The 65895-nt window shown below is 37.6% G+C and overlaps 1 protein-coding gene and 1 pseudogene across 7 annotated transcripts; both read right to left on the reverse strand.

Moving 5' to 3' along the window:
- Nucleotides 1-11942: 11942 nt before the first annotated feature.
- On the reverse strand, nt 11943-29407 carry LOC106879294 (kinesin-like protein KIF3A pseudogene; annotated as a pseudogene). Of its 3 annotated transcripts, none has more exons than XR_016243228.1 (2): nt 29140-29407; nt 11943-14593 (listed from the first exon to the last, which is right to left on the reverse strand). The product of XR_016243228.1 is annotated as a kinesin-like protein KIF3A pseudogene, transcript variant X1 (transcript). The 3 variants fall into 3 exon arrangements; XR_016243229.1 differs by having other exon boundaries at nt 29210-29377; XR_016243230.1 differs by having other exon boundaries at nt 29061-29171.
- Nucleotides 29408-32728: 3321 nt separating this feature from the next.
- LOC106879292 (isopentenyl-diphosphate Delta-isomerase 1) lies at nt 32729-59849 on the reverse strand. 4 transcript variants are annotated; one of them, XM_014928792.3, is made up of 6 exons: nt 59511-59849; nt 47716-47879; nt 46436-46528; nt 36187-36317; nt 35198-35390; nt 32729-34546 (listed from the first exon to the last, which is right to left on the reverse strand). In XM_014928792.3, the coding sequence occupies exons 2-6, from the start codon at nt 47861-47863 to the stop codon at nt 34404-34406; spliced, it is 708 nt and encodes a 235-aa protein (XP_014784278.1). In that variant the 5' UTR covers nt 47864-47879; nt 59511-59849; the 3' UTR covers nt 32729-34403. The 4 variants fall into 4 exon arrangements, with proteins under 4 accessions (XP_014784278.1, XP_089214044.1, XP_014784277.1 ...); XM_089357918.1 differs by having other exon boundaries at nt 59648-59828; XM_014928791.3 differs by lacking the exon at nt 59511-59849 and adding an exon at nt 59304-59482.
- Between the last annotated feature and the right edge of the window lie 6046 nt (nt 59850-65895).

Genomic DNA, 65895 nt, shown 5'->3' on the forward strand with positions numbered 1-65895 from the left:
CTGATGATTTTTTTTTCCAAATAAAATCCATACTTGAAAAGCAAAATCTAAGAAAATAGTGGTAGGAGGAGATGTTGGGACTGGCGGCCACAGCGGTGGTGGTAGCAGTGGCAGGTGTATTGACGGTGGTGGCAGTGGTGGCAGTGGTGGCAGCAGCAGCTGTGGCAGTGGCAGCAACAATAACAACAATGCCAATGATGATGTGATGATGTGAAGATGATGAGGATGATGATGATGAAGTGACCAATCATGATTGTGGTTTGTCAATTCCACATTTAGCTGCTATAGCAAACAGATTAATGTGTAGAGATTCACTTGTTAATGTGCTATAACAATTTTTCTATCGGTAGTATATTCGTTAACTTAATTTTAATTTATTCTGGACAAAACACAAATCTTGTATACGTGTATAGAAAAGGAGGGTATATTTCATTTTAAAAGTATTCATTTATGCAGGTGTAGCTGTGTGGTAAGAAGTTTACTTGCTAACCACATAATTCCAAGTTCAATCTTACTGTGTGATACTTTGAGCAAGTGTCTTCTGCTATAACCCTGAGCCGACCAAAGCCTTGCGAATGGACTTAGTAGACGGTAACTTAAAGAAGCCAGTCGCATATAATGTATATATCTGTGTGTGAGTGTGTGTCTTTGTTAATGTGTTTGTCTCCCCACCACCACCACCTGACAACCGTCGTTGGTTTGTTTAATTCCCCATAACCTAATGATTCTGCAAAAAGAGAGAAGAGAATAAGTACGAATCTTAAAAACGGAAATAAAAAGAATTGCCTTTGATTTGTTCCACGGAGCCCATCAAGGCTGTGCCTCAGTATGGCCGCAGTCTAATGACTGAAACAAAACAAAGATCTACATTCCTACACGACTGACAGATTGTGAGGTTGGAGAAATACAAGGCAGTCTAAGGGCAATAACTCTGAAGGTTTCATGAAACAAAGCTAGCAGATTCATCTAAATTCAATATTAGTTATTAAACTGTAAGGCGGCGAGCTGGCAGGATCGTTAATATAACGGACAAAATGCCAAGCATTTCGTTGGACTTTACGTTTTGAGTTCAAATGCCACCAGGATTGATTCTGCCTTTCATCCTTTCGGGAGCAATAAAATAAGTACCAGTTGAGCCCTGAGGTCAATTTAATCAACTTAGTCCCTTCCCCAAAAGTGCTGTCCTTGTGCCAACATGTCAAAACCAATATTAGTCATTAAGTTTTTTTTTTCCTGTTTGCTGCATTAATTATCAGTTAATTAGCTTATTGTCTTAACACTAAATAGATGATTGTCCTTACTAAGTTCTTCAACAGCTGAACCCGTTTAAAATTCTTCAAGTTAAATGAATTTATGAAACCCTTCTATCAGACATTCCCTTAGACAGTCAAAATTAACTTTTTCTAGTACTTAATTAGCCACAGTCCTGCCCTTAAAAAATCGTGCATATGTCTAATGAGCCTTAGATCATTCTGAAATGAAATTTAGACCAATCCTAAACCTTAGCATGGAGCCTTAATAATTCTTAGCCCAGTTCAATGTTTACTAAGCTTTACTCCAGTCCTTAATAAACTTTTACCCTGTCCCTTAACGAGTATGCCAAGTCCTTAATGTGTCAGTTCAATCCTTAATGAGCTTAGTCTAGTCATACTTAGCCTTAATTGAGTCTTTTATTAGTTTTAGACCAATGTTTAGTGATTTTAGTCCAGTCCTTAATGAACCATAGTCCAATGTTTATGATCCTTAGCACTGCCTTAAATAAATCTTAATTCAGTCCTTTATGAACCCTGGCTCTACTCTAATTTTATAGTCAAACCCTTAGTAAACCGTATTCCAGTCCTTAATGGATCTTAGTTCTCTTTTTAACAATAATTACTTCAGCTGTTAATGATACTTAGTCCAGTCCCTCATGAACCTCAATCCTAAATGCTTCTGGTGGGTCACTGTATTTAATTTGTTCAACTGAACAGTATGCATCTGAACTGATGCTCCTATCTGTCGAGCAAAGCTCATTAAAATCAATACCCTTTCAATCCCACCAAACTGAAAGCATAACCTTCTTCAAGGTGAAATCCTGCTTTGGAGGTTGTTTGTGGTGGTTTGTTGCACTTCACTACGATCTTTTGCACTTCCTGCTGTAACAGACAATCAATTTTTTTATCCCCTGTCACCTTTCTCTTCAAAACAAAATCGTTTTCTTCACATTTCTGCAACAAATTGCAGATGATAATCATTTGGGAAAGGTTAGCCTTATTCTATTGATGTGGAACCCAAACATTGAGCCTGCGAATGCATTCAAGTTAATTCAGGCAGTTTCAACTCTCAATTTGGATATTTGGAAAATAACTGTAATCATGAATATTATGGGCGTTGGTACTGACTAACTCCTTTATTTTGTCATCATCAATCTCAGTTGGCCAGCCAGAGCAAGGTGTATCTTGAACCAAAATATTTCCTGATTGAAATCTTAAAAACCATTTTTGGCACACACATTCCATAACAGCATCCTCTCCAAACACAGCACGTATCTTCTAGCAAGTTTCTGTTGCTTTCTTGCTCTTTCTAAAATAAAGAAAAAAGCATGATGTGTTGTAAATGTTTGTTTGGTTCTCCATTTTCAGTGTAATCCCAAGCACAGAAAATACTTCCTGTTTCATCACAAATTCACGTTGAACTATGTTGAAGTGTCAAGTATCCAACAAGTATGCATGCACAAGGAACAGACAGACGTTAGCTACATATTAGAGTGCTGCTTGAAATTTAGTCTCAACAAAAACCAAATGAAGGAGAGCTAAGGAGAACAACTTTGGTTGAACTGTAGTAAAACTGATGAAATCCCAAAATATTAATATTGTGAATCAAGATAGTATGAATCATCATTTTAATGACCAATTCTGGTGAAGAGGAGCAGGGTAGACAACTTCTGGAATTTGAACCAATTAAAGTTAATAATAAAGAGTATGTGAACAATACAGAAGAGAAAAAAGCTGGTTTTGGTAGTACAGTGACTAAAGATTTACTTCATTTGATTTTCTGGAGCACAAATGATCAGTGAGTCAATGACTCCTTCTCTTCACTACAGATGTATATTTTATTCAACTAAAATATCTTACCTCACTACCTTAAGTATGTTAACACAAACCTTGACATTTGCTTTTCATTCAAAGTAAACCCCTGGGTACTTTTCCTCTACACCTTCTGAAATTCTTTAGCAGAATGTTTTCTCTTCGGTTCATAATTGCAAAATATTTTAGAGCAAGTCAAGAAAATTTTTCTACGCACACACATATACAAACAAACAAACAAACAAATATAATGCATACCAACTTGATGTTTCATTGTACTTCACAACCAGTTTTATGATAATGCTGTTGACAACTTGAAGAGATTTCACTTCAAGCTGAAGACAGAAGATGGTCCATCAAGTGATTACTTCAATCACTACATTTACAAGTTACACCCTCCCAGTTACTTACATCTTCTATCCTGCCCATACTCTTTTACTCTTACTCTTTTACTTGTTTCAGTCATTTGACTGTGGCCATGCTGGAGCACCACCTTTAGTCAAACAAATCAACCCCAGGAGTTATTCTTTGTAAGCCTAGTACTTATTCTATCGGTTTCTTTTGCCGAACCACTAAGTTACGGAGACGTAAACACACCAGCATCGGTTGTCAAGCGATGTTGGGGGGACAAACACAGACACACAAACACACATATATATATATACATATACATATATACGATGGGATTTTTTCAGTTTCCGTCTACCAAATCCACTCGCAAGGCTTTGGTCGGCCCGAGGCTATAATAGAAGACACTTGCCCAAGGTGCCACGCAGTGGGACTGAACCCGGAACCATGTGATTGGTAAGCAAGCTACTTACCACACAGCCACTCCCGCGCCTATCTTCAGTTTATACATAATAAGGCTATATGCCAAGGAGTGTATATATATATATATATGTGTGTGTGTGTGTGTGTTTGTGCATATATGCATTATGTATGTATGCATGCATGTGGGTCTACGTATGAAGAGTAGGTCATCATAAGATAAATGTAAGAATCATTAAGTTTTTAAACAAATCTGTCTGCATGAGAAATATGTTACTGCCACTTTAAAGCTTCCCAGTAAGAGTACATCAAGTTTAAAACATAAAACTTTTGTCACTATCAATAAATTGCCATGGATTACAAATCTACATAACGGTTTTCCAACTCCTTGTGATAACCAAACTTACAACCAGCTACAAATTCCTATAGTTACCAACACATGCCCTCATCAGTTTCCTCACATTCTGGATTTCAGTTTTAAAAAAACGCTGACTTTACAACAGACATGTAAAGTCTAAATATTTTGAAATCTGTATTGAAAGTGAAAGTACGATAAGAGAGAAACCTGATGGCTACCAGCTTATATCCAACACATGAATACTGCACATATCCATATAACCATGTTTACTGTACACATTGATGCATGCAGGAAATGAAAAACAGAATGACATTATATTGTTTTTATTTTATTTCATATTTCATTTCTGTTTTTAACAAAATCACCAAATTTGACAAACAAGTTACAATATGATTTCAAAAAATAAATAATGGAAAATAAATAAAACGCTTCAAACAAAATAGTCACAGAAAACAAAATAAAAAAAACAAAATATTTAATAATAATAATAATAATAATAATAGCAGCAGCATGTTGAATCTTAGTACAACTATGGGAGACTTTTGTCTTCAAAAAAGGATTCCCTAGACTGTTTTGTTATTGCTTTTTCGAGACCCATGGAAGGATTAAATATAGCAACGCAAACATACAAAATACTCCTCAATAATAATGTCCCTATTGCTTATTGCAATGAATTACACATCCTCATTGTACCTATTTATATCTGGGTGGATTGAATTACTGGGAATCATCTTTGCCAAAGACACACCCCAGTCATTGTGATAGCATTATATTGTTAATTTTTCTACCAACTGGAAAAAAAACAAGAAAAACACAACAAAGTTTGTACATGTACATAATCTTACAACAAAAACAATGAGGTAACAAGAAAATTTTAATAGTCACTAATTCCCCAGAAGTGGGGGAGACTTCTGAGGGCTGCTTGTGCAAACCTAACAAAACTATGGTCACCCTGACCACTCAGGCAAGTACCTCTTCATATCCCCCTCCCTCAATCTACAGGCACATGCTCAGAGCAGAGAGCAGGCTCATTCACTCAGACCATTAGCTATTCTCACTCACCTTTCAACAAATTTGCTGGAAGATACAACTTCCCTCTACACCCTCACTTTTCTTTTCAACTGAAACTTGAAAAAGTTGACGAGGGTCTGGCCAAAGAGGAATGTGTCTATCTTCAGCCATTTCTCTCTGGTTCAATATGTAACTTCATTTGATAAAACCACCAAATAAACACTTTCTCTCCTTTCCAGGCAAAGGAAGGTGGTGCGATGATCTATGCAATGAGCTTGGCCAGCAGCAGAATCTATCTTACAGATAACAACAGGTGTTCGACATAACTCCACAAGTCAGCAATGTTCAGGTACTAAGAGAATGCATGCAGAACAGTTTCATTGCTTTGTATATGTCTCAAGCAGACCCAGCTAACAACCTGTAGAATTTATCTCAAACTCGCAATGCCACCCATTAGAACTGCTAAATGAGAGATTTTGTGGAAATTATCCATGAGCCCCAGTCCAAAAGTTATCTGGAACAGACCAGCCAGTTGATTCTCGTCAACACCCAGTCTCTCCAAGAACATTGTCACTCTTACTTGCCACTAAACCTCTTCAAAATGCCAAAGTGGAATTTCCATTGACTGCATTGCCTGGCTGGCAGAGGGCTGTGAGTGCCTTATGGTACTGTATATGTCAGGCTCTCTGCTTTGGTGTATACTTTGATCCAGGACTGCAGTTCAGTGAAAGAAATGAACTATGGAAAAGAGAGATTGACAAATGGCAGCCACACCTGCACACCATAAAGGAAATGCTGAAGATATCACACCCTCAATATGTCTGCACAACATCAGCCACAAGCCCAGTCCTTCACATCGTGGGTATTGGCAACAAATGAAATGCCTAATTAGTAGAATGCATCTCCTTCACAGAAAAAGTGAACTCTTTAAAAATGAACTTATTTTTAAAGAATGAACTCTTTAAAAATGAGAAGTAAACTCAACCACAGTAGGATTTGAATTCAGAAAGTCTGACATTATTGATTTAATCAAGAAGATGATAATCAGCACATTAATGAATGCTATTGTCTACCTTGGTAGAAATGTGGCATCTGAGAATAACAACTGTACATGTGATCATCACAGCTTTGTGGATAATATCAAACAACACTCTTAAACATTATGGTCCAAATACCAGGAGACCCAAAAGGTATAAGAACTACAAAAACTGTTCTCGTGAGTTCTGCCCACATCCTCAGGAAAACATTGTCAACCTGAGAATAACTGATTTTCTTAAAATCCTTTCAAAAATTAAAATATTACAAATTTAACAGCATCTTAGTTCTCAAAATCTGGTCTCTTTTCCCTACAAAATACATCATTGCTAATCATAAATAACACCCATAGTAAAACATCCAACTTGCTGTTACTTGAGGTCGCTGGGTGAGGCTTGAAACAGATTATATGAAATAAAGCAGTAACAAAAAGTAATAGTAGTAGTAGTAGTAATAATAATGATCCTTTCTACTACAGGTACAAGGCCTGAAATTTGGGGGATGGGACTAGTTGATCACATCGACCCCAATGTTTAACTGGTACTTATTTCATCAACCTTGAAAGGATGAAAGGCAAAGTTGACCTCGGCATAATTTGAACTCAGGACATAAACACGGATGAAATGCCACTAAGCATTTTGCATGGTGTGCTAACGATTCTGCCAGCTCGCTGCCTTGATGATAATAGTAATGATAATCACAGATGAACAAAACCTTAAAAAAAAACAAATAAGAAATTATTAAGACAGTGGTATGTAAAAAAAAAAAATATTTACTTAGGGGTAACAAGTGTTCCCCCATGTTTTTGGTCTGATATCTTGTTAGGAGACACTTTGAATGCAAAAGACACACAAAGGAAAAAGTAATAAAGAATAGGTTATGACTAGCTCAGTTAGCATGAAAGGAACCAAATAAGTATAGGAGCGTGGGAAGACAGCATCAGTTTCTTGTGTCACTTTGAAATATCTTGAAACGATATCACAGCAAAGTAAAATATTTCTTTTTCATTAATGAAATATGTCTAATGACAATGAAACTAATAATAGCTCTTCATTTGCTACAAGAGTTTACAAGCAAAAACATTACTAAGAAGGGATTGATGATTACACAAAAAAATTAATAAATAGAGGAAACTGTAACAGAAATAGAATCCCCGGAAAAGGGAGGGGACAACCCCCTACAGAGAATAAAAAGAGATTACTGTTCTCCCAAGCCTATACTGAAGCTCGGATACAAATAAGGCCAGGATACAATGGATTTAATCAACCTCCAGTATATTGCTTGTATTGTGTATGAACTCCAAAGGATTCATAGACAACACAAAGTTGACTCCAGAATGCAGAAGGATATAATAAGGTATTCGGTTACTCCTCTCTTTGTTTCTTAACTCACTGCCCTTGAAGAGCAAATAACATTTGTGCACTTTGACATCATAATAATAAATAATGATTTCTTTATTACTGGCATGAAGACAATGAGAGGGAGGACACTACAGAGACAAGTTACAAAATATGTGTGAGTTTTAAAAAATGTCAGATGAATGCAACAGAAGATAAACTGTTTTTACTTCAAATTTTTATAAATTTTTACTGATATTTGATACGAAGAGATTCATCATCGAAACCAGTAATATTTTCTTCATATGATTTTTTTAATCATTTTTATTAAATTCCTTCTTAAATTGAAATGTCTTAAACTTACTTCTGTGCTATATCCACCTCCATCTTTTATATATAAACACTTACACAGACATACAAACACAAACATATATAAAAATGCAAAACAAGGTCTACCACCTAGAACCAAAACTAACAACAAAGAATTATATTTACTGTCTACAGGATACATAAAAAAATACAGTAAACATATTCACATACAGAATCAATCAGTTTAACAATCTTTGGTTTCAATGAGTTGATTTAAATATAAGGAGGAGAGTTGTGTGTGTGTGTGTGTGTGTGTGAGAGAGAGAGAGAGAGAGAGAGAGAGAGAGAGTTTGTTTGTGTGTAGGTATTTGTTCATTCATTTTACATGTTTTTTCCATGCCAGCATGGGTTAGACAAATACATTATTGAGGTATCACTTTACATCCAGATGCTACTCCTGTAGCCAACATTTACCTATTTTTTTCAAATAAGGGATTTTTTAAATTCTATGTCTTTGAAAGCACAGAGCTATTTGTTAACTGGGAATTGTTAACATTCACCATATATATTCTGTGAAGCAAAGAATTTAAGCTTTCACCTGGGCATACACACAAACCTCAAACCACCAGGGACTGTATAAACATGAAGAGTGAAATTTTCTCATCATGTCCACACTTTAGAAAATATGTTGAGTGAGAAGTAAAAATAAACCTCCAAACAGGCTTGATGCACAGGCATCTAAACACTGATAACCCCTACATCTCAACTTCTTCTATCAGTGCAATAACCTCCCTACTGTTTGTTTGCCCTTTGTGCAGTCGGTTTACAAAATTTTCACTTCTGGTAAAAGCCTAGCTCTATTTACTGTTCAGTAAATTATCTCCCTTTGATAATCTCTTGTGTTTTACAAACTACACATTCTCACTTAAATCTCACTTCATACAGATTTGCTAACCTATCATGTTGACACTAACAGTTTGAGAAGTGGTGACATAAATTTAATATTCTGGCCAGGAAACCATAGGTAGCTGAATTCCACATGATTTTTATGTGGCTTTTATTAATATATATATATCAGATTGGAGCCTGGTGTGGCCTCCTGGCTTGCCAGTCCCCAGTCAAACCGTCAAACCCATGCCAGCATGGAAAACGGATGTTAAACAATGATGATGATGATGATGATGACAAAGAGAAATAATAACAACTTACAGAAAACAGGCATGATATTCAATGCTTTACAGAACATACACATATTTCAGCAAAATCCCTTTAATAATTACATAACAGTTGTAGAAACATGTAGTCTTGCACTACGTCTAATCGAAGGGCAAGATTGCATAATGTTTCTATACCTGTTACGTAATTACTGAGACATTTTGATGAAACATGTGTATGTTCTATAAAGCATTGAATACTGGAGCGATGTGTGGAATCCACTATTCAGCCTGATCTTTCGTTATATGTCATACCTCACAGTGTCTTTTTTTTGATACACACATACACATCCGCACACGCATATAAACATATATATACATATACACATAGACACACAGACATGCACAAACACAAACACACGCACATAAATACACATCATACATAAGTATATATACATTATACATGATTCATACATAACGGTGAAGTGTGTGATACATCAAAGAATATTTGCAAACAATTATAATATAACATTGTAAAACTGATAACATTACTAACAACAGCAAGTGGTGGTGGTGGTGGTAGTGGTGGTTTTGGTGGTGGTGGTAGAGGAGAAAGAGGAGAATCACTATGGTAGTTGTGGTAATGGTGAAAGATAACAGTGGTGGTGGTGGTGGTGGTGGTGGTAGTAGTCGTTGTTGTCCTGATGGCAGAGAATAAAGTAGATGACATATAATGGGAAGGTGATGGGAAAGTTTGTTCTTAAAGTTTCTTCCTTTGTTCTGAGTACAAAATAAATTATTTCAGAAAACTCTCCTACACACACACACACAAACACAAAATTGTGATATTGACCCCTAAGACACCTCCCTACCTTAGCTCCTATATTACTTTAACAAGTGATAGTAACCACGCTACAATTCTCACTTACAACAGACAACTGATTTCACCAGCTCTTCCTATTATTCCCAACAAACATACCAAAAAAACAGGTACTGAACATTCTTAAATGTTAATTCTATAATTCCATTAAAAAAAAAAAAATACAGAATAGCTGCAGCTTGAACACTCATTCAGATTTCTTTTAAACCTTAAGCATTTAAACCAGCCATATATGGCTCAAATATTCTACCTGTTTTATGTTCAAACTAACCAGAGCCAGCCTCTCAAAGCTACCATTCAATGTCATTCTAAAAATGAACAATCACATCATTGAAATCTCAAAGCTATGAGGTAATGCGTGATTACTTCAAAACAATGTGTATTAAAATGCATTACATTTGACAGAGTAGTCTGAATGCTAAAGGATTAAATATTAATTTCATAATTTCATGATACAAATAGAATGGCCATGACTAGAATATTCATTCAATCTTCTTTCAAAGGAGAGCTCAACTGAGCTGGCTGGCTGGGAGGAGATAGGTAGGGAAAGGGTCAACTCCAAGAACAACAATGAAAAATATATATTAGAGGTACAGTTATGAGAGTCATAACAGCAGCTGTATCTCATTACTGTTTAAGTTGATCATTATTCAAGAAATAATATCTTAACAGAAAAGTTTTTAATTAATTAGAGCCAGGCTTTGTTTTTGTTCAATGGCATCAATAATTGACTTTCTGCTGTTGGTATTTAAGCAAAATGCTTGGTACCATTCCAAGTCCAACTTTCATACAGATTTAATAGGATTAAATATATTCAAATGAAAAACAACAGTTAATTAATTTGTGAAGCAAGCAAGTTAGGTAGTGCATAGACAGTGCCGAAGAAAAAAAAAAACTATACCGTGTCTAAAATTATTTGTATTCATGCAGGGATTAATGGTAATGATAACAAAAATCAGTGATGAGTTCAATTCAGATTATTAACTAGAGACATGGAGACTGACATATATAACAAAAGTGAACAACTGACAACTTAAGCTCTATGTCTGCGTCTCAGTGAAATTCTGTGTATGTTTTTGTGTATAAACACACTCACACACACACAAACATATATATATATATATATATATATATATATATATATATATATATATATATATATATATATATATATATGTATATATATATATATATATATATATATATATATATATTTGGCACATTTGTGACTGTGTGGTTGATAAGCTTGTTTTCCAATGACCTGCTTCCACGTTCAGTCTTACTATGTGGCACTTTTAGTGTTTTCTACTGTAGCCCTGGGTTGCCCAAAACCTTGTGAGTGGATTTGATAGATGGAAGCTGAAGGGGTCTTGTTGTGCATGTGTGTGTATGTGAGTAAGTGAGTGTGTGTGTGTGTGTGTGTGTGTGTGTGTGTGTGTGTGTGTGTACCTGCAGGTAAATGTGCCTACAATATATAGTATTTTGTGCATGTATGTGTGTGAGAGAGAGAGAGAAAGAGATAGTGAGACAGGGATTATATACTCTGAAACAGCAGTTTCATAATGTTCATACATGTCAGTGGGTTAGAAATTAACAAGACAATTCTACAACAGGATGATACTAGGCAGTGTACATCATCAACTGATGTCTGTCATGCATCAAGGGTATCCTCTTTGAAATTTGGACATATGTCGGCAAGTGGGAATTAGTTCTTTCTGTTTAAGATTAGGGTAGAATGATGGATGGTAAGGAGTTCCTCTGTGAGGTAGAAGTTGTAAGACTTTGAACCATTTGTAAAAAGCCTATACCTTATCTAACACTGCTCATGAAATGTTGGTGGCCTGTTTTTATATATATATTTAAAATTTAATATATGTGTATATATATATCTATGAAATTATTATCCTTACTTTTCTAATTTTCAGAGAATCCTACAAAATTATTGTCAGACAAAACCTTTTTGCAACAACTGACCAAATGCCAAAGCTGCATCAAAAGCATAAGCCAGGACTCTAAAATCAAAAATAATTTGGATGACACTTAATTGTTTTTAATTGAAGTTATTAAAGACAATGTTTGTGTTTGTTTTTAAATCTAACAAAAGTAATTACTGAGAAAGAGTAAAAAAAAAAATTTTGAAAATAAAATTCATTAAAAATCTTCACAAAATATATCAGGAAAAAGGAAATCCATGACATAGTCCATATATATGAACAACTTAAAAGTAAACAGAGCTACAGCTGCAATGAATAGTCACTGCAATATTGTCTCAACATCCAGGTCTTTCTTCTTTTTCTTTGCTGACTTTAATCTTGAAGCAGTTTTTGGTCGTCCTAATTTATTACCTTTAGCAGAGTTTAGTCTCATACTCTGAGTAGCTCCTTCTTTTGTGTAGGCAAGATAGACTCCAGAGATGTCAGATTCATTAAAGCTAGCTGATAGACTTTCAGTATGCGGTGACTGTTTGCGCATATTGTTCCCTGTGTATGCAACACATTTTAGCTGCCATTCCCCAATATCGTCATTCCAGTGAACATAGTGTTCCAACATTTTCTGGAATTCCATAGGAATGAAATTGTCAATAATCAGCATTTGAAGCTTCAATTCTCGGCTGAGCTGGCGAACATTTTCAAGCAGACCTTCCATTTCTCTCTGGTGGTCTTTTTGTACATCAGTAATTTCAATCTTAGCTTGTGTGTACATAGACCAGCATTTCTTGAGTTTTTTGGTTTTACCAATAATTTCTTCCTGCAAAGTGGAATATTTTTCTTCTATATCCAATCTTTCTTGTTCTTTTTCTTCTAAAGCTTTCCGTAGTTCTTCTTCTCTCTTCTTCCTTTCTTCTAACTCACAGGCACTTTCTTCCAATAGTCGTTCTTGTTCTTCAGCCTTTTCTAAAAGATTCTCACCACCAACAATAATTTTCTTCTCTATCACAGCTAACTTTTGTGCCAATTGGTGTTGTTCTTCTAAATACTTCTTCATCTCAGACTCTTTCTCATCAAGATTATATTTTATTTTCTTTCTCTCCTCTTCTGCTAAATCTTTCTTTTCTTCCAGCATTTTGCGATCATCTTCAATCTTAGACTGAATTTCAGCCATTTTTTCTTTAGAAATTTTATGTGTCTTTTTTATTTTTTTATTGCAGCTTTTCCCATCTTTCTCAATAATTTCTTCATTTCCACCAGACACATCATCATCATTATTAAACTCACCTTCTTCAAGTTGCCGTTTTAATTCTTTAATTTCTTCCTGAAATTGCCGAAGCAAAGCATCTTTTGGATCTTCGTTAACCTTAGCTTTGTTCTTTATACATTTTGCTCTGTTGGCATACCTCAGAGTGCTAATGGTCTCATCATAGTTATAATCTGCTGGACCAATATTGGCAATCATTACTGTTTTTGAGTTACCGCCAAGGGAATCTTGCAACAAACGTGTCAGTTTGGAATTTCTGTAAGGAATATGGCTACTTTTCCCATCAACTAATGCAGAGATCACATTGCCAAGGGTAGAAAGAGATAAATTAATTTTTGTAGCTTCTTTAAGTCGCTGACCGGTAGCACCTGTTTTTGCTTGACGTTCAGAGCCTGCTAAGTCAACGAGATGAAGTTTCCCCATTCGGACATGTTGTTTTCCATCAATACCTTTCTCACTACATTCAATGGTCAAGGAGAAAATAGCATGAGACCGGGAACTGTGAGCATTCATATTAGTAGCACCCACAACCCGATTTTTGTTCCCTAGTGTCATGATCCGATCCATATCGTCGGCATTATTTACAACAAAAGCAGAAAGGTCCTTCACGTAAACACCAATGTCAGGCCTCTCTTTAACCTCAAGCCGTTGCATTTGGTCCTTACCAAGCAAATCACGCACTTCTTCATTATAAATCTCTAGATAAGATACTCTTACCAAGAACTGAGTTTCACCCTCAGCTTTAGCAATGGCACCAAATATATGAGCAAATGAATTAGGAATAATGCCCCGCTTTTCTGCCACTACCCTGAGGCCCTCCATTGTGAACGTTTTGCCTGTTCCAGTCTGGCCATATGCAAAAATTGTTCCATTGTAACCAGCAAGAACTGAATCAATAATAGGGCGAGCAACCTCATTATAAACATCAACCTGTTTGCAATCATGTCCAAATACAGTATCAAATGTATAAACCTTCATAGGTTCACCATGGCCCGGGGTAGGGTTTTCTACTGAGACTGTTCCTCTTACAGAATCGACAAAAACTGTCTGCTTACATTCTGAAGAAATTTCTTTTTCATTGAGTGGCCGACAGCGAACAGCTACCTTTACATTATCGCTGTTGTCACCACCAACCTTACCTTCCACTAACTTATTCACTTTCATATTTCTGCTTCTATGTCTTATTTCTTATTGTTCATAGCTCTCGTCATAAAATCAGCCGTCACGGGATGTAACATCGACTGTTACTGTGTTGTAACATCGGCTGTTACCATGATGTAACATCAATTATTACTGTGGTATAACATCAGTTGTAATTGTGGTGTAATATGAACATTCACTGTGTTGTAACATTAACTGCGACTGTTTTGTAACATCAGCTGTGACTATGTTGTAACATCAACTGCGACTGTTTTGTAACATCAGCTGTTACTACTGTTGCGATTGTCGAATAACATCAGCTCTTTCTCCAGTGAAACAATCTGTAATAAAAGAAATAAAATGAAATTGGATAAGATACAATATTTAACAACAACAATAACAACACCAAATGCTTAAAGACAATGTTTTCTGCTAAGCTTTGCAGACCCCTTTTGACAGTCTCTTCCATTTTACCCTACTTTATACATCCATTCTCCAAAGCCTTTGCCTGGTTCTCCTCCTCCATCTATTTATATATTCTTTTATGTGTCTATTCTTTTACAAGTTTGTATCACTGGGCTATGGCCAAGCTGGGGCACAGCTTTCAATCATTTAGGTGATCATATTGACTCCATTATTTATTTCAGTCTTTGAACTATTATGGAAATTATAAAATTATATCACAAATTCACCTTTGATTTTACTGGTTAATGAAGAAAACCCTTATGTCACTGCTTGACAGGCTAGAAATAGCAGCCAAATTTCCTGCATATCACACAATACTGTCTAAAAAAAAAGTAAGATATATATCTGTATACATGGCTTATATTTAAGAATTTAAAAGATTTTATCACATCCATTCAGTTCCAGAAGCTATTTTAGGATAAAGATAAACCAGCTGACAAGATAAGTCACTCTAAATTCCTTCATATATCTAATGTGTAGGGAGGTGAGGTAAACATTTAACAAGATAGTGACACACATATACACACTAATATTGTCACTGCTGTCATCATCATCATCATCATCAATGTAAATATCTAAGTGAATGTAGGTATATGTCAGTTAACCTCTAAATAAGTAACTGCTGTGAAACATGGAAACATCACAAGTGATGAAGTAAAAGATATGTGGGGATATTATCAGATGGTGATACCACTTATCTGGTGATACCATTTAATTGGTAATATCATTACCTTGTGATACCATCAGCTGATGATACCATTTACTTGGTGATTTCATTAAAATAATGAATGAAAATAACAAATGTCAGTCTAGCAACAAGATGCAATATACTGTGTGTTAAGAATATCAAAACAACTGTACCATGATAATACAGTATTATATAGTGATAGTACAGTACTATATGATGACAGTGCAGTACTATATAGTAGTAGTACAGTACTATACAGTACAGTACTGTATAGTGATACTACAGTAATATACAAAAATAGTACAGTACTATACAGTGATAGCACAGTACTATATAGTGACAGTACAGTATTATATTGTGATAGTATAGAACAGGAATAGTATAATACTACACAGTGATACCACCATATAAAGGTAGTACAGTTGTATACTAAAGAAATAGTATAGTAAAATACAGTAATAGTAAAACATAAATTAGTGAGTAATTTAATTTAATGACACTAAAAATACATTAGTTGGTTATAAAATAAATTTTGATGAAATTCTAAATTTAATTAATATTTGTTATTAGCAATGGAAGCAGTATTACTTCAAATTAGGGATTTTTTCTGTTGCTGTCAGTTTTTTGAAATTTTAAAATTAAATAGTTCGCTGTTCTATGCTAAAAATCATACTCCTCAATTTCAGGAATGTGAAAGGAGGCCCTCCACAAGTCACTTAAAATTGTGGTTCCAGGAAGAATTGACTAATGTCTGCATTCCTCTAGTGTGTTGTGATTCTGACTTGGCACTGTATAAAGAAAATCATGTCTGGTCTTGCGACACACTCCTTCAAATACCTATTGTTCAGGTTATATTTATCTCTTCAGTTGTATTTATGTCTGTAGCTTAAGCAGACTATACACTGGCTTATCATGGAAACAGGCACCAATATGTCCATGGCTTTCGATTGGCTAAAATTACCCAGAATTTTCAAACTTTAAAAGCTATTAACTTTTTTATTTATCAATTTATGGCAAAAATGAATTCGATTTCCATAATTAGCACACAAAACTACATCAGTACGCCAAATTTGAAAACAATTGAAACAAGATTAAAAAAACTAAAAACTGTGACAGCAACTGAAAAGATACCACACTAGCAATCTGTATATCACACTTAAAGTATATATACAGTTGAAAGCCTTCTAAATTGTGTTATTCATCTTGAGAAAGCATCTCTTATAGACGCTTTAAACAGAATTTTATTCAGCCTGCCAGCTAAATGCAGCATCAGTGACCTTTCAATCATTGATTAACTATATCAGCCAGCAACCAATTTTTGCTTAGCATACAGTGCCAGTGGACCCTTGCTACTGATGAAGCTCAAAGAAGCAGAATTCCTGATTTAGCAACGCCATTACCACTGCCAGGCAATTTTCACTTGTTGCTGATATATTTCTGTGCTTTTTAACACTGTTAGAAATGCTCTCTCTCTCTCTCTCTCTCTCTCTCACACACACACATCATCATCATCATCATCATTATCATCATCATCACCACCATCGCCGCTGCCGTCGTCGTCTGACACTCATTCTCCATGCTGGCATGGCTCGGACAGTTTAAACAGGTTGATGAATCACAGAGCTGTGTCAGACTCCAATGCTAGCTTTGGCATGATCTCTATGGCTGGATGCCATTCCTAATACCAACCACTTTATAGTGTGTACTAGAATGCCAAGTAACTTGTAAAACAAAGTAAAGAAATTGTTGTAGTTCGGGATGGTCATTTTATTTTATTCCAATTTTTTTTTCCAAATAAACACTTGCACTATACATATTTTTTTTTCTTCATATTACTGATCACAGATGTGTGACAAAAGATTTCCGGATAACGGACATAAAATAAATAAAACCAGTAATAAACAAAAGAAAAAATATATATATATACATATATATATATTGTGTGTGTGTTTATTTGGCAATAAATAAATAAATAAAATGACCATCCCAAAATACAACAATATTTGTTTCAACACAAGATTTCATATCAGGAATCTTGCAAAATGAATTGATAAACATAACAAAGTAAAGAAAGGAAAAGGGAAAAGGGAAAGGCTCCCTCGACTGAGTGGAAGTGTATTTGAGAGGGAGCAGGTGGTGCTATGCCAGGTGTTAAAGACTAAAATATAACAGAGAGAGAAGCACAGGTGTTGTGTTATAAAGAAGATACATAGCTACCCTGCATTATACAAGGGTGAGCAAGATTAACTGGAAGGGAGATAAAGATGGTGGTGACAGGGTACCAGAACATACTCTCTAGGTGCAAGAAGGGAAGAAAAGGGTGGGAGTTTCATAAGAATGGGGGAAGAGAGTGTTAGGTGATTAGAGATTAGGTTAGGAGTTGATGTAGGTAGTGATGAAAAATGGTGGTGGTGTAGGTGGTGGTAAATATCAGTATGAAGGAGTAAGAGGTGAAACAAGCAGCAGTATCATATATCTGTGGACAAATCAGAAAGTAAGGTGATGGTGTGCAGTGGAGGGAGTGGGAGGGTAATAAAGTGTGGCGGAGAAAGGGGTCAGAGGTACATGAGGGTGGCTATAGTGAGAGGGGTGACAAAGGGGGAATGGACAATATATGGCACCTGTGCCCAGCATCGCCTTCCTGGTACTTGTGCCGGATGGCATGTGTAAAGACATTCGAGTGAGATCATTGCCAGTGCCGCTGGACTGGCTCCTGTGCAGGTGGCATGTAAAATACACCATTTTGAGCGTGGCTGTTGCTAGTACCGCCTGACTGGCCTTCGTGCCGGTGGTACGTAAAAGCACCCACTACACTCTCGGAGTGGTTGGCGTTAGGAAGGGCATCCAGCTGTAGAAACTCTGCCAGATCAGATTGGAGTCTGGTGTAGCCATCTGGTTCACCAGTCCTCAGTCAAATCGTCCAACCCATGCTAGCATGGAAAGCGGACGTTAAACGACGATGATGATGATGCTGAGAGGGTGTTGAGAATGATAGCAGATGGGAGGTGTGTTAAAGATGAATTATGGTAAACTTAAGATGCAGCGCAGAGGGGAGAGACATAACACAGGTGATTGATGGTAATGAGAGTAAGGTAACTGATAGTGTCAAAGAATGTAGGGATAAAGTATGTGCAGATTCTACTCCTAAATAATTATAGCAGCTAGGGAGAATCATTGTTAGAAGAGTGATTGAAGGATGGATGTTAAGATGTTAGGAATATGAGACATGGAGGGGGATGTTTGCTTTGGATTTGGAGCCCAGAATTTACAAACATAAGCATAAATACTTTTGGACCTCACTTTTGATGTGATGAACAGGTCTTCTTGAGCACAGTGAATTACCAATCATCTCATCTCAGCCCTTTATTATCTCCTCTGTAAGGCTTGACAGAGTAGATGGAGATCCCCAGCTCTGTATGCCAATTCACCAAGGTGAAGCCCATTCCAATGTAAAACCTATGACTTGCTGATCATCACAGCCATGTTAGCCCACTGAGACACTAGTCAGACCTCCAAGGCAAAAGAGTGGGCTGAGATTGTACAAACTCATCATCATCTCTGGTTTCCATGCTGGCATGAGTTGGACAGTTTGACAGGAGCTGGTCAGTTGGAGAGCTGCATCAGGCTCTAATTGTCTGTTTTGGCAAGGTTTCTACAGTTGGATGCCCTTCCTAACACCAAACATTTTACAGAGTGTCCAAGGTGTTTTTTACATGGCACCAGACAGGTGGCACGAGTGCTTTTTGTATGACACCAGCATAGGTGCTTTTTATGTGGCACCAGTATGGGTGCTTTTTACATGATACCAGCACCAGTGAGCCCACAAGGCAAGACCCTCTCAGGCATGGCCATAAAGGACTGTCTCTCATTTTAGAACCACTAAGCACAATCAGGAAGAAAAACTTTGCAGTGTCAAGGATCATTTTACATAGCCATTTGAGAGCATACATATATATATCATAGCTGTCACCGCCATCACTTTCCCTACAACTGCCATCTACTACAACTACCACTGCTATCACAATTATCCCCACCATCACAACCACCATGGGTTAAAATAGAAAAATTTCTACTCTTGCAGCATCTTTGCTATCTCTAAAATTTCAAGCTTGTTCATCAACAAACAGGTTTTCTAGCTCATACAGACACTTTCTATTTGAAAACACACACACGGATACACACGTTTTCTGTCTGTCTGTCTGTCTCTCTCTCTCTCTCTTATGCAAATGCCTTAATAAATTACCTGCACCTGTCATTTATTAATAACAGGAAAAGATATGAATAACACCCCCTCCTTCTCCTCCTCCTCCTCTACACACTAGCAGACTGACACAGCTGGTAGGAAGACTAAAAAGTACACAGCTGTTGCCCTCTCTCACCACCACACTAACACTATTAAGGCTTCCTTTTGTGCCACACATTAAGGTAGAGAGTGAAGGCCTATATTACAAAAACCTACCCTTATAACTACTACTACTACTACTACAGCCACCACCACCACAACTGCTGCTGCTGCTATTGCACATCATATGCCAGCCTTTACTACAACAGTATAACATAAAACAATTCTTAACACCTTTGTACATCATGACTCAGTGTACATCATAAAACTGTCCTTACTACTAATATACATCATAAGATAATCTATACAATTACTATACATCATGAAGGCAATTGTCACTACTGTGAGTCATATGACAGATAGAAAACTTCTATATAGTTCTCTGATCTGTTAGGCATAGCAACCAAAATCCTGCTCAATTCACACTCTTGCCGTCTTAAATAAGAAAAGGATAGATTCAGTATTATAGGCCAACATCCGAAATTTACATGATGGGTATGGCTGGAATGCTTTTGATCATAAGTCTGCTCAACTGGGATTAATCTTCAGCTAAGTAAAAATATCAACAACATCAGACAATCCATACTACCAAAGCATATCACATCTCTCCAACACACTTATTCCTTCCTGGAATGACCAGATTGCTACTTTCATACTTAAGCACTATCTACACATACATAGAGAAACATAAGCATATATATATACACATGGAATCGCACGTGCACACACACACACACATAAACAAGCACACAGATGCAGAGTTTCTCACACTCACACCATTCTGTGTAATGTTGCAGTGAAGATCCCTAAATATAGCCAGAGTTGCTCAGCTGTGGTAATGCATTCCAGCAGACTACAGGTGTGTTAATTGTGTTAATCGTATGATGGTAGAGAGAGGGAGAGAAGGAAAGAGAGGGAGAGAGGGAAAGAGAGGGAGCAGTATTGATTACACCTCAATGGCAGGTTTACTGCAAACATCAGCATCAATAAACTGTATGTACACACATATATACATACATGCGTATGTACGTACATACGTGTGTATGTATGTATGTATGTATGCGCGTGTGTGTGTGTATGCCTGCATCATCATCGTTTAATGTCCATTTTCCCTGCTGGCATGGGTTGGACGCATGCATGTATCTATATGTCTCTGTGTGAATTTATGTATGTGTGTATGTAATTATGTGTGTGCATGTATGCACGTGTGTATGCATATATGCATTTTTGTATGTAAGTGTGTATGTATGCATGTATATGTAGTTGCTTCATCTCTCTCTCTCTCTCTCCTTCATATTTACCTCTTCATAGAAATAGAAACAGGCACACAGAACAAGTTTGAAACTAACTTCTCACACTAACAATATACACACACATATATACACACACACACATAGTAACACAAATAAGGTTAGGTAAATACACTTGTATTAGTGTATAGACATATACATACAGGTGATGGCATTCAGGTAACAGACAAGTATACTTAGATATTTACATGCATCGGCACAGAACTACATACATAGACCTATAAGATGTATAGACATATAACTACAGTTACAGACATAAATGCATAACCATATACTTATATAAATAACTACAGTACCAATGCAGCACGAGTTATGAATAAATATACATAGAGAATCTCATATCCATAAGTTTAATGAATACATATTTGGTCTCACTGTGGAAGCTGGCAGGAAAGAGGAAAATCAGTTCAATTTTTATTCAAAGTTGCTAAAATCCCTGTGGTTTAACCATGGGCATCTGCCTTCAGAAAACTAAATATTTGTTTATCAAACATATATTGTTTATATATCTATTTATAATCATCATCATCATCATCGTTTAACGTCCGCTTTCCATGCTAGCATGGCTTGGATGATTTGACTGAGGACTGGTGAAACCAGATGGCTACACCAGGCTCCAATCTGATTTGGCAGAGTTTCTACAGCTGGATGCCCTCCCTAATGCCAACCACTCCAAGAGTGTAGTGGGTGCTTTTACGTACCACCGGCACGAAGGCCAGTCAGGCAGTACTGGCAATGGCTGCGCTCAGAATGGTGTATTTTACGTGCCACCTGCACAGGAGCCAGTCCAGCGGCACTGGCAACGATCTTGCTCGAATGTCTTTTCACGTGCCACCGGCTCAAGTGCCAGGAAGGTGATGCTGGTAAATATTGCTTAGGCATTGCAATACTAATAATCTGGTGTAGAACTCAATATATGTATGCCTCTAAATGAAGCATTAGTTGAGTACTGAGCAACACTTCATGTTTGAGATGAGATTCTGATGAAACTGTAATGTGTTATTCAAGCACTCAACTATGGAGTCTGCCACATGTTACAGAGGAAACAGCTGTAACCTAATGAAGTCCATGAGATAATGGTTTGCTCCTTTCTCATCTCATTTCTTTTATATATATATATATATATATATATATATTCACACACACACACACCATACACACACACACACACCACACCACACACATATAAGTTGACCAATCGGGCCTTCACTTCATCATGCATGTGCAACCCCACCCCTTTAATAAGGGTTCAGTGTGGATCAAAATACCTGAAGCAGATGAACTGTTTGATGTAACAGTGGGTTCATATGACAGTGCTGATATATGTGACCTCATGAGAATTTTATAGGTGTAGGAGTGGCTGTGTGGTAAGTAGCTTGCTTACGAACCACATGGTCCGGGTTCAGTCCCACTGCGTGACACCTTGGGAAAGTGTCTTCTACTATAGCCTCGGGCCAACCAAAGCCTTGAGTGGATTTGGAAGACGGAAACTGAAAGAAGCCCTTCGTATATATGTGTGTGTGTGTGTTTGTCCCCCCAACATTGCTTGACAACCAATGCTGGTGTGTTTACATCCCCGTAACTTAGCAGTTCGGCAAAAGACACCGATAGAATAAGTACTAGGCTTACAAAGAGTAAGTCCTGGGGTCAATTCACTCGACTAAAGGCGGTGCTCCAGCATGGCCACAGTCAAATGACTGAAACAAGTAAAAGAGTATATATATATATATAAACAGTCTTGTCACACCCCCTACTGTCTTTAACAATCTTACAGTCAATATTAGTGATAAGATATCTAATCTCTCCCCCTTCTCTAAGGAAATATTCAATACAGTAGCCCCAAAAGTGGCTTCAAAGGGAAGATGCTTAACACTCCTATCATAAAAAGAATGAAGCCTAAAAATAGACCTAAGAAAAAACTATATGGTTTCTTCTCCACCTTCTGCAACCCCAGCCTCTTTTTTTTTTTTCCTTGAATGTGAAGACAAAACATAGAAAATTCCTAGCCTTGATAGAAAAGCATTTCCCAGATATCCATAGTATAAGAATATTTTTAATAGACATTCTGCAGAAGTTTCTTGCAGCTGCTACCTCAACACGAAGAACATTATTACATGTAAATCACACCAGGTACCCATCCTAAAATATAACTGCAGAAACCTAGATACCTGCCCACTCAACAAGGCATGCATGGCTTGCCCAGTTTTATATATGAAGTTTCAGCCACCTCACTTCTACCAAATAACAAAACTGTAAAGAAAAAAATATATTGGACAAAGTGGAAGTGATTTTTAAAAAAAAGACATATCAGCCACCAGTCTTTTTTCTGACATGGGATAAGAAGAAAATTGTTGCATGACAATACAAATCTCGTCCTTTCCAACTATCACCTCTTTAAATCACTCACACATCCTTTAAGAGGCTGTCGATCTACTATGGATAAAGAGGTGCAGGAAATGGTACATAAATGGCTGCACAACCAGCTAAAACTTCTTTCTCTGATGGAATAAGCAAGCTTGTAGACCACTGAAAGGAGTGCATTTAAAAGCACTGTTTTAATAAATTACAGAAACAGGAGTGCATATAATTCTTGACCTACCCTTCATCATCATCATCATCATCATCGTTTAACGTCCGCTTTCCATGCTAGCATGGGTTGGACGATTTGACTGAGGACTGGTGAAACCGGATGGCAACACCAGGCTCCAGTCTGATTTGGCAGAGTTTCTACAGCTGGATGCCCTTCCTAACGCCAACCACTCAGAGAGTGTAGTGGGTGCTTTTACGTGTCACCCGCACGAAAACGGCCACGCTCGAAATGGTGTCTTTTATGTGCCACCCGCACAAGCCAGTCCAGGGGCACTGGCAACGATCTCGCTCGAAAATCCTACAGGAGCCAGTCAGGCAGTACTGGCAACGGCCACGCTCAAAATGGTGCATCTCATGTGCCACCCGCACAAGAACCAGTCCAGGGGCACTGGCAACGATCTTACTTGGCTTGCCGGGTCTTCTCACGCACAGCACATTTCGTATATATATATATATATATATATATATATATATATATGAAGCATGACAGAGGCTTTGACAAAAGACCAAAACCTCTGGAGATATGCTGTGACTGAGAAGACCCGGCAATTAAAGTGAGTTCACAGCTGTAGCCTACGCCAGTGTCGCATAACCAGCCCACTCAAAAGTACCTTGGATCGTAGGGCAACATGCCGTGCTTGAGGAGACCTATTGAGTCAAATGCATCAAAATCAAATGGAAATTGTAGTTGTGATCCCCATGCCAGTGGCACGTAAAAAGCATCGTCCGAACGTGGCCGATGCGAGTGCCACCTTGACAGGCTTCCATGCCGGTGGCACATAAAAAGCACCAACCAATCGTGGTCATTGCCAGCCCCCTCTGACCCCAGCGTCAGTGGCATGTAAAAAGCACCCACTACACTCTCGGAGTGGTTGGCATTAGGAAGGGCATCCAGCTGTAGAAACACTGCCAGATCAGACAGGAGCCTGGTGCAAACTCCTGGCTTCCCAGACCCCAGTCAAACCATACAACCCATGCCAGCATGGAAAATGGACGTTAAACAGTAATGATAATGATGATGACACACACACACATATATTTATATATACACACATATATGTCTGAGTGTGTATACATATACATATGATATTATTAGGAAGGGCATCCAGCTGTAGAAACTCTGCCAAATTTAGATTGGAGCCTGGTGTAACCATCCGGTTTCACCAGTCCTCAGTCAAATCGTCCAACCCATGCTAGCATGGAAAGCGGACGTTAAACGATGATGATGATGATGATACACACATACATACATATATAGATATACATATACATACACATATATAAACATACATATATATTATAGAATACATCCAGTACATTCAGTAAAGTGTTTGGTGATGAGAAGGGTATCCGGCTAAAGATACCATGCTAAACTTAGTGCACATGCACAACAGAGTTCAAGGTCAATCTATGCCAAGCAGCTTCACTCTGCATACTTTAGGTTCGTTACAACGGCAAGTCAGGATACTTATTGATCAACCCACGTATATATATATATATATGTGTGTGTGTGTGTGTGTGTGCGTGCGTGTGTGTGTGTGTGATTGTATGTATGTAACATGTACATAAGATGTACATATACAGCATAGCAATATACAACACAAGTGTGCATTGCATACTTTAATGTTTTCACAAGTAAGCCAAACATACAAACATCTATACACAAACACATGCATATATATATAGATAGCTGTCCTTCTGCTATTGTCTCAAGAGGCTGACCAATACCTTGTGCATGGAATTGGTAGATATTAACTGTAGGAATCATGTTGTGTGTGTATTTAAGCAGGTGTGTCTGTTTATGCTCTCTCATTGTCGTAACATCCATGCACTGCATAAAAACATTGTGAATGTCTATGTCATAGTGACTGTGTTCACATATCCAGCCACTAAGTGGCTCATTGTCTGAAGGGCTAAGAAAAATAGTATCCTACTTGGAAAAAGGTGAAAATTGATAACAGGAAGAGCATACCACCATAGAGAAACTGTCTCTATCAGTGTTATCTGAACTATACCATCGTGGGAAAGTGGACATCAAAATGATGATCACACACACACACACACGTTTACATGTCTGCATTTTGTTACAAGTTGAAGCTTCTTGAATCATTACTCAGAGTTTCACACTAGTGGTTATTCAAACAATTCAAGTATGGTAGTTGTCTGGCAAAGGACAGTATCTAAACAAAAATATTCATAAACATGAAAATATGATTAGTGATTGAGATTTCATTGGTTGCTAAAAACTGTTAGAAAAATATGTCATTGAGTCATCTCTTTAATTGTTAGGTGCAGGCATGGCTGTGTGGTAAGAAGCTTGCTTACCAACCACATGGTTCCGGGTTCAGTCCCATTGCATGGCACCTTGTGCAAGTGTCTTCTACTATAGCGTTGGGCTGACAAAAGCTTTGTGAGTGGAAACTGAAAGAAGCCTGTCGTATATATACATATATACATATATATATATGGATAGGAAGGACAACAAAAGAAAGAAAGAGACCTCGATATTATGTAAATAGAGGAATTTATCTGTAAAAATATGTGGGCTACCGAATAAGTGTCACATATTTTTACAGATATATATATATGTGTGTGTGTGTGTACTGTATGTGGTCGATTATCATGAGCCCTTGTAATCTCTTTTGTGAGATTCAACATCTTGATCCCATGCCTTGCTAGCTCTTCCTGTTCAACAGGTTCCAGCCATTTTGAGTACTAAACACATCGTCTATACATGTCACATACTTGTACTAATGCAGTTTTCCCTCCTCTTATACACAACTTTCTGTCAGTTCATTTCTACTCTATTGCACAAACACATGAACATTACACATCCAGTGAAGCATGCTTGCTTCGTTTCTTTTTAGTCTTTGAAAACCAAGTCCCACATCTCACTACAATGTAACATCACTCTTTGCACACAAGCATCATACAATTTACCCTTTACTCTGAGGGCAAGACCCTTTGTTGCTAATAGAACTTTTTCCAACCTGTTCTTACTCTGGCAACTCTGCTTTCAGGATAACCATACCCCTGCTAATTAGGTCACTTAATTAAAAGAAGCTATTGAATACTTCTAGGGAACCATCTGGGCATTTGAGAGAAGCTGTTTTTGGGGAGTTTAATGCTCTTATGAAGGTTAACTTTGCTATTAGCCTATCAGTAATCTCACTACACCTCTTGCACATCCCCTGTTTACACTGTATGATGTTTCTACCAACTTCTTTTTTGCATACCCAGTACTGCTATGTCACTGATGGCTGCAGGATCCTGTCTTTTTTCTGATTGACATACTTCCACATTTAGAGTTTCTTCTATTAATCATCTACAGATTCTGCTAGAAGAACAAGGTCAACTGCTACAGGAGTTCTCATAGATAGCTAGCCTTAAACTTCTCTGTCATGATTTAGAGAAATAGCCATAACAGAAAAGCACTGATGGCTCCTCCATGAGTGCACAAGAGATGCAGTGGTTTCATAGGCAGGCTGACCGAGAAGAAAGACTTTGTATAAAACTGATACATAGGACTAATTAGCAGTCAGAGCACCCACGAAATAAGTGCTTTCAAATGCTTAGAACTAGTTGATAGCTTCTGTTACATAGGTAGGCCTATTAATATTGGGAACAAGTGTTCCAAGAGCAAAGATGCCAGTAAGAATCAGCTGGAAAAAAAATTCAGGGAGCTACTGGCAACAAGACCATTTTTTCTACAAGTAAAGTGTAGATTGTGTGATACTTGTGTACAAAGTGTGCTGTTGATTAGTAGCAACAGAGCACAAAAGAATTGAGAGTAATAACAGGGTATAAGAGGAACCTCATACAGAAACAAGAGAGAAAACTGCATTGATACAGACATGTGATGGATATGGAGGATAACAATTTGGTATATAAGGAATTTAAGTGGAAGGATTATGTGGGACCTAAAAGGACATGAGAACAAGTGGAGAAAGTTGATCTCGAAAGGCTTAACCTCATATAGGAGACAACAAAGGACCACAATAAATGGTAAGATGCAGTATTACAAAAGGCCCATTCAACCCAAGTATGGAAATGCAGACGTAAAATAATGAAGATAATATATATATATATATATATATATTTAACAGAAAATGTTGTATATGAATGTGTCTATGTATGTGTGAGTGTGGGGGTGTGATAACAGAACAATATAGTATCCATACCTGTAATGATTTTAGAACTCCCTCCCCACACAAATGAACCAAACAACCTCTCATGCACTACACCTGCTTTTCCTCCACCATACCATGTCTTTTTCTTGTCCTCCCCTTGTCAACTGTATCATGACAATCAACTTCTTTTATAGTTGCAGGCTGCATCCCGTTCTGCTCCACATACAATCTTGTAATAGTTCCACCCACTTCTACTTACCTTGTGCCTTAAGGGGCCACCTGGACACCTAATCTCCATTATCTATCTCTTGCAGTTCCAACTTATCATTTTCCTTCTCCCCTACTAAATGTGAGTAACCATACTGGCTCTTCTACAAGAACTTGCTCTGACCCCCACCACTTTCTATCATACTTTAAGCTCTCATCCCTTAGCATAAAGTCAATCCCCTCCCTCAGAGTTCATAGTCTTGTGAGCTGCATGACAACCTCACTAGTGCAAGTAGCCACCCAAAAAAGCTGCAAAGTGGTTGACTTTAGGTAGGGTATCCAGTCATTAAAAATCATGCTTAAGCAGACAATAGAGAACAATGCAATCGTTGGACCCATCAGAACCTGTCCAGCCCATGCCAGCATGGAACATGGACTTTAAATGATGATGATGATAACAGCATCGTACTGTTGTTGATGTTTAGCCCAAATCCTACCCAGTACAGACCGATGATCAAAGGGATTCCGGCACTAGTCATCGCCATCCTGTCCTTGTCTTGAGCATTAGATATCAGGGACTATTATGCAATGCACCCTACTTTTTTTTAAGACCTTGAACAATTATTTGAGGGAAATTTGGCTACTTTCCTTAACAAAGAAAATGATCGTGTACTTGCTTAGCTCCAGGTCAACTCTGATCGAGGAGAACCATAACTAACTACCAATATATCTTAAATCTTAGTGAAAGGCATTTCATTGCTGAAATATTAGTATGTAGCGTGGCACAAGAATACCTTTACATTCATCTGTACGCATGTATCTGTCATGTTGCATTTAAACAATAGAGTAACGTGGGTAGGGATGAATTAGAAACAATAATCCAGCTTGGCCACAATTCAACGATTAAAACCAATAAAAAAACGTACGTACACACACACACAAAGAGAGAGAGAGACTATCTAGCCAGGTACACAGGCAAACCAGTGCTAATATAAAACATTATATTATTCTAAGGTTAATGTGTATATCAATGCATATAAAAATGTAGAGTTATATTTCTATAAAGTTTTAACATACGTAGCAGAAAATATCTGAAACTGAAAACAGGAGAAAGTAGCAAGCTTGAAATGATGAAGATGACAACGATAGTTCATACCTGTGTTGCTATGACAGTAACAACACTGTCAGTAGATCTATTGCACTAGATTACTGATCGATTTCACTACCTTGATTTCTCTTCTCTGTTGATCCAAACGATATTTCTGTTAAGTGTTCGTCTGTCTTTCGCCTATCGGTCAGACAATCTGGCCAACCACAGAAATCAACTGTTGTCAACCGCTTCTCCGTGTATCACAGCAACGGCATAACAAGCTTTCAATACAAGCTTCCGGTATGTCTCAATGACGTCATTTCTCACGGAGATTGCCGGAAAGAGGCGAAATTTTTAAGCTTATTTCCCTTGAATTTAAATTTTGTATTTTTAAAAATAGGTTTTTATTTAAAAAACACAATTGAAAAAAACGCAACCTTTTAAATTTATTATCGACAGAAGTAAAAATGAATCGTCAAAACTTTTAAGCAAAGAATATTTAGAGATAATATTTTACGTACACAATACACTTTTTGTATTATTAGTTGAATATAAAAATTAAAAACAATTTTTCTTTCTTAAATTCATTCATTAGGATAAAAAGTTTCTGCAAATAATTCAGTCGAAAAGGGATCGAAAAAGTTTAAAATGTGAACGATATTGAACAACATTTATTACAGTATAATGTAATTTAAAATCATATCTTTTGATATCTCTTCACAGCAACTGAGATTATTTTAAATTCTATAAATTCAGATTAATTTTTACACAACTTTTTACCACATTTGCTCAAATAGCATTGTCCTCCTGGTGCTATAACAACTGGCAAGTAGGGATTGTGTAGCCATATTGTATTTCAGAACAATTCCCTGATTGTTTTAGGCTTTCCCCTCTTTTCTTTTTCTCTTTTTCATTCAGTGAGTATATGTAAAAAAAAGTCAGACATCAGTCTTACAACTGCTGTATACTTTTCTATGTGATTAGATCATATTTATGAAGACAAGCTGAGTTGAAAACAATTTAGTGTTAGGTAGATCAAAAGTAGCTTTATTATAAACACAAGTGACTGTTATTTTATGATGGAAGATCCAGACCTTGACTGGATAGCTCCGCAGAGATTTTCAATTACAACACTCCTTTACTCACACTCAGCTTGGCAATGGAGAATATGCAAAAAAGGTTTTCTTAGTATCTCAATGAAAGCAATATAACTTTGGATCATTCATCTTCCACAATTTAACTAAGAAGGTTTTTTTTTTTATTCATTAAACATTTTAATAATTATTTCAGCTGTAATTTCTGCTCATGTTGTATCATGGAAATGTGTTGAGTTTCTTTCTCATTAGAAACAGTAGGAATCTTCGTACAAGTGTTGTTGTTGCATCTCCTGCCAAAATGTTTTCTATCTCACAAACAACAATTCCAGATTTTAAAATCCTTGATTATTTGAAATCAAAAGATTTGACATAGACACGAAATAATCTGAAACAATGTAGAATAATATTTCTTAAAAGTTCAACCCCAATGATTGTTTTTGCACTTCCTGACACCAAGAACATACTTTGCTAGGGGAATGTTACTGCCACCTCTTCCAGAAATATGAGTCTAGTCTTTAGATTCACTTGTATCTCCTGGTCTGAGGTCTGATACAAAACAGAAAATTGGTCTCCCACAGCTACTTTCATCTTAGGAACCTTATCACCTTCCCTAAGGAATCTGATACCCTTGGGTAGTGATGGCTGCTGCAGGTCTTTCTGTTTGGCAATTTCTACAAGAACTTTGTCATACCTCCATTTCTATTGGCTTTCTCCCAGTACCCTGTGCATCTGGTTAAAATGTGGTTTGGAATGCAAGGAGTTGCTCCATGCTGCTTGTAGGACAGATTCTTCCTTTTGCCCAATATTTGAAGATTATTTGGGGTTGGGAAAAGGTCAACAATGGCACACAGGAGGAAGGATCATTTTCTCTGTCAGACACTACAATGTTCAGTGTATGTGTTTTATTTATTTATTTATTTTTTTAGATAGAAGAGGGTGGTTCAAAAGAGATTTAGCTTCTAGTTCTAACAGCTCCATCAAACACATCGCTTTAGTATAAGCTATAAGTTTTTGCAGGTTCTCCACAATGGCATTTTGTTGTTCATCAGAGACGGCAGTTAACAAAGTAAAATTTCTTCCAAGCTGGCTTGGAATATGTGCAGAGTGGACTTTTCACATCTTGGAAAGAATCTTAGACTGCAACTGTTAAATACATGTAGCTATGGCAGTACAACCTCTATACTTCATTAGGGCCTTCAATTAAAGAGTGACAAAATATTAACAATTCCTTAAAAAAGCCATTATTTGAAGAACATTTTAAAACTAGTCAGTTTTCTTAAATTGATTGTGTGATGCTGTTGCATATAAATGTAGGGGAGGTTAAACGAACCTTGTGAGAACTTTGTTATTTATTTTGATAATGTGTGATCTCAATACTTAGAACTTATGTAAGTGTGGTGATATATATAAACTGGTGCTCCTTCAGTTACGACGATAAGGGTTCCGGTTGATCCAATCAACAGAACAGCCTGTTTGTGAAATTAATGTGCAAGTGGCTGAGCACTCCACAGATATGTGTATACTTAATGTAGGTCTCAGGTAGATTCAGTGAGGCACTGAATGTGATGAGATTGGCCTTTGAAATACAGGTACAACTCATTTTTACTAGTTGAGTGAACAGCAGCAATGTGAAATAAAGTGCCTTGCTCAATAACAAGAACAATGAAAATTTGCCTATGTAGATACCAGGCTTCTTCAACATTGTCACTTTATATAACAGTCGCTGCTCTGAATATGAAAACAGAATGAAATACTGCTATTTACAACATAAACATATATAAACAGGGTCACCTTAACAGCATTGTAGGACCCCTGGCAACCGCCCACACCTCAAGGCAGCACTGCGCATATATATATATATATATATATATATATATAGTGCTTTATAACCAGACACTCAATATTATGTATATACATACATAGATACATATACACACATGCATATACATATTCTTTTATTCGTTTCAGTCATTTGACTGCAGCCATGCTGGAGCACTGCCTTTAGTCGAACAAATCGACCCCACGACTTATTCTTTGTAAGCCTAGTACTTATTCTGCCAGTCTCTTTTACTGGGGACATAAATGTACCAACATTGGTTGTCAGGTGATGGTGGGGGACAAAACAGACACAAACATATACAGACACATACGTGTGTGTGTGTGTGTGTGTGTGTGTGTGTGTGTGTGTGTGTGTGTGTGTGTGTGTGTGTGTGTGTGTGTGTGTGTGTGTGTGTGTGTGTGTGTGTGTGTGTGTGTGTGTGTGTGTGTGTGTGTGTGTGCGCGCGCGTGCTAGGCAGGCTTCTTTCAGTTTCTGTCTGCCAAATCCACTCACATGGCACATTCATGCATCAGCCCAGCTAATATAAGTTAGGTCGAATGAAAGTCAGGTAGGATTTGTATGGGCAGGTGCGCTTCTTGTTATCAGCCCTTACTTGCTTTTCCAAGGGATTTTTTTTTTAGTTTAAAAGACATGATTTGGAAGTTTCATTAAAAATTAAAAGGCCACACAGTAACATTAAGTTAAAACACCAATAAAAAAATAGTTCCAGTAAGAAAAGTAAGAAACAGAATCAAGATATTTATTTAATTTGTGATTAAATGAAAATAAATTATTTTATCAAACAGAGAAGTGTAGTAGGAGAAGGTTTTAAAGTTTAGAAATGAGACATAAAAAATATATTATTAGAGTCCATATGAATTTCTGAAGCAGAAATTTTAGTATTGCAGACACTAAAATTTTCTCTCTGGATTACCAAACAAAAGAAAAATCTTTGTAATAAGTTTTTAATGTCTGTTTAATATTACATTTGAAATGTTGTCACTTCACCATTCAGAGAGTAAACAGAGATAAAGATTTCATTTATAAGATGGTAAACATAACAGAGACAAGAAACTATGAGAGAACAAAAAGTAAGGAGTTTATTTTTCATGCTCTGTAGTGGTAAAAGAATGTTTCAGTAATTGGTACAGCTGAAGTAAAGAAATTAAATCATTTACAGAACCAAGTCTCATTCAAAAAGAGATGCTTCTATCTCCAATCACTGGAATATTTTATATCAAACAACAATTTTTGAATGTTAAGCAATGAGCTGATCTTTACCAATTCTACCAAGAATTTATAAAAATACAAAATAAACTCTCAACTTCCAATACAAATGTGTCTATTGTTACAGACATCGAGTCTATTCTTAAAGAAGTTCAATATAGAAAAATATTGTTTATATACAAGACAATGTACACAACTATATTACATTCTTTTTTCTTCATCTGGTTTGTTTCTCAGGATAATTGTTTATACTGACAGATGCCCTTGTAATCCTACCCACTGATTTAAGGATAGAACCTGCTGCCAGTCTGGTAAACTATAATATACAAAAGTATGTTACCCAGAGATATACACAATAATTAGCTATAGAGTGGCTTGAACTCATGACAATATGATCAGTTTTCTCCATGAAAATAGTAAAATATAATTATCAATCAATCCTTTGACAGAATGGTAGCAATATAAAGACAGGTTTTAAAAATCAGACACCAGCTCTAAGTTTATGATCTAAGTTATTATTAATACCTTCCTCCCCCTCCTCATCATCATCAATAGCAGCAGCATCATAGAAGTAACAGAGGGTCTAATGACAATATTAAAGCACTGTTCCCCAAAATAACATTTACAACAAAATAATTAGTAGAGTAACAATTAATACAGTAATGAACAATTGTCTATATTTCTCTCAACATCTACTGTTGTTGGAGCAGTAGATAGCCTTAATAGTCTTGCTGTGGTGTGTGGGTGGATAATGAGGGTGAGGGTCTTATAAAAGGCAAAAACCTTTCTACTTCACCCAGTAGAATGGTTGAAAGTTCGATCACTGTTTACTGTCCTTACTTTATATATTGCTGCTAAATTTTTCACTGATCTGTCACTAAAAACTTGGCCTCAATTCAAAGTTCTTATCACATGATTTGCCAGTTTTACCTAACTTGATTCTTTAAAACTATTTACACACATAATCAAGATAAAATATTATCAAAACAAAATCAAATTAATATTTCATTCTATCTATTTGATAAAGAAAACAAAAGAAAAAAGGAAAATAACAGAGAAAAAAAAATTAAATGTAAAGATTATAAAATATGAATTGCTGAGGCAGTTAAGTATGGACGTCGCAATCTTGGAATTGAGTTGATGTTATCAGAACTGTTGTAATATTAACAAAGGTTCTACAGGAGTCTTCATGTCTTTGACAGTCGATAAATAGTTTTATGGTCGTACTGCGTGTTAAGACATTGCAAATTGTCCCACCACTGGAACAAGAAATTATCCACAATTAACTGGAACCATGGAGTCAAAAGGATACCACGGTCCCGGAAATTTTCTGAAAGAAAGAAGAGAAAAGAAAAGGAAGGTTATATAGGTTATTTAGTCATTCCTTCTGAATTCCAGCATGGGCAAAGAACAAAACATTTGGAGAGTAGACTGAATCCTGTTGATAAGGTTATGATATATTGATGACACAAGGCCCCCAACAACAATATCTATGATATTGGTTTCAAATTTTGGCACAAGGCCAGCAATTTTGGAGATGGGGTAAGTTGATTACATCGACCCAAGTGTTCAACTGTTATTTTTTTTCTATTGGGAGGAGGAGGAGGTGGAAGAGTGCGGGTGGAGGTTATCCCAGCACTTTTTCTATCTGTTCATGAAGTATGAAAGGCAAAGTCAACTCTGAGTGTACACAGGAGCAACTGAATACCCAACAACATTTTTATCTGACATTCTTCCAAATCTGTCAATAGCAATAATTTCTTGCATGGACAGTGTTATTATAGTTAATATTGTAGTTAATATTATAGGTTATATTTAACAATGAAAGCATTTGCTACAGTCTGGGCACAGGTAACCTATTGACCCAGAAAGAAAGAAGAAAGTAAAAAAACCAAGACAAGAATAATGTTTATATCATTATCTCCAATAATATATAGAGAGATGAAGAGTGGAGGTGTTAAAAAGCCAAACTAGAACTTACTCATCAAATCTTTCACTCCATCACAGTTTAAATACATGGTACTTTTCACTTCGTTAGGATTGAGATTTAAGTCAACGTTTTTCTTAATAAATAAAACATAATCAATTTCATGTTCTCCCCATTTACCATCAAGGGGAACATTTCCAGCTTTGTAGTGCATTCTAGTGATGTAATGAATGTCTTCAAGTGGTACCTATGGAAACCAAGGTGAGAGAAAAGATAGTTAATGCTAATGTTATAATAAATATTGAATTGTTAGGTAATTTCATTCATTTCTTTTTCAATGTTATTTAAATAAACAAGAAAAATATTTTTATCATAAAATGTTATGTTTTTTTTTCTTTTTTGTAGCTCTATTCTTCCTCTGCCACTTTGCTTTAACATTTTTGAAATTTGAATAAATTTTATCCTATTTTCAGACATATGATGATGGAGTGACAAAGAGAAAAAAAATTAGCATTTTCGATAACTGTTTCTCTCTGCTTTCAAGCAAGCTGTCAAAGCTTCTTGAGACATTTGTGCTGTGTACAGAGAAGGCACTATTACTGAAACAACTGTACAGAAATGGTTTTCATGCTTCAAAGAATGGAAATTCAACCTCAGAGACTCTCTGCATTCCAGCAAATTTGTTCAATTCAACAGGATTGATTGAACAAGCTCATCCATGCAAATCATCATCATTCTATTGTCTACTTTCCATGTTAATGTTGCTGATTTTCTGTATAACATAATGCTTCTTACCCCAGTAATTTTGTCATCCCATCTTTGAGGTCCAGTATCCTATGATCTGACTTCAGTACTTCCCACATCTTCAATCACGGATCCCCTTCTCTCATAGTACACTGCAGTGTTTCATCCCTGATCCATTCCCTTCCCTTGTCCACTAGCTCCTGTCAAGCCTCCAACCCATGCCAGCATGGAAAATGGACGTTAAATGATGATGATGAATAAAATATAATAAGGAAATAATTTATAATTTCCAATCTCACCTGCTCTGGTGGAATACCCAACTCATGTTGTAGTTTCCTTTGTGCAGCTCTCCGAACACCAATTGCATCATTTTCTTCTAATTCAGCTTCTTTAAAGAGAGGATGACTACAACAAGTATTTGTGATATGGTCTGAAATTAGAAAAACAGAATTAATAACAGATGAGAGAAGACACACCTGAAGATGTATTTGATTTATTCTGCTCACTAACAGATTTGGGAGTTTATTCTCAAATTAGTATTGGCAGATTATTTCTTTACTTAATACTGAAAGTATTAATCGGATTAAGTCTGCAGAAGTTAAATAAAAGGTGCTAGTGCCACTCTGGCTTACTTCTGCACTTCTACAAATGTATTCTTTAAAAAAAATCTTGTGAACAGATGATCTTGTTAGAGAGGCAGTATTGTATGAATGAATGTGGATCTGTATCAAGCTCTTTTCTGTGTCTGCCACCCTTCCTTGGAAAGGTGTGAGCAGTGCAAGAACATAGTCTGTGACATAAGAATCAGCATAAAAAAAGAAACAACAATTCCAAGACTTCAAATTGAATATACATGTAAGCAAAAGTAAAAATAATCAATACATCAATGTATTTCAAAGTGATTCCCCTCTCCTTAATGCCTATATTTTAATCCATGACATCTCTAGATAACATCTTTCTTTTTTTTTTTTGAGAAAATTTTACCAAAATAATATATAGCTAATGGTAACATTTAACATACTGACATAATTTATTTTTATTAATCTAATGCTTATTAATGCACATTATTTCGAATTAATGATGCATTATCTTCCAACTTTGAGATGTCTATTCTAAAAAGACATTATATGGCAGGTGTGAGAGGCTGAATTTGGCCAGTTTGAACATAGAACATATACTCCTGTCCAAGCTATTTGGTACTGACATCCATCATTCACCCTCACCATTCATACCTTGCTTACCCATCATGCTCTCACTCCAATCTTCCCTAATGCTAAAGCCATGGTAAAATACACCCAGAGCACTCTTCAGTGTGGGGTTCAGTGACAGTGAACCCCTTTAGTCTTGTCAAAGACATAACAATCTCTCAGATTGTTGCATGAAAAATGCAACCCACTGTGTAAAATGGTTGATGTTGGGAAGGGCCTAGAGCCATAAAAATCAAGCTAAAATGAAATTTATGATGAAGATGTTGTTCTCTGATCCATCAGTTAAGAATGCCGGAACAAACTATCCAACCCATGCAAGCACAGAAAGCAGACATAAGACAATGATGTTAATGATGATAAGTTGATAACATGAAATCTAACTAAAACTGTTCAGATGAAAATAATGTGTGTAGTATACAGGTCATCAGTAAACTTGTTCATTAGTGATATCAGCAGTGATGTGTGTGTGTGTGTGTGTGTGTGCGTGTGTGTGCGTGCGTGCGTGCGTAATGTTTGATAATCACATGAATAAGAAATAAGTGGAAAATATGAGAGGTCCCTCACATAGTAACTGTCTACCCACTTAAAACAGTGCTGGGGAGAATTGATCATTGTAGAATGTATGTGCATGTGAGCTTGTACACACACACACACACACACACACACACACACATCAACTCTCTAGAAATGTAAGGAAGTTCATTGAGACTGTTGATGCCTTTCACTTGCAATGTTTTCTTCATGTTCTGAAAGAAAAGACAAACTGTTGTTCTTCATGATTAGCCCAAGGTCAAATCCAATCCTGCAGACGTATGATTAAAATTGCTCCAGCTATAAACAACCCCACTTTTCCCAAGCTATTTATAACTACATTATCCAACATGTCTTTATTTTCTTAAAGACAGTATGATGTGGCCTAAGGAGAGATTTGACTGGTTTTTCTAGCACATCAAGCAACCACATAGAAGTTCCTTCATTCGGCTCAAGAGAAAAACATTATTTTACTCTGCGACACCTAATACCCTCTGTAGGAAAGTCTTCTGGTAGTAGTGGTGGTGGTGGGCACTTAAAACTGTATTTGATAAGAACAGAACAAATTAAAGACCTAGTTTTCAGTACTGTATCATCACCTCTATTGCTGCCGCTGCTACTACTACTACTAACAACAACAACAACAACATTAATAATAATGGTTTCATATTTTGGCACAAGGCCAGCAATTTTGAAAGGAGCGAGTAGATGGCTATGTAGACCCCATTATTTAATTAGTATTTAATTCTATGTATCCCCAAAAATGAGTGGCAAAGTTAACTGCAGCAGGATTTGAATTCAGAATGTAAAGAGCTGAAATAAATACCACAAGGCATTTTATTTGGTGCCCAAACAAATCTGTCAATAATAATATTAATCTTTTTTACTAAAGGCACAATTTGGGGGAAGGAGGTGAGTCAACTGGTACTAATTTCATCGACTCCAAAAGGATGAGAGGCAAAGTTGACCTGAGCGGAATTTGAACTTACAGCATAAAGACAGATGAAACACTGCAAAGCATTTTGTCCGGCATGTTGATAACTCTGCCAGCTCATCACCTTTCTGTAAATAATAATATTATTAATAATAATAATAATAATACAGAATGAAGTCATCCCCAAAATCAAGAGTACAACAGCAATAACTAACAAAGCAATGACAGTAATATAAATGTACAATCTTTTATATTGATCCAAAATTATGATTGATCATTGAAGTAGTTTGACCAGCTTCGGTGCTGATTTTCAGGAAAGTCTCTTGCTCCACTACACAACTGGTTGCTATAGCAACCAATAAGAAGTGGAAACCAACAGCAAACTGGTCATGGTCTGTTAATCTTTTTTGTGACCTTGATAATGGTTAATTTATTATTTACTTCAACCTACATCGAAACAGACGTTGAGACCAGCTTCAGAACTCACAGTGCACAAGTCTAATATATTCTTGAGGGTTTGTTACACACTAATAGAAATAGCCACAGGTGACCAAGTTAATTAGATGTTGCTCTACCAGTAACTAACAATTTTTCATCATTGCTGTACTCGGTCCTGATCAACACACTTTTTAATGACTCAATTCATTTAATTGCATAACCACTAAGTTGTTGTCACCGTACACATATGAAACTGTATCGTCAAGACTATATATATATATACACATACATACATACATCATCATCATCATCCAGTGTTTTAAATCTGGGTTTTGTACCCATTAATGGGGGTGACCGGATCTACCTCAATGCCATAGCAACCGAGGTAGGCAGGTGCAGCCCACCCCAAACTTTGGATTGGCTGGTGCCCATTCTCCTTTGCTATCATGAGGCTTTTTGGAACTGGATGGGGAGCATGCCCTTGCTTAGCCCCAACATCAGTTTCTAGACATGAGTGGTCCCAAGACCAAGGCCTCTACCACGACTTTTAAGAAATGTGGTGGAAAACTAGCTCAGGAAGGTAGGGACACTACTCCCTGAGACCCCTTTCGGAGTCCCCCCAACATACATATACATATTATATCTTTCATCTTTTACATTAGACTGTGGCCATGCTGGGACACCACCATGAAGAATTTTAGCTGAACAAATCAACACCAGTATTTATTTTTTATTAAGCTGGGTACTTTTTCCATTGGTGTCTTTTGCCAAACTGCTAAGTTATGGAAATGTAAACACACCAACACCAGTTATCAAGCAGTGGTGGGGACAAACACACACCGCACACATATACAATGGGCTTCTTTCAGTTTCCATCTACCAAATTCACTCACAAAACTTTGGTGGCATTTCATCCATCTTTATGTTCTGAGTTCAAATTCCACCAAGACCGACTTTGCTTTTCTTCCTTTCGGGGTTGATAAAATAAGTACCAGTTGAACACTGAGATCAATGTAATTGACTTACTTTCTCCCTACAAAATCCTGGCCTTGTGCCAAAATTTGGAACCAATATTTATAGGTCAAAAACAAATACCTGTTTGGTAGCAGCCAAGCTGGGGCACCACCTTGAAGAATTTTAGTCGAATGAATCAACCCCAGTACTAATTTCTTTTTAAAGCATAATTATTCTATCAGTCTCTTTTGCTGAACCCCTTACTTACAGAGATGTAAACACACTAACACTGGTTGTCACACATGGTAGGGGACAAAACTTTATTGCTACAAAAAAAACAAACAAAAAAAACAAAAAAAACGCTGCTATTATGTTAAACTGTCGTATCTCCAAACTTGGCCAAATGCGTTTTTTTTCAATATTTAATTCTGCTTGCAATAGCCGGTTCTTTTGGTCAAAATATCGTATCTCCAGCTGCTTCAGGTGAAAATTGTCAAAGTGTAGTACAACGGTTAAAAGCACTTTTCAAAAGTGTAGTGAGTCTCACATATGACAGTTTTGCACAAAATATTTATGACTGAAAGTATCATGGAGTTATGATTTTATGCACCCAACAAAGTATTATTGTTAAGCTGGAACTGTTGCTAATGTAAAAAGAAATGGAATCATCATCATCATCATCATCATCGTTTAATGTCCGCTTTCCATGCTAGCATGGGTTGGACGATTTGACTGAGGACTGGTGCAACCAGATGGCTACACCAGGCTCCAATCTAATTTGGCAGAGTTTCTACAGCTGGATGCCCTTCCTAACGCCAACCACTCAGAGAGTGTAGTGGGTGCTTTTACGTGTCACCCGCACGAAAACGGCCACGCTCGAAATGGTGTCTTTTATGTGCCACCCGCACAAGAGCCAGTCCAGGGGCACTGGCAACAATCTCGCTCGAAAACCCTACAAGGCTAGTCAGGCGGTACTGGCAACGGTCACGCTCAGGATGGTACATCTTATGTGCCACCCGCACAAGGGCCAGTCCAGGGGCACTGGCAACGATCTCACTTGGCTTGCCGGGTCTTCTCACGCACAGCACATTTCCAAAGGTCTCGGTCAGTAGTCATCGCCTCGGTGAGGCCCAATGTTCGAAGGTCTTGCCTCACCACCTCAGCCCAGGTCTTCCTGGGCCTACCTCTTCCACGGGTTCCCTCAACTGTTAGGGAGTGGCACTTTTTCACGCAGCTATCCTCATTCATTCTCACCACATGTCCAAACCAGCGCAATCGTCTCTCTTGCACACCACTACTGACGCTTCTTATGTTCAGCTTTTCTCTCAAGATACTTACACTCTGACGGGTATGCACATTTACATTACACATCCAGCGGAGCATACTGGCTTCATTCCTTGCGAGCTTACGCATGTCCTCAGCAGTCACAGCCCAGGTTTCACTGCCATGTAGCATGGCTGTTCGTACACATGCGTCATACAGTCTGCCTTTTACCCTGAGTGAGAGTCCCTTTGTCGCCAGCAGAGGTAAGAGCTCTCTAAACTTGGCCCAGGCTATTCTTATTCTAGCAGTTACACTTTCAGCGCACCCACCCCCACTACTAACTTGGTCACCCAGATAGCGGAAGCTATCAACTACCTCTAGTTTTTCTCCCTGGAATGAGATAGAAGTTGTTTCCTGTTTGTTTACAGTGTTTATTGCACCTGAACATCTGCCACATTCAAAGACTAACTTTGTAGTTAATCTGCCTTTGATATTGCTGCACCTCTTATGTGTCCATAGCTTACACCGGGTACATCTTATAGAGTTACTACCTACTCCTTTACTGCATACTGAGCAGGGCCATCTACCTGAAGGGGCTTGTGTTTTATCTACCTTCCTACTTATTAGGATTTTGGTTTTTGCTAGGTTGACTCTAAGGCCCTTCGATTCTAGTCCTTGCTTCCACACCTTAAACTTCTCTAGTTCTGATAGTGACTGCGCAATTAGTGCAAGGTCATCAGCATAGAGGAGCTCCCAGGGGCAACCTATATATAGCAATAAGAAAATGGAGGGGAATATGTGGTACTCATCAACTTGTAGACACTGTACTCTGTTAATTAACCTGTTTATTTTTCAACCAAAAGGAGAATAAAGACAATATACAAACACATGTGACACACTATGTCATATCAACAATTAAAAATTTTAAATGATATCTAGAGACCAAAGAAAGGACAAAGTCTTATAGCTGTCATGATTATGTAACTTATATGAATGAAATTAAAATGGTAATCATATTGAAGCTGTATAACCATTCTTCAGAGATATAAAAGGAAGAAAACCATTCTTAAAAGAGAAAAGAAGCATGGTCACTCCTTACCCAAGTGACCTTATCTTATCGCCCATCACTTCTTATGAGCTCCCAAATTAGTTTGATAGTTGAGCTCTGATTGGTTGTATGTTTCTTCAAAACTTTCTAAAAAATGCATTTTTTTCCCCTGGAATTTTGCAGAGATACGCTCGTTAATAAAATAACATCACAATTTTTTTAATGGGGGGGGGGGCGATCATACTGCTATCTCACGACTTTGTTTCTTCATAGATATCCTTAAAATCTATATTTTTAAATGATATTCTGCAGAGATACATTTTCGAGAACGTAGATTACGCAATGTTGCCGTTTCAAGCTTTTGAATTCAGGAGAGGGAAAGAAAAAAAGGGAAGTGGAAAAGATTTAAGTTACGGAACTTGAGAGGTAACAAAGTCGGAGCGGCTGAAGAAAGAATAATCTAAGTTCCCTCCACAATTTCTTCCCTCGAAGTTATCAAACAGTTGTAATCTACAACCTTGCAAGCATATCGAGGAAGAATTACATTAAAAGAATTTGCATTTTTCAGTGACATTTCTTCGTTTCCTTCTCGTTTTTTACGATCGCCAGGTGACAAATTAATGAATATTAACAGTGAAATGGGACGAAGAATTTCACTTAGCTTTAAACACATTCATTCAATATATTTAAGTGTTGTTATTAATACAAATTTACTTACAATTTTCTGGTTTTAATAGTATCTTTACTGAGTTTTGGGAATCAAATATGCTGCTTGCCGTACGAAAGAGAGAGAGAGAGAGAGAGAGAGAGATAGAAGAGAGAGAGAGAGAGAGAGAGAGAGAGAGAGAGAAAGAGAGAGAGAGAGAAAGAGAGAGAGAGAGAAAGAGAGAGAGAGAGAGAAAGAGAGAGAGAGAGATGTGAACAGCAACCATGCTGAAGTTTTAGTCAAACAGACACAAGTACTTACTTCGGTATTTCTTTGGAAACCACCCCTCCCCCATAACTTTTAAACCAGTAATTTTTGTTTAGATTGATGTTTTCGATATCGGACATTACGATTTAGCAAAAAAAAACAAAAAAAAAAAAACGTTTTTAATTTCAATTACCCCCCCCCCCACATACACACTCTAATTTATTTGCTTTGTTTACAATTTGATAAGACGTGCTGTCACGCACAAAATGACAGCTTCCAAATCCTGTTTCCTGGTTGCGTGAAAACTATCAAACTTTAAACCTCTAAAAACTTTTAAAAACATTTTTTCTGGAAAAAAGTGGAACAACTGCGCACATGTCACGGAGGGAGTGGCTGTGTGGTAAGTAGTTTGCTTACCAACCACATCGTTCCGGGTTCAGTCCCAGTGCGTGGTACCTTTGGCAAGTGTCTTCTACTATAGCCTCAGGCCGACCAAAGCCTTGTGAGTGGATTTGGTAGACGGAAACTGAAAGAAGCCCGTCGTATATGTGTATATATATATATGTGTGTGTGTTTGTGTGTCTGTGTTTGTCCCCCCACCATTGCTTGACAACCGATGCTGGTGTGTTTACGTCCCCGTAACTTAGCGGTTCGGCAAAAGAGACCGATAGAATAAGTACTAGGCTTACAAAGAATAAGTCCTGGGGTCGATTTGCTTGACTAAAAGGCGGTGCTCCAGCATGGCCGCAGTCAAATGACTGAAACAAGTAAAAGAGTATATGCTAAATTTCCCTTACATCCAGGTTACTATTGACAAAGAATGTGTCGCCTCTCAAACTTTTCTACTTTCTACACGGCCTTCTACATCTCCATCTCAAACTTTCCTTTGTCAATTTCATATTTCGGTTTACACGTGCAACATGAAACTATTTTTCCATTTTCTGAAAAAGCAACGTTTTGGACTTACACTTTTGCATAATAGCAATGATATATATAACTGAATTGTTGTGATTGCATGGTTATCAGGACATCTGTGATTATGACTGTGTTGTAGATATAAAATGACTATTGAGGAAATAAAATAAAACCAGGACAAGAAACAACTGTCACTTGAAGATTCTAATACAAACATGGTGTGAGCTGATGTTCAGCAATGGGAGGACAGTGGGAAAAGCTTTAAACACACAGCTGAGCTGTACTCGTAAGTTCGGGATTTACTACAGCTATTTCAAACAGTGGAATATGCTTTTATTCTGTGAGGAAAAAGAGAAATTTGACAATTCAGTCAAGACCCTCGGAGAGAAAGGAAATATTTTCACCAGGTATTTTTTATTTTTTTTATTACTTGTTTCACTAATTTGACTATGGTCGTACTGGGACACCATCTTGAAGGGTTTAAGTCAAACAAATCGACTTGTTTGTTTTTGTTTTTTTTTTAATTTGGTACTTATTCTATAGGTTTCTTTTGCTGATCGTTAAGTTACAGGGATGTAAACAAGCCAACACCGGTTGTCAACCAGTAGTAAGAAACACAGATACGAAGACACATACACATACACACACACACACACACACATGATGGGCTGCTTTCAGTTTCTGCCTACCAAATTCACTCACAAAGTTTTGGTTGGCCTAGGACTATAGTAGAAGACACTTGTCCAAGATGCCAAGTAGGTGAACCTTATTTTCATTATTTGAGAAATGGGTGCATCTGAAATTTTGGACTTCTCTCCTTTCTCACATCGTAAAACACAGTCCACTATTTGTATTCTTTACTAATGTATAACATGGTTATTTTCTACTGGTCGACTACAGCTAGAGTGCTGTAGATCAAGGGACATAACTCTGTTCCTCTCAGACAAAAAGTACAATTCTCCACATCACAACTAAGTTGGTCAAGTGACTACATACAGCAGAGGTTCACAATTATTTTTTGCCTTCGGACCCCTTTGATTTCTATTTTACTCAACTGAACCTCCAAAACCATTCGATGTATATAAAAAAAAATCCTGCTGTATTTTCATAATTATTATTAGGAATTGAATAATAAAAACTTTAAATATTTTTCTATTACAAAAGTATAACTAATTTATAGCCTATAAATTTTAACAAAATCTTATAAGGATCTCCAAGGGCTATATGGACCCCAGTTGTGAACCACTGGTGCAGATGCTTCTCCAAGGGCTTATGCTGAGTTGTTTGCAATGGAAAAGACAAACAACTTGCACAAACGAAATGACATATCCACACAAACATCATCAAAATATAGCACATATGTAGAAATGTTTAAACAATTCTATGATAGTGATAATGATTTCTGTGACAATCATGTGCTCTTTGATCTCTTAGTTCATAGCCACAAATTGGTATCTTCACATTATCAATTCTATCTTTGCATTGTTACTATGCCTAGAAATTAGTTTGTAAAACAAGTCTACTGAGTAACCTAGAACCCTGCTCTGTCTATTAGATTACAACAATTACTATGTAGGCAGTGTGTTTTATCTGAGGATATATTTACTGAACTAATTTTATTTCATGTGGATCCCAGTGCCATTTCTGATATATGCCCACCACAAAGAATCCAAGTTTGTAATACTAGAATGAAGTCTGAGTTAGAAGACCATAGAGTGGATATTCCAGCTAAGATCAATTCAATGATTGAAGTAGAAAAACTGACACATGATGAATGTGTGTTGACCCTCAAGACTAGTGAATATACCTTGATCCTAGTAGTAATTCAACTTTCCCATTCCAGTTTAAACCCATCAATGATACATTTCTTTATTAAACTTAATGCATACTTAATCTACCAGAGTTACAGCAGGTAAAGCTGACAATAAATCTAACATCTATCACAATTGATCAACTTATTCTCCTAGATCTCTAAGCATAGGTACTGTAATCAGAATTCAATTTAATGAAAGTAAATGAATCTCTATTTTGAAGATGAGAAACTCCCAGCATTTGAGGGTAATATAAAATATGAAGTGAGCTAGATAATATAAATATGAAAAAATGCCTAATGTCTTTAAATCAGATAACAACCACTTTTACAATGACAAAAATCCTTAATTGATTGATGTACAACAGGATATTTAATATATAAATAAAAGGGGCTTTTAACACCATGGGCAAGGACCATAATGGAAATGGTTGGATGGCAATTTGGTTAGAGATGGAAGCAATGCCTGCAAAAGAAAAAGAAACTAAATTTTACATATTTTAATATAAGGGGGAACAAAATCTGTTGACATACTTGGATATGTAATTTTTTTTGAAGATCTCTGTTGGAGCAAAAGTTCCCCATTGGAATTGAATAAAAATACACTGAAGGCTCGATGCAGCATTCCTGTAAAAGAAAAGATAAAGCCAAAAGTCACCATATAAAATTCAACCTCCATTTATACTGGTTTAATTTAGATGGTTTTATGAAATTTCCTGTCTCTCTTTCTTCTATTAATTTCAAAGGATTATCTTCAGACAGATGTCCAAATATTAGCCAGTTTGTTATAAGCTGACCATGCCACTACTTTTCTAGTGAAGATATCCTTTCCTGAACTCATAAGTAAAAGTCATCCAGTTTCTCTAATACAATGCTCATACTGTTCATACATAAAACTAATACAGGTTTTGTATAGGAACTTGTATTACTTGCCAACAATGCTTCATAGTGTAAATAGTAGTAATTATAATAGAAGTTTTCTCTTATAATCTATATTATAATTCTGACTGTTCCAACACAGGGTAGATTATGAATGGGAAGAGAAGTAAACTAATAAATAACAACAAAATAGAATGGTTTGATCCTCATTCCAAACTTATAAAAGGTCTTTGTGGGTCTAATAGCATAACCAGACCAAATATATATCAATTTAATTGTATATGTACTCATCTTTGTTACAGTTATTAATCTTATATGAAGCTAGCCAACACAATTAACCCTTTAGCATTCAAATATAAATTATATCATAATTCTTATTTACTGACATTGTTTTGAATTAATCAGGCATTTTCTTGTACCTTCAAAATTTTGATGATGTGGTTATATATTTTTAGAATGACATTGTAAGGTAAGTGTGAAAGACTCAATCTGGGTGGTTTGAACATAAAACATGTAGAATATTTTGGCCAGATTTGGCTGGTTTAAATGCTAAAGGATTCAAGCAAAAGATACAGCTTATATATATTAAGGACTATATACTCATATTAAACTCAAATTTACTGGTATTTATATTTGCCAAATACTACAACCTTATATTTACTAATAAGTTTATCCCTTCTTTCTTCATAGTCAAAATAATGGCTATTTTATCATGTGATACACATGACATTTATTTCAACAAACTTCTTAACACTTTTTGCCAACCCCACCACTCATAATGCTTTTTCTGATATACAATAATCATGCGAGAACATAGAAAGCCAAGCCTGTTTGAGTTTCCGATTTATCATCAATAAAGTTAACATTATTTATTTATATGATCTTAATAACAAAGAAACATGATGAACCATCTACCCTTCAACTGCAGAATTTACCTTTGTTAATATTTGCCATAAGATGGCACTCCTGTTTTGTGGCTTTATCCAGAACTCGGTCCATCTCGTCCACAAGAATGCACTCCTCTGACATAAGTTTGGCCTGGGTTGGGTCTAAATTAACCAACACTTCAGATGCTGAATGCATTCTGGAAGCAGGGACTCTGAAAATAGAAATATTATTATTATTATTATTATTATTATCATTATTATTATTATTGAGTGAGAGAGTAGCACATGCTATCAAAGTGACACAGGGGTACAAATATACAAAGCTCAATATACCTGTCATGACTACCAGTCTGATAAGGACACACCAGGCACATGCATCACAACCATATGGGCACAACATTGGTGACTTCATATCAAAATAAAAGCACATAACCATGCAAATGGGACCCAATTGACTAGGACATATTTCATTGACCCCTGTATGATTTGTACAGGGACATAACAAAATATGGTAGGAATTTGTCAACCATCAACCATAAATTTTAAACCATAAATTCTAACAATAATTTTAAACCATAAATTCTAACAATTTTCAAATTGGAGCATGAGTTAAGTCCCCTTCTAGCGACGGTGTAGAGAGAGAGAGAGAGATAACAGATTTTTTCAGTCAATTATATCAACCCCAGTACGCAACTGGTACTTAATTTATTGACCCCGAAAAGATGAAAGGCAAAGTCGACCTCAGTGGAATTTGAACTCAGAATGTAAAAACGGACGAAATACCGCAAAGCATTTTGCCTGGCGTGCTAACGTTTCTGCCAGCTCAAAAATACCTTAGGAATGAGAACCCAGGTTTGAAATTTCCCCAAGACACCTGATGAAGGCTGGAGGGTGTATCAGCTGAAACGTTGCGTTAACAACAAACAAGATGAGGACAAATATCCGTCAAATGTAAATAATGTTAGGCAGGATTGTATATTAAAACACACAATCGGTGAATCACAGGAAAGCTGAGAAAAGCTGGACATTGTAGGTGAAATGGTGGAGATTAAAGACATGAAATGAAGTGTACACGTGTTGGTGAGTGTACTGATAGAGTAGACATGTGATGAGAATGAGACGTGGGAAAATGAGAGATGGTTAAAGATAAGGAGTGAATGAGTGGGTGAATATAATGAAGAACAAATGTTGAGGGATGATAAGTAAGGGGAATCAGGGAAGTGGGAAGAGTGGGTGACAACTGTAAAAATTGGGTAGGGTTGAGGTTTAGGCTGACGGATGACTAATGACACATGAGTTAGTGGGGTGATAAGGCGGGGAAGATAAATGACTGCAGAAAGCAGATGAGATATTGAAGGACAGCTATGTTGTTGTTGTTGTAGTAGTAGTAGTAGTAGTAGTAGTAGTAGTAATAGTAGTAGTAGTAGTAGTAGTAGTAGTAGTAGTAGTAGTAGTAGTAGTAGTAGTAGTAGCAGCAGCAGCAGCAATAGTAGTAGTAGTAGTAGTAGTAAATAATATCATTAGCAGTATATTACTGCATTGGGTAAAACACAGTAATATACTGCTGATATCTAGAGAATGGCTAAGATAGACCTCAGGTTACTAGATCATGATCAAAGATTGAAGTGATTGATGATTTGCCAGACCTATGTAACTTATGGCAATAGTGTTTCCTGGACAGAATATTAACCCTTTCGAAACCAACTCAGCTGAAATCACCTCTGGCTTTGTAGGCAGGATTGTATACGTCTTGTTTTCCTAAGTTTTGAATTAAAATCTTCCACCAAACCTTAGTCACAATTTATGTTTCTAACACTAGCTAAATGATAACTAAATTATTTTACTAAATTATTTGTTATATTTAAAATTAACTGAAAGAAACACAGAGCATCTCAAAATAAATACAGTAAAGAAAGGGTTAAATTTTTCATTACGTCATTTGATTTATCTGTCATGAATAAGTGGCTCCAGGAAACTTACATGTGATAAATCAGTGTGATATCCAAGATAACTGTTTTCCTTTATCTGTTTTTAATATGAACTCAAGTTAAGGTGGTGAGCTAGCAGAATCATTAGCACCCTGGGTAAAATGCTTGGTGGCATTTCATCTGTCTCTACGTTCTGAGTTCAAATGCCACCGGGGCCAACTTTGCTTTTCATCCTTTCAGGGTTGATAAAATAAATACCAGTTGAGCACAGGGGTCAATATAATGCCCCAAAATTGCTGGCCTTGTGCCAAAATTTGAAATCGTTTTTATAAACTACACAAGGTGGCAAGCTGGCAGAATCGTTAGCATACCAGTATTTCATCCACCTTTATGCTCTGAGTTCAAATTCCACCGAGGTCGACTTTGCCTTTCATCCTTTTGGGATCAATAAAATAAGTACCTGTTGAGCACACACTGGGGATGGGGGTTCGATGTAATTGATTTACCTCTCCACCCAGAATTGCTGGCTTTGTGCTAAAATTTGAAACCATAATTATCAGCAATGTATACATGTATACATTGTTCATATTATAAATCATAAATATTTATATTTCTTCATCATCATCATCATCATCATCGTCGTCGTTTAACGTCCGCTTTCCATGCTAGCATGGGTTGGACGATTTGACTGAGGGCTGGTGAAACCAGATGGCTACACCAGGCTCCAATCTGATTTGGCAGAGTTTCTACAGCTGGATGCCCTTCCTAACGCCAACCACTCCAAGAGTGTAGTGGGTGCTTTTACGTGCCACCGGCACGAAGGCCAGTCAGGCGGTACTGGCAACGGCCACGCTCAAAATGGTGTAATTTATGTGCCACCCGCACAAGAGCCAGTCCAGGGCCACTGGCAACGATCTCGCTCGAAAGTCCTTACACATGCCACGAGCACAAGTGCCAGAAAGGCGACGCTGGGCACATATTTTTATAAACAATAAGTACCTTATGGAAATTATTTTAATTTTCTAATTACATAGCTTTTGTTTCTTAAATATTTTACTCTATGACAGTATGCAGAATTGCCATGAAATTTGCCAAACCGCCAGAAAAATCTCATCAAACTGAGATGGGGGGATAGCAGCAGCAGCAGTAGTGATGGTGGTAGTATGGGGAGATGCAGTAGCTTTTGGTTTATTCTCAAGCTCTATTACAGGTCAAAGGTAGTAATCTAGACATATTCTGTTTTCCATGGCTGTCAACATTGATAGAGGTGAGAGACTGTTGAAAAGTGATATCAGTTAAATGGGGACCATTAGATAGTTCTGTGAGTGGTAACAGATTGTAGTTACACTGTCACCTGCAAACTCTAAGAGATAAAGTACGTTCTACTTGTATATAACACTTGTTAATGAAACTCATGATAAGAATGATTTAATAAAGCAGATAAGAATTTTATTGTCTAAGAGACCTCAATAACCTGGTCAATAAATAAAATCTAATAGCATATTCAAGGTGTCCTCAACTGAATACTACAGAAAAATAGCTTTCATACAAAATTTTTGTTTCATCTTAGTTTTTTGGTTTTCTTTTGTAGTATATTGCATGTTTTCAGTTCAGTAAAATATTTTTAAAAATAATGAATAAAAGATGTTAATTGTTCAATTTCTTTTATTCCAAGATTGCTATCTTAACCTGCTGACATGACAGATAATATTCAAATAGTTTTTGCCTCCTAATACAACCAACATTATTCAAACTATGCATTAGAGAATTATTACTAAATTCAAAGACCACTTTTTTATCACATATCATTAAGTTCTTACATGATCTAAATTAATCGATTGTAAAGAATTGGGATCTATTTTAAAACGGGGGCGCCAGTTTTCATTTATGTTTTATGTAGTGTTTTTGGTACGGAAAGACTTTCAAACTTCGTATACTTATCTATTTTGTGTTATAGAACAGAAAAATATTTTTGTATTCGAATTTATTTCATGTAAAAAATTGTCTTATTTCGATAATTTCTACTAATCACTGACGTCTATTCAGTTGAAAACAGTTAGCGCTGTAACGGTGTATATCGTATTAATCCCCTAACCCTAAAACTAACCCTAACTCTAGAATCCGAACTCTAAAATTGTTACACACATAGATACGCACAGCGTAATTTATTATATAAACAATATTTGCGTATAAATTACGATTAAACCGGATGAAATATGTCACAGGGAATAACATTTTTATGACCGCCCAGCAGTAACTCTATTGAGCTGAATAGATGTCAGTGATTGGTTGAAATTACAGAAATACGACAACTTTAACATGGAATAACTTGCGAATTCCTTTTTTTTGTTAAGAAGACTAAGAGTCTACCAGTGTCCCAAGTTTCAAAGTGTTTCGTTAGTGTTTCGTTAAGAAAATACTGGCGCCCCCGTTTTAAAATAGATCCAAGAATTGCAGCATGATTACCATATCATGTATGCTATTGAAAATTTGATAAAGTCAGCGTGAGAAGTAAAAACAATTGCAATTAATTTTGTCTGGAGTAAAACCTATCCAAACTGCCTTACAAACTTCCTTGGTTTGGAGGAAGCAATATATAAAATACTAATCAAGAGGTTATTGGATTGGCACACTAGATTTAATGAAATAAATACAGATGATCCAGCAGAGATACTGGAACTACACAATAAAAAAATATCTAATGAGGACCTCATAGAGATGGAGTTGTTGTTGTTGTTGGCACTCCGTCGCTTACGACGTCGAGGGTTCCAGTTGATCCGATCAACGGAACAGCCTGCTCATGAAATTAACTTGCAGATGGCTGAGCACTCCACAGACACGTGTACCCTTAACGTAGTTCTCGCGGATATTCAGCGTGACACAGTGTGACAAGGCTGGCCCTTTGAATTACAGGCACAACAGAAATAGGAAGAAAGAATGAGAGAAAGTTGTGGTGAAAGAGTACAGCAGGGTTTGCCACCATCCCCTGCCGGAGCCTCGTGGAGCTTTAGGTGTTTTCACTCAATAAACACTCACAACGCCAGGTCTGGGAATCGAAACCACGATCCTATGACCGCAAGTCCGCTGCCCTAACCAATGGGCCATTGCGCCTCCACAGAGATGGAGTAGCACTGTGCTAAAGATGAAGATGAGAGTAAAGATGTGGAATTATCACAGATTTTAACAACTAAATATTTATCCAAAGTTTTCCAGTTTTTAGTCCAAAAACAACATCCTCTCACCAGTCTCAAAGGCCTAAAACAGAGTTATAGACACTTTCCTTCCCCCACTGGCTAAGACATTAATAAAAATGTCTCAATTACTTAACATATGGAAAACTAGTTTTAGCTTCCACACATTGTAACCTCACATTCTCCTTCCCCTACAATCTTGCAAACCACTCACCCACCCACTTTTCCCCACCTTGTGCCTTGTGGAAGCTACCAGGGCATTTCACACCATCATCTATCTCTTGCAGCTCCTACTGATCATTTTCTCTTTCTCCTCTTCACTTACTAGATGTGAGTAGCCATGCAGATCCTTCTTCTAGAACCTGCTCTGCACCCCAGCTTCCCATAGTAATCCCCCCACTACCATGTGACTGTCCTCACCACCTACTCCAGAGTTAATACTCCTGCATACGGCACAGCAACTCAAATAATTCAAGGGTACAAAAAAAAAAAGCACCAAGTCCATGCTATAAAGTGGTTGATGTTAGGAAAAGCATCCAGTCAAAGAAACCATGCCAAAGCAGGCACTGGTACATAATGCAGTCCTTGGGCCCATCGAATCCTGTCAAACCATTTGATCCATGCCAGCATGAATTATGGACATTAAATGATGATGAAACAAAATAGTGAAATAATCATATTTTAGGAGGCCAGTCTCATTGCATACAACTATCGAATGTGAAAAGTCTGATTCAAGATGTTGAAGACAAATGGGTTAATTTATCAGTCTTTTATCTAAATGCCAGAAAGATAAAAGATGTTGATTCTGAAACCTTAACAAGGTCACATCCCCTGGTGAAGAGGGTTGGCTTGCAAGGGTGCTGTGCTGGTGCCACATAAAAAGCACTTGTGCCGGCGCCACGTGATAAGCACTTGTGCCGGCGCCACGTGATAAGCACTTGTGCCGGCGCCACGTGATAAGCACTTGTGCCGGCGCCACGTGATAAGCACTTGTGCCGGCGCCACGTGATAAGCACTTGTGCCGGCGCCACGTGATAAGCACTTGTGCCGGCGCCACGTGATAAGCACTTGTGCCGGCGCCACGTGATAAGCACTTGTGCCGGCGCCACGTGATAAGCACTTGTGTTGGTGCCAAGTACCACGTGATAAGCACTTGTGCCGGCGTCACGTAATAAGCACTTGTGCCGGCGTCACGTAATAAGCACTTGTGCCGGCGTCACGTAATAAGCACTTGTGCCGGCGTCACGTAATAAGCACTTGTGCCGGCGTCACGTAATAAGCACTTGTGCCGGCGTCACGTAATAAGCACTTGTGCCGGCGTCACGTAATAAGCACTTGTGCCGGCGTCACGTAATAAGCACTTGTGCCGGCGTCACGTAATAAGCACTTGTGCCGGCGTCACGTAATAAGCACTTGTGCCGGCGTCACGTAATAAGCACTTGTGCCGGCGTCACGTAATAAGCACTTGTGCCGGCGTCACGTAATAAGCACTTGTGCCGGCGTCACGTAATAAGCACTTGTGCCGGCGTCACGTAATAAGCACTTGTGCCGGCGTCACGTAATAAGCACTTGTGCCGGCGTCACGTAATAAGCACTTGTGCCGGCGTCACGTAATAAGCACTTGTGCCGGCGTCACGTAATAAGCACTTGTGCCGGCGTCACGTAATAAGCACTTGTGCCGGCGTCACGTAATAAGCACTTGTGCCGGCGTCACGTAATAAGCACTTGTGCCGGCGTCACGTAATAAGCACTTGTGCCGGCGTCACGTAATAAGCACTTGTGCCGGCGTCACGTAATAAGCACTTGTGCCGGCGTCACGTAATAAGCACTTGTGCCGGCGTCACGTAATAAGCACTTGTGCCGGCGTCACGTAATAAGCACTTGTGCCGGCGTCACGTAATAAGCACTTGTGCCGGCGTCACGTAATAAGCACTTGTGCCGGCGTCACGTAATAAGCACTTGTGCCGGCGTCACGTAATAAGCACTTGTGCCGGCGTCACGTAATAAGCACTTGTGCCGGCGTCACGTAATAAGCACTTGTGCCGGCGTCACGTAATAAGCACTTGTGCCGGCGTCACGTAATAAGCACTTGTGCCGGCGTCACGTAATAAGCACTTGTGCCGGCGTCACGTAATAAGCACTTGTGCCGGCGTCACGTAATAAGCACTTGTGCCGGCGTCACGTAATAAGCACTTGTGCCGGCGTCACGTAATAAGCACTTGTGCCGGCGTCACGTAATAAGCACTTGTGCCGGCGTCACGTAATAAGCACTTGTGCCGGCGTCACGTAATAAGCACTTGTGCCGGCGTCACGTAATAAGCACTTGTGCCGGCGTCACGTAATAAGCACTTGTGCCGGCGTCACGTAATAAGCACTTGTGCCGGCGTCACGTAATAAGCACTTGTGCCGGCGTCACGTAATAAGCACTTGTGCCGGCGTCACGTAATAAGCACTTGTGCCGGCGTCACGTAATAAGCACTTGTGCCGGCGTCACGTAATAAGCACTTGTGCCGGCGTCACGTAATAAGCACTTGTGCCGGCGTCACGTAATAAGCACTTGTGCCGGCGTCACGTAATAAGCACTTGTGCCGGCGTCACGTAATAAACACTTGTGCCGGTGTCACGTAATAAGCACGTGTGCCGGTGTCACGTAATAAGCACGTGTGCCAGTGTCACATAATAAGCACTTGTGCCAGTGCCATGTAATAAGCACTTGTGCCAGTGCTCTGTTGAACACATCCAGTACACACTGTGATATGGTTTGTGTTAGGAAGGCCATCCAGCCATAGAAACCAAACCAAATCAGACTGGAACCTGGTGCAGCTTCCCAGCTCTGGTCAAACCGTCCAACTTATGCTAGCATGGAAAATGGATGTCAAAGGATGAGGATGATGATGATGAAAAATACTTCTTCCTCTTTTTGTGCGATAAAAATAGTTTTAGCTTCTTCAGTAAAAAGTCAGCAAAATGGACATCATTTCAAAATGTTGAAATTGTTTCTCACAAAATATTTTATATTTTTAGCACAAACATTTTCAAATGTTTTACTCTACTAACTGTTAGTTGGGTAATTCTCAACTAACACATGGAATGTAATGTTTACAGATGTTTTACATAACTTTGTTAAATTGTTCAGTCATGAAAGCACTGTTGTCTCAGTTTCCTCAAAATTGTCAACAACATTATAGATTTCACCTACTTTTCCTCATCCCACTACACACACATACACTTTACACAAGGACAAGTTATTGAAAGTTTGTTTTTCTCACAACATAGTCAGGGAAAGAGGGACAAGAATCACAAGACAATGTTTAAAACTAGTTTCAAAACAAATATCACAAAAGACCTCGCTCAAAGAACACCAGTTTTTGGCTTCCTAGCTGGTGTTTACATACTTCATTGATATACATCAGCAAAAGACATACAAATACATATATACACATACAACAGGCTTCCACACAGTGTATGCCTACCAAATTCCACACCCAATGTATTGTATCAACCCAAAGTGAAGGTAGAAGACACTTGCTCATGGTACTGTGCAGTGGGATTGAACATGAAACCATATGGTTGCAAGGTGAATTTCTTAACCAGAGAACTACGTCTGCATCCAATCTATCTTCAATGGCAGTTTTAATCAAATATTTATCCCTCCTTTACATTGTAAAGGCTTACAAAAGGCTATGGCTACTGCTGAGTCAAAAGCACATAAAAAGCACCCAGCACACTTTGTAAAGTGGTTGGCGTTAGGAAAGGCATTCGGCCATAGAAACCATGCCAAAACAGATAAATGAAGCCTGGACAGCTCTCTAGTTGGTCAGTTCCTGTCAAACCGTCCAACCCATGCCAGCATGGAAAACGGACGTTAAACAATGATGATGAATTATTGACAAGGGAAGTATTACATGGTAAGCTTTTGATTTGTCAAGTCCACACCCCTGATACTAGGTCATGATTATTTTAATTAAGTTAGGGTAGGGTTACCATACCTGAACAATTAGAATCCAGGACATCTCCGCTGACAATCACCATGACCCTCCGTGACCCAGCCCAACACACACTTTGGGCCTTTGACTTTTTTCTTATTATAAACTACAGATACTGGGGGACATGGTAAATAAAAAAATACCCATACATAATTTTGTAAAATTAAAAGTTTTTCTTTTAAATTCTTCAGGGACGCAAATTTTGACAACTGAATCCAGGACATGGCCTGGACAATGCAGGCGAGTGGCGACCCTAGTCTAGTTGCAAACTTTAGTACAAGGAATGTCAAAAGCTAATCAGAAAAAAAAAATTATACAGGGTGGAAAAAACAATATTAATCAAAACTTAAACCACTCTTATAAATACGATTATTTCTGCCTCGTTTATATATATTTTTAGATTATTATTAATGATTTCATTATGGGTAAATCCCACCCCTTCTTTAAGTCTGCTTTTGTATTGTCACCTTCATCCTTCGTCCCGGTGGCAAATAAAAGAAATAGTTATTATTACGAAGGCGGCGAGCAGGCAGAATCGTTAGCACGCCGGGAGGAATGCTCAGCGGTATTTCGTCTGCCGCTACGTTCTGAGTTCAAATTCCGCCGAGGTCGACTTTGCCTTTCATCCTTTCGGGGTCGATAAATTAAGTACCAGTTACGCACTGGGGTCGATATAATCGACTTAATCCGTTTGTCTGTCCTTGTTTGTCCCCTCTGTGTGTAGCCCCTTGTGGGCAGTAAAGAAATAGGTATTTCGTCTGCCGCTACGTTCTGAGTTCAAATTCCACCGAGGTCGACAAATTACGTACCAGTTGAGTACTGCAGTCGGTGTAATCAACTTGCCCATCACCACAAAATTCAAGCCTTGTGCTTATAGCAGAAAGGATTATTATTATTATTATTATTAAGGTACCGAGCCTCGTGCCAAAACTTGAACGCATTATAATTATAAAGGTAGCGAGCTACCAGAATCGTTAGCACGCTGGACAAACTGCTTAATGGCATTTCTTCCACCTTTACGTTCTGAGTTCAAATCCCGCCGAAACCAACTTTGCCTTTCATGCTTTTAGGGTCGATGAAATAAAGTACCAGTCAAGTACTGGGCCCATGTAACTGACTTTGCCCTTCCCTTTAAAAGTGCTGGCCTTGTGCCAAGATTAGAAAGAATTATTGCTATACTTGGCAAGCTGGCAGAATCGTTACCGCGTTAAAATAAATATTTGGCAATATTTCTTTTTATGTCCAGAGTTCAAATCTCGCCGAAGGGTTGATAAGTTAAAGTAACAATCAATGTAATCGACTACACAACTCGCCTAAAAATTGCTAGCATTGTGTCTAAAATAAAAACTATTATTTTACCAGTACTTTATTTTATCAACCCTAAAACGATGAAAAGTAAAGTTGACCTCAGCGGAATTTGAACTCGGGACGTAAAGAGCTAGAAGATACACCTCGAGGCATTTCATCTAGGTTAAGACGTCCACCCTAAATACATCGATTTAACTGAATCCTTTAGTATACAAGTTTTGTTTGGTGCCGAGAAGTATCACATAAAACAAAAGGTGAGTCAAAAAGGGAGCGTACACGTAGTCGCACGGGACCTAAAATCACATCCTGTTATCTATAAAAAAGAAAAAAAAAGCGACACGTAGTCCGGAGTGTACATAATACCTTAAAGTAAGAAAGAAAAGAAAGAGATATAACCACGGCAGAAATACCTGTAATCATAAATCTACTCATTCATGGAAACAGTAACACCCACTTATCTGCGAGAGAACCGTAGAACTGCCAATTGAACTGCTAGAAAGAGCAGCCAAATCCCCTTCAAATTACAGCCGAATAAACTTTAAAGCAACAGAGACGCATTAGATACTGCTAGTCCAAGATTCAGTATATCCGAAAAGAAAGACCAAACGATCACGGTTGGAACATCTTTGACCACTGATACGTACTAGATTAGGCACGGGCAACTTTTTTTGAGAAGCGAGCCGCATGATAGGGCTCATCATCTGGCGGGTCGCACTACAATATAATTTTTCATTAGGCATGTCATTCAAAAAGTCCAGCGGGCCGCAGGTTGTTCATGACTGTACGAAATTAAAGCTGATTTAAACAACAGTGCTTTGAATGGGGCAGAAACTGAGTAAAAATTACCGGGGAGTTTGTATAATTTAACGTTCCTATTTAACTTTAAGTTCTGGACATGTTACATTAATAAAAATAACTTTCTTTCGTGTGACCATGACCAAATTGAATAACAAAGTTTATCAAAAGCAGCCTTAATTTTTATATACTGTGATTCTATGAATTTTGAAGTGGCGATTATAATATAAAAGAGTAAACATTTATATAAAGCAAAGGTATGTCGAAGATATACAGGTGATTGTGTTAATTTCAGAGAAGCACTGGATAATATATGAATAGGTCAACGTTTATAGATGAGAGAAAAGATGCAGGTACCTAAGAAGGTTAAGCAGTATCTAAGGAAAATAAAGAATTAAGAGTTAGAAACGATTAATAAACATACATACGTGGCGAATGAAAAGTTAGAGAAATCTGTGTAACAAGCTTTAGACAAGTTAGTTAGCTTGGAATAAAGTGGGGTACTGAATAAAAGGGGTTTCCAACTGGAACGACTAATGGCAACGTGTTGATGGAATAAACAGCGAATCATGATGCTTTCTGCCAATTTAACCTGTCAAACTGTTTTGATATGTAAATATCTAGAGTTATCTCACCTTGTCAGAATTAGTTCAGGAGTTTGCCGAAAGAGGGAACTGTAAAACTGCAGTACATTTCATGACTTCTTTTATTCTTGATCTTCATCTTTAGTTTCTTTTTTTTATTTGTATCTCAACTGGTGAACAATACTCACGTTTATTACAAGTTTCCTATGGGAACGTTGGTGGTCCTTGAATCTAAGAGTCCCCTCTCATAAACTTTGACAAACTGCAGTTTATACCACTTCGTTCGACATGTGGCAACCTTGGGCTAAACTGTGTGTGTATGTGTGCGTCTCCTCTCTTTGTCTGTCTGTCTCTTTCACTCTCTCTCTCTCTCTCTCTCTCTCTCTCTCTATCTGTATCTGTCTATCTATCTATTCACATATACAGAGAGAGTTTTGTTAAATTTCTTCCGACCACTTGAAATTTTACAAATTTTCAGAAAATGTTGTTCCGATATTTGGCATACTGACAAAAATTGCGTCCAAATTTTTTCCGTTTTTTTTCTAGAAATTAATAATAAAGAAATTACAAGCATTTAAAGTTATGTCATTTTAGCCAATCGAAAATCTCTATTGTTGATGTATCGTGTTTGCTGACTTCCATTGCCATGGAGATCGGCATACACGAAACCTTTACATGGTCTCTTGACATGCTGGAAATAGCAGCCAAATCTTCCTTAAACTACATCATAACGTCCAAAAAACAAAAAAAGAACGAAGCATTGTTTCACAGCACCGTTTGATCCGTCGCTTGAGACTGACCCAAGTACCTTCCACTTGTTGAGTGTTGTCAAAACTATTTTAATTAAAGTCAATTTCTACAATTCCAGGCGAAAGTAAAGAATACGTACACCCGGTGTTTAGGGTTAGAGTTAGGGTTATTGTTACGCCGAAAACGCCCAATTCCCAAATAAAGATTAAAAAAAAAAGGATTATAGACAACTTTTAATTGGTTAATGAAGAAGTAGAGCTATGTCCATGATCTTTGTAGACCTTGTAAGACTAGTCAGGTCAATCTGGTTTATGTTTAGCAGGTAAAGTATATGTAGAGGGGAGTGTAGAGTTAACACTTTAAGGAGGGTGGGTTGGGTAATGTGATTAATAGAGGGCCTTAAAGATAAGACACTGTATAGATAGGGATTGAAAGAGAGGCAGATATGATGCTGGGTTGTGCAGTATCTAACTAGCTATTTCACAGGAGCAGAACCCATTTCAGTAGTGGAAGAAAAGGCAGAGTAGACCAGGGTTTATATTTTATTGGTGAGTCTTAGATTGTTGCATATGGATTATGTTTGTGTGTGGAACATTTAATGGATAAGAATGGAAACATCTGTACAGTTGTGCATTGTTAGAGGTGGTAACAGAATCAAACTATGAAGCATACCAGAGTTGATAGTGTGTGGGTTAAAGAGAACCATGAACACAAGTTGCAATGAAATATGGTCTGACAAGAAGCTTCCAATTGAAGACAGAAGAGATGGAAAGAGCACAGAGAAGGCAAGTTTAGCTAGAAAGTTCTTGTGTCAAATACAGTTAAATGCTTTACTGATACCAAATACAACAACTTTGCTTCTGTTGAAATTCTCAAAGTGAGGGAACACCCACTATTGAAGACAAACTAGTCACAGAGAAGAGAGAACGACACAACAGGTTGGAGGTGTATTGCTAATGATCATTTCTATTGTCTTTGATATGTTAAAGGTGAGACTGATAGTTTGGTAGTTGGCAAGAACAGAGAGATTGCGTTTCTTGAGGATGGGACACACTGGCATGTTTCTCAGAGTAAGCTAGATCCCCTAAAAAGAGATAAGGATTGAAGGGTTTGACAAAGATAAAGATAAACTCTGGAGTCCACTGTTTGAGGGTGATAAAACACTTGTTGGAAGGGCAGTGACCTTGTTGACATAAGGTGAATGGAAATGTTTTTAACATGTGGCAAGTATGTGCACATGGGGGTGGGAGTTAAGTTGGAAGCAAATAGGCAGCAAATATGGAATCTGTTTCCATAGGAGTACTCTTTATTGGTTGTTGAGATTTCAACAAAGTTGGTAGAAATCATCTTGACACAGGGACAAAAAAACAAAAAAAGACCAACCACAATTCTGGAGGTGGCTGAAGTGTACAACACATGAAAGTATCTTTTGCTTTATAAGTAGAGGTCTTACAAAAGTTGATGCAAGTGGAGGAGTTCCTTCAACTGTTGGAGACCACAATATTTAATTGTACTGCTGTGTAGAGGCAAATATTTTGTATGTGTTGCTATCAGATAAGCATTTACAGATGTAAAATATAACTATTATGCATAACACTCTTTATTATAAGTTACAATACAAATGTCTACATTCTCATTTCATAAATTTACAAAATGACTCACTTGCATTCAATTGGCTAATTGCTTAGAAACACCCCCATACATATATGTGAAATATGTCAAATCATCAAGTACTATATATATATATAGAGAGAGAGTTGTACTTGCATAGCAAGTGACCTGATCTGAGATCGTGTGCTGGAATGAAAGCAATTTCAGCATGGAAGGTGTTTATAAGTCATTTAAGAAACACACAAAAACCTCCAGATTCACTTCAACATTTAAATTTAATTTGCCAAAATATTTTCGTCATTTTAAGACTGTGACCTGTTCACTGACAAAATTTGTAAAAAGAGATGCAGCACAGAATTTTGTCAGTGAACAAGTCACAGTCTCAAAGCGACGAAAATATTTTGGCAAATTAAATTTAAATGTTGAAGTGAATCTAATGGTTTTTGTGCGTTTCTTAAATGGCTTATAAACACCTTCCATGCTGCAATTGTTTATATATATATATATATATATATATATATATATATATATATCATCATCATCATCATCGTTTAACATCCGCTTTCCATGCTAGCATGGGTTGGACGATTTGACTGAGGACTGGTGAAACCGGATGGCAACACCAGGCTCCAATCTAATTTGGCAGAGTTTCTACAGCTGGATGCCCTTCCTAACACCAACCACTCAGAGAGTGTAGTGGGTGCTTTTACGTGTCACCTGCACGAAAACGGCCACGCTCGAAATGGTGTCTTTTATGTGCCACCCGCACAAGCCAGTCCAGGGGCACTGGCAACGATCTCACTCGAAAATCCTACGGGAGCCAGTCAGGCGGTACTGGCAACGGCCACGCTCAAAATGGTGCATCTCATGTGCCACCCGCACAAGAGCCAGTCCAGGGGCACTGGCAACGATCTTACTTGGCTTGCCGGGTCTTCTCACGCACAGCACATTTCCAAAGGTCTCGGTCAGTAGTCATCGCCTCGGTGAGGCCCAATGTACGAAGGTCTTGCCTCACCACCTCAGCCCAGGTCTTCCTGGGCCTACCTCTTCCACGGGTTCCCTCAACTGTTAGGGTGTGGCACTTTTTCACGCAGCTATCCTCATCCATTCTCACCACATGTCCATACCAGCGCAATCGTCTCTCTTGCACACCACAACTGATGCTTCTAATGTTCAGCTTTTCTCTCAAGATACTTACACTCTGACGGGTATTCACATTGACATTACACATCCAACGGAGCATACTGGCTTCATTCCTTGCGAGCTTACGTATGTCCTCAGCAGTTACAGCCCATGTTTCACTGCCATGTAGCATGGCTGTTCGTACGCATGCGTCATACAGTCTGCCTTTTACTCTCAGATTGGAGCCTGGTGTAGCCATCTGGTTTCACCAGTCCTCAGTCAAATCGTTCAACTCATGCTAGCATGGAAAGCGGACGTTAAATGACGATGATATATATATATAGGCATTGTTGCATGGTTAAGAAGTTTGTTTTGCAAGCACAAGATTTTGGGGTCAGTCTCACTGCGCAGCACTTGGGCAAGTGTCTTCAATGGCTGTGAGCAGACCAAAAGCATGTGACTGAATTTGATAGACAGAAACTGAAAAGTAGCTTGTAATGTGTGTGTGTGTGTGTGTGTGTGCGTGCGAGAGAGAGAGAAAAAGTGTTTCCTTGTTTTGACATTACACACTAATAGTAAACAAACTTCATCCCCATTGTACAAACAGTGATGTTTGTTTGCAGACTTTTTTCAAAAACATTTCCAGACTAGGGAAAAATATTACTTTGCTTGGAGAAAAGTGGAGGTTGGCCAATATAAGAGCCTCTAGCTGCGAGTAATTCTGCCTCAGTAACTCTCACCTGACTCATTCAAGCATGAAAAAGAAGACATTAAAATAATGATAATGATGATATATACACACACACACACAAAACTTTTGATTACTTATTTTCCATTGGAAAAGTGTTTCTCTGAAAATTTTTGTATAATGTTTGAGAAAATAGTTCTAATTGAATTCTTTTCTACTGTTAACAACACACCTACAAAAGTACAAATGGTACTCCAAAGTTGTTTGATAATGATTACTATTTAATTGTGATTTATTCCTTTGTAAAAAGAATGCTGCATGCTCTCATTCACACAAACCTATTTCTTATTTATGAATTATTTACCAAAAGGTTTAATCAGGTTATAATTAGTATTTAGAGTGACAGTTATGAAGGGAAGTGTGAGAGAAGTAAGTTTGTCTTCTATCTTTTTCTTGTTTCAGTCATTAGACTGCAGTCATGTTGGAGCCTTGAAAGGTGTTTTTTGTCAAACAAATCAACCCTGGTACTTTTATTCTTAAGCCTTGTACTACTTCTATTGTTCTGTTTTGCTGAACTGATAAGTTACAGGGATGTAAACACACCAGCACCAGTTGTCAAGTGGTGGTAGAGGACAGCCACAAAGATGCATACACACACACACACACACACGCATTAATATATGAAGAAGCTCATCATATATATATATATATGCGGGAAGGACTGTCTTAACGAAGTTGCGTCTTGTCCCTACCTTTGAAATGCAGAGTAGATAAAACAGGGGACAACTGGTGATAGGAATATTTTTGTTTTTTATGTTCTCATTTCTCATTTTGTCTACGTTTTTTTGATGTCCCATACCCATATATGCATGTATATATACATTCACAAGGCATTGGTTGGCCTGAGGCTATAGTAGAAGACACTTGCCCAAAGTGCCACACAATGAGACTGAACCCAGAATTATGTGGTTAGGAAGCAAGCTTCTTACCACACAGCCACATATAAATTATAAAAACGTCTTGTCAGGATAGAAATGGTAGCGGCTTAACAGTATAGTTGTGTGTCATTGATAATTATGAAAATGACAGACTGAAAATATTTATCAAATTACCAAATCATTAATTATTAACTGTGATTTCACATTTTACTCCTGTTGTTTGAGAAAGACATTTAAATTTACATTCCACACCGAATTGGGAAATAAGTATCTGATTTTTCTGAAGCTTATTTTCCAACATCTGCAAAATTCATCAAAAATCAGAATGGTATTTAAAAATAAATCTTTTAAATATTTCCTGATTGACCATAGGTTCAAATATAAATGAAAACATGGCATCAAATCAAACTGAAATTTCTTCCTTGCCATTCCAATGTCAAACTAAAATTCCCTTTTTATTCATGTTTCAAGCAATTGGTATAAGCTGAGTAGTCTAGAAATTGTAAAGGCTAGTGGTACTGCCCCTCCCTACTGACAATAAACTACTGAGTATTAACCCTGACAATGTGACCAAGGTGAGTAAATTTGTGAAGGTGAGGGTTACTGTCCCTCTCTACTGACTAAACCAAGTATAACCCTTAACACTGTGACCAACGTGAGCAAATCTGTGAAGGCCATGGTTACTGCCCCTCCCTACTGACTAAACCCTAATACTCTGGCCATTGTGGTTAGATCTGTGAGGGCCATGGGTACTGTCCCTCTTTTCGCACTAAATCATAAAATAAAAGTATGTCACTTAACCATCCTTATCTAAAACTTGATATCATTTCCACTTCATGATAAAGTAGGAAGTGGATGGAGTCAGTTAATCATGGGAAGACAGATAACCCAGATACTGTGGTGGGAGAACAACAGTCATATAAATGTGTGTCATAAAGATACTTCGGAAGATATTTTGTTGTTTAGTCCCCGTTCAGTTCTGTCTCAGACATAATGTATCTACATTATCTCATGTGTCCTCCGTTGTTGTTGTTTAGCTTCAGAAAAGCCCTGATCTGCTAGACATAGTGCATCTAGGGTTTCATTATCTTTGTTGTTGTTAAGGCAGCAAGCTGGCGGAATCATTAGCTAATTGTTGTTGTTGTTGGCACTCCGTCGCTTACGACGTCAAGGGTTCCAGTCGATCCGATCAACGGAACAGCCTGCTCATGAAATTAACATGCAAGTGGCTGAGCACTCCACAGACACGTGTACCCTTAACGTAGTTCTCGGGGATATTCAGCGTGACACAGTGTGACAAGGCTGACCCTTTGAATTACAGGCACAA

The sequence above is a fragment of the Octopus bimaculoides genome, chromosome 9, assembly GCF_046866305.1.
Source record: "Octopus bimaculoides isolate indiv1 chromosome 9, ASM4686630v1, whole genome shotgun sequence".
Taxonomy (NCBI): Eukaryota; Metazoa; Mollusca; class Cephalopoda; order Octopoda; family Octopodidae; genus Octopus; species Octopus bimaculoides.

Coding starts and splice junctions, on each gene's coding strand:
- LOC106879292 (XM_014928791.3), bottom strand. CDS start 59,446: ATGATTCGCTGTTTATTCCATCAACACGTTGCCATTAGTCGTTCCAGT. Junction 46,529..47,715: donor TATGGCAAATATTAACAAAG/GTAAATTCTGCA, acceptor TTTCTTTTACAG/GAATGCTGCATCGAGCCTTC. Junction 36,318..46,435: donor AAAAAAAATTACATATCCAA/GTATGTCAACAG, acceptor TTCTAATTTCAG/ACCATATCACAAATACTTGT.